The sequence below is a fragment of the Hyalella azteca genome, unplaced genomic scaffold (assembly GCF_000764305.2).
Source record: "Hyalella azteca isolate HAZT.00-mixed unplaced genomic scaffold, Hazt_2.0.2 contig16209, whole genome shotgun sequence".
NCBI lineage: Eukaryota > Metazoa > Arthropoda > Malacostraca > Amphipoda > Hyalellidae > Hyalella > Hyalella azteca.
In genome coordinates this window covers 371,113-443,201 of record NW_025946036.1, presented here as the reverse complement: position 1 = coordinate 443,201, position 72,089 = coordinate 371,113, and the positions used below count along the sequence as shown (strand labels likewise).

The following is a 72,089-nucleotide window of genomic DNA, read 5'->3' as shown; positions in this document are numbered from 1 at the left end:
TTACTCCACTACTCCCACTCTAACCGTAAAGTTACTCCACTACTCCCACTCTAACCGTAAAGTTACTCCACTACTCCCACTCTAACCGTAAAGTTACTCCACTACTCCCACTCTAACCGTAAAGTTACTCCACTACTCCCACTCTAACCGTAAAGTTACTTCATAAATCCCACTCTAAACGTAAAGTTACTTCACTACTCCCATTCTAAACGTAAAGTTACTTCACTACTCCCACTCTACACGTAAAGTTACTTCACTACTCCCACTCTAAACGTAAAGTTACTTCACTACTCCCATTCTAAACGTAAAGTTACTTCACTACTCTCACTCTAAACGTAAAGTTACTTCCCAACTCCCACTCTACACGTAAAGTTACTTCACTACACCATTCTAAACGTAAAGTTACTTCACTACTCCATTCTAAACGTAAAGTTACTTCACTACTCCCACTCTAAACGTAAAGTTACTTCAATACTCCCACTCTAAACGTAAAGTTACTTCACTTCTCCCACTCTGAACGTAAAGTTACTTCCCAACTCCCACTCTAAACGTAAAGTTACTTCCCAACTCCCACTCCTAACGTAAAGTTACCTCCCAACTCCCACTCTAACACGCAAGTAACGCTCGGCCAGTGCTATACAATAAAATAAGTGAGGCTATATATGCGTCCGCCCTTGAGACCTTTCTTGGAAAGGCTGCAGCTGAGGCGTCGTATTTTAAGAAAAAATGAACGCAGTTTTGTGCCTCCCGTTCAAATGTTGAAGGATTATCGATCATTTGTTGTATCTAAGCGGTGTTTATGCTGTCATATAAATTTAATGAGTAGACAAAATCAAAGAATTTTCACTTTAATATTCAAGAGACAGACATTTTATTTATGAATATTTTCAATTTATTTTATTACTGTTTGAATAAAGTTCAATAATAATGGAATACTGATAAGATTCAAAGTTCAAATTCAATATTTAAGTCTCAATGTTGTAATAAATGTTAGAGCTGATCATTATCTCCTCTAACATTAATAATAATATTAGTTATTGCAGGGCATATAATTATAACTGTGTAAAAAATATTACTGAAAGAAAATAATTTTAAAAGGTAATAATTGCCAGAAAAAAATTCAAATTAAAATCATTTGTTTCTACTCTGTGAATTGACGTTCAGAGGAGGTTTCCATCGTTACCGAAATCTATAATCTATAATTACCTGGTAAAATAATAATAAAAATATAATTACATTCGACCTTAATAACAATAATATAATTACCTTCTACCAACACTACAGAAAAAATAATAATTTGTTATATTGTCCTAAGAGTGACGCGCTATCTTCGTTATCTTACCGACAGCGCAAGCAGTGAACGGACGTAGCACTGATACGCTACCCTAACAAAATTTAGAGTCGCCCCAGCTTCTGATTTGGGGTACTAGAAGCTGGGGCGACTCTAGATTTTGATACGCTAGTTAACCGCGCCAAACCGGGTCGGCTTGACCCACATATGGAGGCGACAAATGCTTTGCAATTTGGATAATGATCCTCTCATTTGAGTGAGTGTAAATTAGAAAAATTCTGGTTATCTTTCAATGCGATTAACCGAAACCAAATTTTTCGGCGTCGTGTGGATTATTTTGGTGAGATGAAATTCTTATATAAATGATAAATTGCGGCATAATATTATATATTTACTCAGTTTGACGATATCTAAAATTTAGTACAGAACATATATTGAATCAGAGTTCATAATTTTACATACAAAGAATATTGATCTCTATGGAGTCTAAAGAAAACCAACATATTACCTTTTGATTTTGGTTGGACAAATATCTGTTTTTCTGCAACATTTCCGTAGATGCAATCTTATGCGCAAATTATAGACACTATTTTCCATGATATATTCCTGTTAACTGTATTGAGTAGCAAGAGTATGCGGTCTGCTCGTTAAATATCAGGGCCTATACTTTCAAAAAAATTTAAGAGGTCGTAAGTTCATCAGCCAATCATTGACGACCTTTCGAGCAAAATCCACCAATCATAGACAAGAAAATAGAGCGTAAGTACTCACGTTAACTTAGCGAATTTTGATAGTATGGCCACAGCTTTATAGCTATTGGTATGTGCACAATTCAATTAAGTCTGCATCTTTCTAAGAAATGTAGTGAAGTAACTTCTTGAAATATGATGAAGAGACGCCTGAGGTTAATGAAAAATATTGTAATTGATATTCAACTAGGTTCACGAGTTTTGGCCGCATCTTGTGAGACCATAGTTAACTAGTAACACGTGCCACGAGTTAATTAGTTTTACATTACAGTAGTTCGCTGGTGACACGTGATACAAGTTCGTTAGTGACACGTGACACTAGTTCACTAGTAACACGTGACACTAGTTCACTAGTAACACGTGAAACTAGTTCGCTAGTGACACGTGACGCTAGTTCACTAGCAAAGAAGACGCAGCTGATTTCAGCAGCTTTATCGTCGTCCTTGGGTAAATTTTTTTACAGGTTGCTTAAATGTTATGGCGCTTTTAAAGTGACCTACGAACCAGCGAGAATAAAATCAACGACTTGATGATATTCTTGTAAAGGCAACAGGTGTGGTTCTCGATTACAGCCTTGGAAGAAAAAACAACGTTAGCTGCTATCGCCTTTACACCTGCGTTGACCGTTGCCATCTGTAACTGGATTGTTTTCAGGTCAAATTATTACGTATTAAATGTTTAACGTTTAAATGGTTACAGGTTAAAGGTTTATTGGTTGTGGAATGTGGATACGAATACGACTCATCCTCCCTCGGATATTGCTCTGGATAGATTTCTCTTTGGGATTTTCAATCGGAATTATTAATTCACATAAACATTTTCATGGCGCTATTCTGTCGCTACTAAAATATTATTGCAGTGCCCGCTTGCAGTCGTCTTGGCTTTATAATTAGTTTTTCTGCACTTCACTAACTAATTGAAAGCATTGTTTATACCGCAGAATAATTAATTCAATAATAAATTTATTGCCCAGCCGTGAACTTTTGCACTCTAACCTCTGCAAGACCTTTGAATGAAGCCGTATAAAATCCATGATGAATATGTGAACCAAGCTCCATCAAATTATTGTAATTATATAATGATTTTTAAATTTCTTCTTTTGTGTCTGTGGGATGAATAGATGAGCAACCATTTTAGTTTATACATTGAATGAGTGAGTATTAGTGAATGCCTAGTGAATGAGTGAGTACTAGTGAACGAGTGAGTACTAGTGACTGCGTGAGTACTCGTGAATGAGTGAGTACTAGTGATTGAGTGAGTACTATTGATTGAGTGAGTACTAGTGAATGAGAGAGTACTAGTGAATGAGTGAGTACTAGTGAATGAGTGAGTACTAGTGAATGAGTGAGTACTAGTGATTGAGTGAGTACTAGTGAATGAGAGAGTACTAGTGAATGAGTGAGTGCTAGTGAATGAGTGGCGCAGAATTTTAGCATAAGTTACCAGCGCACGTCTGTTTTCATGATTATTTTTCACATTATTAATTACGCCATTAATTATAAATTTTACCCATCGGAAATATGCTGGACATTTTAATTTGATTCACTCGTAAGCAAATGACAACGAAACAATGTTGATCACGGTTTGGTTGATTTCGTTGACGTAACTTTGATTAAGGGTTATTTCGGTAAATCAACGCTGATTAAGAGTTAATTTCGTTAAATCAACGCTGATTAAGAGTTAATTTCGTTAAATCAACGCTGAATCGACGTTATTTCAACGTAATTTCAAAGTCATGTAATGTATACGTTGTGGGTCGCTATTCAGTAAGCGTTGATGCTCGCAGGCAGAGGCGGAAATGCCTTCTACAGCTCTGCCTCCTCTGCCTCTACAGCTCTGCCTCCTCTGCCTCTACAGCTCTGCTGCTCTGGCTCCTCTGCCTCTACAGCTCTGGCTCCTCTGCCTCTATACAGCTCTGGCTCCTCTGCCTCTACAGCTCTGCCAACTCCTACTCTGCCATTGCTCTGTAAACTCTGCCACATAACTTCCATCTCATGTGGGGCTCAGCTTTTCCACTGACGCGCTTATATATAAATATTCAAATGCCCAGTTTGAGATATACTTGATCACTTGAACCAACAGAATCGTTACTTTATAAAATATAATGGTTTTATATGGGAGTTTTTCGGAAACATTAATGGCTGATATAAAGAATATGGCTCTTTGTTCGGGGGATTGTTCGGAATGAAAACTCGTTGTAGATTGTAACGGTTTCTGAAAACAAAGAATGAACAATTTGAACACAAATCGAGGTTATTCGAGATTATAAACAATATAGAGAAAATAGCCAACGTTAACAAGTAATAAAAAGGATAATAACATAAGTAAATGATAACATACCAAATTGCTGAACAATCTCGGTCAAGTTTGGTTCAAAATGAATTTTGTCTGAGCTCATCAACTCTGGTCCTACCTAAAGGGTCCCAACCTTATGTACACGAGAGAAGTATGCCTAGTAAAATTCTTTCCAGCTGATGAATGGCGGCAGCCGGAGGCAATGTTCCAGCTATCATTTCCAGCTGTGTAACCACTCCAGCTATCATTTCCAGCCGTGTGGCCACTCCAGCTATCATTTTCAGCCGTGTAGCCACTCCAGCTATCATTTCCAGCTGTATAGCCACTCCAGCTATCATTTCCAGCCGTATAGCCACTCCAGCTATCATTTCCAGCTGTATAACCGCTCCAGCTGTCATTTCCAGCTGTGTAACCACTCCAGCTATCATCTGATATATCATTTCCCAGCATATCGCACATCTGGAGCAATTATTCAATTATCCACACCGAGAATTTCCGCAGTCTCATTGCTGCTGGTCTTATCGCTCGCTTTGCTTATCATTTCGTCCATCATTGATATTATTTAAAGGCTATGGTCTAATTTTATTTACACTTGAAGTCATAAAATTTACTCATTAATTGATTTCATGCCATAAATGTTTTTAAGTATTATAAGTAATCGATTGCATTTATCTATCTAGTTTAATTTCTGAGAATAATTCATCATTAATATCTTCTTTTTTAATAATCCATGTAGATTATGCGTCACTAAAAGGAATTTAGATTTAATAATATCCGAATTTCAATTTTTGATTTAAATAATATTTGAGTCTATGATGTTTCTACCTCAAAAATTATTATGATAACGTGTTATTTACTCTTGCATTATTAATGATTAACTACCGTTAATCTGCTTATTGGTAGGAATAGCATTATAGGAGATGAGCTTATAGGTACGAATAGCAAGAGCTGAGTTTATAGGTACGAATAGCATTAGGAGCTTCTAACGTTTCCTAAGAGAAATGTTCAACAAGTAACATTTTTCCAATATTAAACGAATTTGAATTATTCATTTGAACTCATATGTTCATATTAGTTGGCACTGCTTATGCGAGCTGTTATATGAGCTCGTATTGTATAAATAGGATTATATTTTTCATCTGATTTTACATTGCGAACAAAACTTGAAGCCTGCTGTTAAGATCTCAGAGATACATTTTTTCGTCAATGTCATTCAATTATTTTTCGACGAGCTCTGTGAAGCTCAATGTGCGTCTATATCACCTTATAAAAATAAACTATTATCACTTCAAACATTTAATATGACAATTTTCCTTTTTTTTATCTCGTATCTGTCAAAGTCTTGACTTATCTTATGATTTTACGCGCCTCCTGCAGCGTGCTTGATTGTATTTCTTGACGTGAGTGACGTCACGGCTAACATTCGTGACGTCACGAGCTGGTATTCGTGACGTCACTGTGACACGAACGTTTGATTGGCTACCAGAGACTTACGATGGTCACGAGTGCGTATGTTGAAAAATTTGATACATAACTCATATATTATTGTACACATTATATTTTATATTATACTTATAAGAACTTATCTTTCCAGCACCAATTCGATGTTATTGTCTTAATTCTTCCTTAAACTCGTTAATGTACATTCCTTGATGATTTCGTACATTTTCTGCCATAGTAATTTAGTCAACATTCATTATAAATAATATGCGTTTAAAAATTACTTTTTAAAAACAACACTTCTAAAAGAAGCCAGACACACTTTCCTATGTTACTCATGTACAATGAATTTCTAAATCTATTTTTAAATATTAAAAAATTAATCTATACTTTTTTATTTTTAAAATTATTTATTCTGTCAATTATCTTATGCATTGTCTCCAGCTTAGCGCAAGTATGCAAAATTTCAGATTTATTGAGTAGGTAGAAATTAGGTGTTAAATATCGATTATAAGATTTGTAGCAGACAGACAGACGAACAAGAAGTGAAGTTAAAGAGAAGTCTTGTACTAATATAGACGCGGCGGCTGAAAACGTTCGCTGACGCGCATAATTTTGTAAGCTTTACTGAAAGTTTTGCGACTCATAAAGGTCGCATGAACAGAGTCGGTGGCATTAAATAGTTTAAGAGTTAGGCGAAATCTCCGCTTCTATTAAATGATAAATCAATTGTTTATGATTTAATAACACTTGATGATTGTGATGATGGTGGAATAAGCGAAGGACGGCGAACCAAACGATGAAGAAATAGTTAATTCAAAAGTCGGTAACGCTGATTGTAACGTCCATAGGATAATTACTTCGCGCACTTATGTGGCTGCGTGGCGTAACGTAGGAAAGTGTGGCTGTGTGCCTTTACTGGTTCGTGTAGCTGGTGCGTGTAACTGGTGCCTTTACTGGTTCGTGTAACTGGTGCGTGTGACTGGTGCGTGTAACTGGTGCGTGTAACAGGTGCGTGTAACTGGTGCGTGTAACTGGTGCGTGTAACTGGTGCGTATGACTGGTGCGTGTAACTGGTGCGTGTAACTGGTGCGTGTAACTGGTGCGTGTAACTGGTGCGTGCAACTGGTGCGTGTAACTGGTGCGTGCAACTGGTGCGTGTAACTTGTGCGTGTAATTGACGTGTGTAACTGGTGTAGCTGGTGCGTGTAACTGATGCGTGTAACTGATGCGTGACTACATGTCATTGACATTATTTAGTAAGAACTGGCGTCAGAAATTTTATCTCCTGACTACCCAAATATTTATACGTAGTAATTTTCGTTTCAAAAATTTTCAACAAAGAATAAATGCAAGGAGGAATAAAATGTTATGAATAACAATTACGCACTCAAAGCAAAATTGTAGAAAATAGTCAACTTCCTGTCAGCTGTGCGTAACATGTAAATCTCATTCTTTTGTGTCATATTAATATATTAATATTACTATAAGTCTAAATTAACGCTACCAACGCTAGGCCGCGAGTAGCGAAAATTTTGGTTCACGTTGAAATATAATATAATCTCTGGAATTGTGCGACACTACATCTAGTTGTGCTTGGAGGTCACTAGCAAGATGAAATGACGAGACACTAGCAAGCGAGACACTAGCAAGCGTGACACTAGCAAGCGTGACACTAGCAAGCGAGACACTAGCAAGCGTGACACTAGCAAGCATGACACTAGCAAGCGTGACACTAGCAAGCGTGACACTAGCAAGCGTGACACTAGCAAGCGTGACACTAGCAAGCGTGACACTAGCAAGCGTGACACTAGCAAGCGTGACACTATCAGTAACTTGGCATGGATACGCAACTAATGGGCGTTAGTGACGCGAGTTGCATGCCGGCGTAACTAGTGGGTGTTCGTTACGCAAGCCTGAGCGACTGCATGTATCCTAAGAAAAGATTCGTTGTCTTGGGAGAAGGTCAATCCCTGAAGAAATTAGTGACTCTGTCTTACATCAGCAAATGAAGTAATTTAGTATGTTTAGTGACCCATATAATGTAAGATAATAATACAGGAATTGAGTATTATTACTTATATATGCAATATGTACAGCATGACTGATAGGTAAAGTAAAAAGCGAAGTAAATGAAAGTAAGCATATATGAATAATTTTTTGTAGTCATTTATTATATGATTAGAATTTAATGGCATCTGATATTGCTTTGATTTTTACGTAAATGAAATTGTGTTGAAATGCGTTTGAAATAATTGAAAATAATTGGAGATTTAAATTCAGTTAGGAGCCAAGAATTTCTTTAGTTTTTTTTTTTCAAATTTAGAAAGCATTCTTCATTTGCGTATTCATATTTTAAGTATTTCTTAAAACTCTTGTCCTAGTAAATAACGTCTATGAATATTGACGTCGTGTTTATGTTCCATCAACAATAAGATTCTAAAACATTGAATATTGGGACGAATTAGATGCATTAGTCTAAGTATCAAGTAACCTTTTATATTACCAGGTATGATTTAGGAAGCGTTTCCATCTGATGCTATCATCATGCAATGGCGGATGTTTTTGTTCGTGCGCTGTTATAAATGACCGCGCGGAAATGCTCTCACAACATACGCGATCCGCGGTATAGGGTTTGTACACAGAAACAGTATAATGGCAGCCAGCAGTAGTGGCAGCCAGCAATAGTGGCAGCCAGCAATAGTGGCAGCCAGCAATAGTGGCAGCCAGCAATAGTGGCAGCCAGCAATAGTGGCAGCCAGCAATAGTGGCAGCCAGCAGTAGTGGCAGCCAGCAGTAGTGGCAGCCGGCAGTAGTGGCAGCCAGCATCAGCAGTAGTGGCAGCCAGCAGTAGTGGCAGCCAGCAGTAGTGGCAACCAGAGCAGTTTTCAAATACTGACTCCCACTATTTACCGAGCTATTGGTCTCAAGCATTTAAATGTTGTACTGTTGTCACTATTGGCCCCGTGAATGAGCACCGATCGAAGTGCAACTGCAAGCACCAAATCACAAATGTCATCACAAATGTCGCGTACGCGCTGAGTAGAGTTGTTGATTATTTTAAATTAGCAAATGAATGGTTCTAATTTTTTTCGTGATACTGTTACCGTCTTAAAATTACCTGAATATCACGTGCGTTATTGCATATATATATATATTAATTTTGATACATTGCAGCTTCTTTCCTTAATTACTTAACGCAAATTTTACTTCAATCGTACGCTTAGACCTAAAAAAGTGCAAATTCTTTATTGAAAATATTTACTTCGGACAGATCCTTAAATAAATATCGAATACGAAAACGTTTAGCTATGAATGTCCGCGATGATACGTGTGTAGTACACGAGATGATACGTGTGTAGTACACGAGATGATACGTGTGTAGTACACGAGATGCTACTTGTGTAGTACACGAGATGATACGTGTGTAGTACACGAGATGATACATGTGTAGTACACGAGATGATACGTGTGTAGTACACGCGATGATACGTGTATAGTACACGAGATGATACGTGTATAGTACACAAGATTAAACCTGTCTGCGTGGGCCATCTTACGCCATGTGGTGTCATCCCTTGCACTTTCGTCCAGTTAAATATTTTAGCGCTGCAGGAAATTGCGTAAGTTCGTTCTGCGGAATTTTCTAGAAGCTTCTGAGCCACGGCCCCATATGAAGCTGATGCAACGTATAAAAGTATATTAGAATCTTGATGAAAAAGTGAAAATACGTTGAAATTTCGCTGTTAATTCCTAAATAATTCATGATCACTTAATCGCTTATCGAAGAGGAGTTTCGTTGATGATTTTGAAAGAATATGAGGTCCTAATGTTCTGTTTTTATAACGAGGTGCATAACACACGTTTACAGACATGTTTGCATAACAATTAATGTTATATAACTTAGGAACATGAAAGTCTATTTATAATATTTGTTGAGGATGTGCGGTATGATAGTACGATTATTTGTTAAGGATGTGAAGCTCAAAGCGTGGTTATTCACCGCGTGGTTATTCACCGCGTGGCTAGTCACCGCGTGGCTATTCACATGCTAGGTGATATTTACAGCGGATGCTGCGATAGCGTGGAATTACTAGACTAAGGTGCGACAAGTAAGGGATTTATAGAATAAATGGCTCCAAACGTTTCGAACTTACATGAAATTTAACGTGCTTCAATTTACACGTGGTACCCGCTAAAAATGATATTTATTTCTACATTAAAAAAATAATAAACTTTTTGACTTCGGTTACACTGAATAATTAATTTATTTGATTTAATTTATTTCTAAATTAACACAATAATAAACTTCTTGACTTTCATTACCACTAAAGAATTTATATCAAACAACTCTGATGGAATTCCCTCACACTTACATGACTCATTTATGAAAGCCAGTATTTTTATTTCAATTTCATAACCCTCTTGTGTAAGCCAGTATCCAATCCACACTCATGACCCACTTGTGTTTGTGACTCACTTATGGACGCTAGATGAGTCCTGCGATGCTGAGGCACCCGCTCCGCCCGCGTGCGTCAGAAAGCGAAAGTCGAGGCGCGTCTTGAGGTCGTCAACCCTGGCGCATGTCTACAACATGACCAACATGACGTAATTACCCCGGCGCATGTCTACAACATGACCAACATGACGTAATTACCCCGGCGCATGTCTACGACATGACCAACATGACGTAATTACCCCGGCTCATGTCTACGACATGACCAACATGACGTAATTACCCCGTCGCATGTCTACAACATGACCAACATGACGTAATTTGTATATAATTACTCCATCTGATGACTTGTGCATGTGTTGAACCCGAACTGATTTGTATATAATGTAGATGTTTTCAACATTAACTTTGTTAAAGTGTTCAGCGTGTTGAGTACATGTGCCTTCTCCAGGTATGTACATTGTCTTTACTGTCGCAAACGGCGCAGTTTACGATGCATTTCGGAAGCTCTAGCTTAAAATCTCGCCAAAATTTTTCCCCATTGCTGCTTTTCTTCATAGATCAGCTAGCCCAGGATGAAACCATTCTCTCAACCCAAGAAAAATGATTGAAATTTATATTACAGTTGCTGTCCAGCGTTTGATTCTCTGCTGCGTAAGAACTCATTTTCCCAAGTCAGGAATTAATAGCGTTAGGTCTCTATACTGCCGCGCACCGAACGTTCAAGGCCTATTACGTCATGCAGTTCATATCTTCTTTCTCTTCTTGCTGTGTTATTCTCATGTTGCCTATTGGTTATAGATAGTCGTGACGTCATGCATCTAAATAATGTATGTCACTCACTTCGCCAAACTATGGCTCGCAGGCTCTCAACGTTTGTTTGTGGGCGACACTTTAAATATCTTTATAAAGCGCCCTGGTTTACAGGTACGGTATTGTTATTGTGATGTTAAAATAGCCGGTGTTTGCTATTGCTTTAGTCACCCCGCGTTAGTGAAAAGTTTAGTGTCTACCGAGGGGTTGGGAAATGTGCCATGCTTGTGCATGATAATAATTTGTTAATATTCTTAGTATTAATAATATTATTTGTATTTTATTATTAATATTATTATTATGATTATATATTATAAGTGAATTTGCCCACTCTTCTATGACGTTTCTCGTAGAAAAAATTCTTAAAAAAGTTATCTATATTTTATGCAGAAATATATTAAATTATATGCGTTCAGACACAGTGCAGAAGCGCTCAATGCGATATCTCTCATCTGCTGGTTTAACGGAAGGAAGTTTAAGCTTGACCGTAAGATTTGTGTATATCTTAACTAGCGCAGACCAAATTATCTATCCTGCGGGTCCATCAAGTGCGAATGAAATACTAGTGAAAATAAAAGCCTTCAGAATTAGAGTTTTTAATATAATAATGACATATATATGTTATAACACATATTACTAAATCGTACATAAAAATTAACCGTCGAATCGTATTAATCCCTGCCCTCTACATCATTCATCATTGATAGATTTCCTTGACGGCTGATTAAATTTTTCTCTACTGATGGATAACTTTTTATTGAGTGATGATTAAGTTTTTCTTATTGATGATTAACTATTTTTTTATCGTTGATTAGCTCTCTCTTGATTGATAGTTGATTAGCTCTTTTACAGTTGATTGCTAAATTATCATTGGTCTAACGTTTTCAATAAACAGAAACCAGTTCTTGCTCCAACAACTTACATTCTACATTCATCTCTGTGACCACGATGACGTGCCAGAGTAAATTAATAAATAATATCTCACACTTCATTTTAAGATTATCAAGGAGCAAACCTCAAACTCGAGAATTGGAAGAGTTGACTATCAAAGGGACAGGCTTATGATTGCTGGATGACAGACATCGAATGAGCTAAACTCGAACGTGTCATTACACCATTAAACCCCATTATTTCCATGCGCGCTCAACACGACTCGAGACAAGACTGCATGTTGTAGGAAACGCTGTATGGTCGTGACATCGGCGTGACATCGGCGCGTTATCGGTGAATCATCAGCGCGACATCCGTGTACATCTGTTGAGATCTGTAAGACATCGTTAGAACAAAATACTCCTAAATGATCAACAGATGGTACTATAATATGCGGCTTTATACATGCATTGTGTCGACATAACGAGAATTTTTCTGTGAATAAATTGAATATTGAAGTGATATGGTACTTGTATTATTTCGAACTAGTACTTGCATGATCCCAACAATGTACTTGCATTGTATCAACATGGTTATTACATTGTATCGACACATTAGTCACGTCATTCTATCAGCATGGGACTGAAGTTTTTTCGACATGGTACCGACATTATATCCACATAGTTGTGGTATTGAGGTACAGCCATGGTACAACGTCGTACCATGCAGTGTCATTGTCGACACATGTGTTGGCATTATGTCGATACGTTACTTTCATTGTATTCACATGTCACACAAAAAAATTGACACGTCAAGCGGAAGATCGACTCGTCATATGGATGCAACACGCGTCGCAGGTTTCCTCAGGTAATAGCATACATTGTACAAGTTCCACTCGGCTGCCGGTTCACAGTATCGTATACACGTGGTAACAATTAGGGAGCTGCAGGACAAGGTTAGGAGGAGCGGATGATTTAAATTAGGCTCAGTTTGGAGCTGGCCAGTGGAGCTCAGACCTGAAAGGGGAAATGAGCTCCATCAGATGTATAATTAGTTGCTCCATGCGTTATGGTTCACGCTCATGCGTACAAATTTGTTGGGGTTATTACTTCGTGCTAACTTGTTAGTATTGTTGTGTTATAACTTGTTAGTGTTAATTTCTAGATACACTAACGCAAAAGTCAACGACATAAACTTGAAGGCTACACAATAATCAAGATAAGAAGGGTAGGCGAGAACTATTTTTTGCATTCGCGTGACGCGTAATATACATTACCCTAATTATCATCCTGGAATTTTTCTTTTACGGCAAAAAAATCGCTTGTACGGAAGACCGTTTGTACGGAAGACCGCATTAAGCAATATGTTGCTTCTGAATGAAAAATACCAATACAGTGCATATAGCACTCTTGCTTCGTGAATTTTCTCATAAATCACACTCCTCAAAACATTGTTCACATAACCACTCTTTTCGAATAAAGCATGGAAAACCTTATGAAAATTGTTCGCTAAGAACTGTTGTTGTACGTGGTTGGCGAAAAATAAAGCGATTTGCATGCGTTTTTCTCCAAGCTCTTCATACCAAATGACTGTTCCTAGCATATGAGCATTTCCATGCCTGCACACAGACAGACAATGGACGAGTAAAAGTCATCCTTTGGTTCGAGCAACCCTTTTAGCAAACGTGTTAATTTTTGCTTTTTTTTGGTACATTTACCTGAACATAAATCCCTCTATAACTATGATCTAGAAATGAAAAATACGTAATCTATACCGCCTATTGCCCGCGAACATGTCTCCTAAATACTTTAAAATCTAGAGGGTAACATGTTGGTGCATGTTTTTTGTTATGCTCAATGCGGTATCATTCGACGATAAGCTTTCTATACCCGGCGACACGAGAACTCGCAGTTTCTCACAATAAAATCGTTCGACGTCTGTAAGCTCAGCTTGTCACGAACGTTTTGCCCACGCAGCCACCAGCAGCTTCTACTTCTACATACAAATAACATTTATTCTTATTTAAACATTCGTGTAGTTTCGGCAAAACGAGCCTTTGATACAATATAGAGCCTCCAGAGTAAACTCGGTGTCTACGTATTTTAGCTACGTAATCGACCGAAAAATGTGCGCATGCACCTTGAAACAATTCAAGTTAACTATAATAACTATTATTATTGTTGTTCAAAGAACTTTCGCAACGTCCGATGCAATCAGAACTTCAAGAACCCGTTACCTACTGAAGGAGCTTTGAAGAAACTGGGACAAAGTTCAAGAAATATAAGCATTTCATTTGATAATTTAATTCTTGGGGAGGCCAAATGAAAGGAAACGTATAAGGACCAGTTGTATCAGTTGTGCCCTGAACTTTTCTCGAATAAAATCTGTGGACAAACGTTTGATCACAAGGCAGCCTGAGGTTACTCCCAACGATAAAGGCTGACGTAACATCAGGCGAAGCCTTGAAATTATTCAGTAATTTTTAGCGCATTTTCTTATTTATGGAAAAAAGACGCTATTATTTGTGCTTGTCATGACCGTCCTTCCGTCTGTCCGTGACTTTACGGGCGGATGAGAAAATGCGCTCTCTGTCACTCACTGCAGTGAGTACTGATCTAATTTTTTTAAGATAATTTGGATGAAACCTGGTGAAATAAAGTTTATTGAACATATATACACCAAGACTTTTCCTGACTGAACGAGGATTCATTTATGTTGTATGGACCTAATTTACCGGAAATTGATTGACCTATAACTTTTTTTTATTCATGATGTAAAAAAATTAATTTCATCACTACTAACGCAAGATACCTAACTCATATTTATAGGGAAGTTATTTTACCCTGTAACGTTTAAGTACAGTGAGAATTTCCCACGACAAAAAAAAAAACATTCACTTCGAATTCTGACTTTGCTGAATGCGAATTTTCTTCTACGAATGCTACAATTTTGATGCTGCATGAAATGTTAAACTTGACCTCAGCCCGACACTTAACATCCATTGTCACATCTAACGAGCGACGGCAAAATTTATGAGAATAAAATACTAAAAAAATATTGAAGAAAAATTTATAATACTCGACATTTTATGGATTTATAAATGAACAACGGCGAATTTCTAGCAAATTAAAACTCACATAATTAAATATTGAAGAAGAATTTATAATACTCGACATTTTATGACAATATAAATCTTGAGCATTCACGTGACCTGAATTTTAAGCTACAGGCATCGGCGGCCAACCATCGTCCACAGGTGGCCAGCGCTGCCCCGACGTTTACCTGGAAACTGCAATGCAGCTGCTGAGAAGCTCCGTCCGTAGCAAGTGTATCGGCAGGTGTCCAACACACCTGCTACACCTGCTACACCTGCTACACCTGCTACACCTGCTACACCTGCTACACCTGCTACACCTGCTACACTTGTTGATGTCTGTTAAGTGTAAGTGGCAGGGAGTTGAAGGCTTTGTCAACACAGTGGCGACATGCTGAAGGCATTCATCATACATTTAGTTTTTTTCCTCTAAGTGCATTATCGAGACTATTTCTTATTATTTATCCATTTCTATTAAGATATATTACAAAATTGGTAAAAGTTTCATGTGCTGACTTTGGAGGATAGTTATTAATGTGTACTATTATCATTAATGCCATGTTTTTCGTCACAAATATCGTGTTTATTGCGTCACAAAATATGTACAATTTTGGTGCAAATATTGTAGGACAGGGCATGTGGGGCGGGAGACTGTGGTGGAGCAGTCCTATTCTGATGCAATATGTTGAAGCTCCGCTACAAGCTTGAACAATCTGGATTTTCAACGCTCATACCCCTATTATACTTTTCATAGCTAATTAACTTTCAATACCTCAACACCTGCTGACACCTTAATGTCTTTAATACCTTACTACCTCATTAACCATTATAACTTACAATTCTTCAATACCTTTACTACCTAAATTGTTTCCGATAACTCAACTCATTTAAAATCTTACGATACCTAGCGCAATACCACCAATATCTTTCAATAACCTACAGTATATAGATACCTTAATCCCTTTGATTAATTTCGTTACATCAATACCTTTCAAATACTTCAAGACCCTCTCTGCATAATTATTTAAGCAAAATATAACATATATTCAAATTATTTGACCTGTAAAAACAAATTATTTGACCTATAAAAATTAGCGACCAGCCAGTCATTTGTTTAGCGAGCATTAGGCATCACTATCACTTATATTATCGTCAGTCACTGGCATTTGTGATCAAGTCCAGCTAAGATTCATTTAACCCTAGAAAAAACGTACGTTCTATTGATCCACGTATTTTTCTTGATGTTTTGATGCCGTTTGCATTTTTGGGACCAAACACATACCCTTAATTTGTAGGCTTTTTTCGTGCGCTAATGACAGTGGCGCGTTCAGTGATCGATCAGTGTCGAGAGACGCATGCAGGACGAGTGTACGATCGACTTTGTGCTTCTGTCGTCACTTTGTTGTAGGATTTAATGCCTCATTTGAGACACGATTTACTCAAATAGGGAAACTGGTGCCGGGATAACAACTGCTCGAATTTCGTGACGTTTATTCAAGTTATTCATCATTTACGATCTCGTTTACAAAAGTGTTCCCTTCATAAGAATTTTACATTATTTATTGTGTGTCTGAGAGGCTGGATAATTTATTAATGTTTCTTTCTTCGAATACCTCTTTTTCGTTTGTGTATTTTCTGATTTTTGCATACTTTTTCTTAATGTTTTCACGCAAATCTGAATTTAAATCGTTTCGCGGTTAGAAGAAGGAAGTAAACATTCTACTGATTCTGTCGACATATGCATAATCGTTCACGTCTATCTTTTAAATTCATTGAGTCCACAAATGTTTCATGGTTACCAGAAAGTATTATGACAAATTATTACAGGGATTTCAATAGATGATCATATTTTGCAGATGTATATTTTGCGTCCATGTAGAAAAGAGAAAGGAATGTATACACAAGACGACCAAGCTTTCAAATCAAAGCATGTATTCGGAAAACAAGATGACCTTAATTCGTTCCTTCGTCTCCTATTAATTTTTATCAAAATAAACTTAACACGTTTCATTGTCACTGATTCATTCATTTGATTATTTGCAAATTTTTTAATAAACAATAATTAATATTGTTTCATTTGCATCGGATTCCTTCTTAATCGGATCTTTCTGGAATCGGATTCGTTTGCGTCGGATTCCATAAACAAACATCAAACACGATACCAAGTGAACTAGGCACGTTCCACTCTCACTAAATCTTTCCGTTGTTTCTCTCATTTGTTCACTATATATTTTCTCCATGGATATTGTTAAATATGCTATGTTCAATATTGTTTCGTATAGTATTAACCATGACGTGAAAACCATAGCCGTATTTCCAGAGTATAGCGTGACCTCATAACCAGATTACATGTCGGATTTTTCGTGCCGTTGCAAGCTGCTCTCTGCAAGGCATGTGCATTTTTTCTCCAGCAAACACGCATACTCGGTCGCTGCATGTTATCCTAGATATCTTGCCCTGTGGGCCGATACTTTAAAAAAAAGTTAAGAGATCGTAAGTTCATCAGCCAATCATTGAAGGCCTTTCAAGCAAAATCCACCAATCATAAACAAGAAAATAGTGCGTAAGTACTTACGTTCACTTAGCGAGTTTTGAAAGTATGGCCCCTAGCAAGCACTTCGATCTTACGTAACGTTTAAACCTACAATGCAATCATTGCTATATTGAAGGATATCATGAATAGATATTGATATTGTGAGAAATCATAATATTTCATTGTTGCAATATCCTTTTAAACTTGAAATTCCGGAGTAGCAATTTCTGTTTTTACGATACAATCTACAATAAAATCCCGAGAATGGGTCTATTTCATTTTCTAATCATGCCCTACTCTGAGACGTACGTTTATTAACGGGTATTTTGTTAGCACTTCTTTAATTCTGAATTAAATTTCTTCCATGTAATAGTTCCGACAGAATCGTATATCCAAACCCCATTGCCCAAATAAATAATGCTTTGAGCATTATTCAGTACGTGGTTCCTTTATTTCCTTGAAGCATAGCGAGTATTCGTAAGCGATCATATACCTTCTCTGTAGGTTCAAATTGTATACAATATCCACCTTCAGTTAAAGTCTTGTCCAGTTTATAGTTTTGCCATTCTATTTATAATTTTGTTGAATCTTAAAAATTACGTTAAGGTTGCACAAAAAAGACAGATGTTATTGTCAATTTATATTTATCATTTATCCAGGAGTGCAAAATTTCAAACCTTAATGTAGAGAAAATATATTTATTATTCATTAATTTCTATGCTCTCACTAAGAAATCGAAAACTTCAATTCCATTAACCTAAACAGCCATTTTCCGTGGAGCTTCTTTCACTGTAAACTGCTATCGTTAGAGCGGCCACTGCATTTCATGCGATCAGAATTGAAGCGGTCACTTAAAAACATTCGGTAAACAGTCAATTAAGTTTATTGATGAAATATTCTTTCTGTGTACAATAACTACAATAATAAATTTCTTTATCGGCTATGTACAAAATATTGAAAGAACATGGGTAGTGAGAGCGATCGAACTGAAGATATTTCCATTCGGTGCGTCTTTAAATTAATCAAGCATACGGATAACATATCTACATAAAGAAAGTCAGACCTGATGAGGATTATTAGCGAGCAATTTGTCACGTTCTCACGTTGGAAATCTAAAAAGAAATCTATGGTTGCTAAACACCAGTCACGGTATCAACAACAAATAACATCCCTTAAATTTCCAACGCGGAAGCATCAAGCATTCACATTAAATTAACCTCGCTAAAAAACATTACACATATTGTAATTCGGACTTACGGATTAATAAAATTTCAACCTCTACCCTCGCCGAAAAGTGCAATTAGAAGTTTGAAATATTTCTGATTTATAATTTTGCAAAGAGTGCGAGTCAGATTTTTTAAGATTACCATGTGAATAACTTGGTGAGTAAAAGCTACGCGTCAATGGTCCCAAAAGATCTGGAAATTCCTATCAATATTTAACTAAACAACCTTATAAGTTAATCCAGCTCCGGAAGAGCAACCTCGCTTTGGTTTGCTTGAAACAAAGGGGGAAAATATAGAATACAATTCAAGAAATAATCTAATATATGGAGGAAAATCTTATGCACAGGAAAAGTCAATAAAAAGAATCAAGAAGAAAACGTTCTAGTTTGTCAAGTCATCTGAATGTCATTCACAAGTCGCAATGAGTCATTTTATGAAAGACCTTCCAAGGCACGTGTTCGATTTTATACACATAAACCACTAAACCATTCAAAATAAAGGCACAAACACAAGACGCAAGACACGATGTATGGAAACCGACACAAAATGCACAAAGACACATCGTGGCTTCGACAATCCTTACGAGCAATGCCTGTTGCAATATTGATTACTAAAATATTTGAACAGCAACTGAACAGAATTTATTTTTCGCTTAAAAACATATATTTCCATTATAAAATAGGAACTTCTAGCAACCCTTGGATAAATAAAGCAACCAAATCGTCGTCGATAAATAAATATATAATGAGCGGAATGTTTGAATAGAACATTGCAAATAGATCATTGACTGATTTAGAACTCATCAGCGTCGGCTCTCGTTGCATTGCGTGGGCGAGGAAAGTATCTGGTAAAATCCTCAACAAGTTCTTGGTTTGGCAACTCCAGTTCTGGAACCTAAAGAATAATGTGCAGTGCGAACAAGATGCCTTCAAATACTTGACAGGAGTGAAAATAAAGCCAAGCTGCAAGGTAATGGCACATGTAGCTGTAACAACCCACAGAGACATGAGTGGGACATGACAAAATAGCGACGCATTTTTCCCTTTCTGAGGATCAACCTGACCCAGTCCGACGAAAAAAAAGAAGAGATTATCGACGGTACGTACAGAAAGTGCTAGACTATTTGGACAATAATACCCATACAGTTTTCTGAGTTACCGAGAGAGCTTCAGTTGTTTGTAAAATGGAGAGTATGATTGTACTGAAATTAGGAATAATATCATTGGCCCCTTGAATGGAAGGTAACATTGACACGACTCTGGAAGCAATAAATATGACGATGACGGAATCCACAAAAAATTCGGCGTCTTCGTTGTTGCTGGCTGACGGACGTATAAATACGACAGTGAAAAGATAGAGGTGCTAGTTGTGAAAAATATATGCGTTAATTTTCGATAGCGTCACGAAATCTAAACAATTCAATTCTTTATACGGAGAATGTGATAGTTGAGCGAAGGTATTCAGAGAAATAAATGCAGTATAGGTAGGAAGAATAATCAGCAAACCAAATTACAGAGTTACATGAAGCATATCACGACCATCGCTTCGATGAGGACGAGCTGATCGACTGACCAGTAGCTGAGCACGCACAATTTAGGGGATACCAAACTAAACAACTCGAAATCGCCAAAAAGTTGCCTCGAAGAAATTAGTTTACCTAGAACAAATTAATTTGCCTAGAAAAAAATTAGATGCCTCGAAGAAATTATTTTGCCACAAGAAAATTTGGACACACAAAATGGATCCTGACTTGAGTGAGTAAAATTCCAGTGACATCTCTGAAAATAATTTTAGTAAATTTTTGTGCTATTTGGAAAAAAAAGGCTCGACACATATCGTCCTTCATGAAAGTATTGACTATGAAAGAAATACTTATAAAGCTAAGTGTTAACAGAGGCAAATTAAAGATACCAAAAACCCGCAGCTGCATTGAAGAAAATACGTTTTCAAAATTTTGAGTATTCCAAATATCATTTCAATACAAATATCAACAGGAAGCCAATACCCATGCAGTGCAAACAGTCGCTCGGCAGTCATCAGCTCGTTAGTGAATATACGAGTATAAAAATCTTGACTTATAAAACTAACACTCATATTGACTTAGATAATTGGCTGTCGACACTGTACACAAAAAATGCAAACAAAATCGCTGTACAACAAGAACTACTATACAGTACACCATTCATACGAAATTTGAGACCCTGAACTCGAGACTCTTTGCAAGAACATAGCCGATCTTTAAATTGTTTTGATTACAGTGCTCTTATAATATGGTTCATGTTGCTTTTTAATGACGAAATATCATGGATATTCGGGAACAAATCCAGATGAACGTTGTTAATTAAGATGGCAGCTGCACGAGAGCTAACATTGTAAATCGATTAAAATACAGTAATTTAGAAGAGTCGTTTTAATTTCGAATATCTCGTCCACATGGAAAAGATTTAAATGGGCTTAATATTAAGAGATCAATTTGAAAATAAATAAAATTACTTAATTATTTCCTATTAAGAAACTATATGGATTCAACAAAGCACAATCCAGGTTTACTGTACAGAATAAGGCCGAGCTAGCAGTGGCTGAGGTACGCAATATTAAAGAATGAAATCGATTAAATCTACTCTTAGTGACCATTTCAAAAATCTTAGTGAAATAACTAGGACCAAACAAATTATATAAATTAGACCTGGATATTTCCCGTGAATCCTAATCTCACTATATAATCTCATTTTTCATAATGTGCTGTAAAGTTTTATCGGCATATAGATTATTCATAAACACGACCACATTTTTTGAGTGAGATTATACAGTTTACATTGAGATTTCATTTAAAATAAAGACGAATAATCAATCAAAATTGATAACAGATCGGACTGCAAAAGCTTCAGCATTAAACTTGAACGCCTAGATTCGTTGGGAAGTTGGGCCAAATAACTTGATTTCTTCATGTCTTTACGACGCTTACTGAACCTTACTTAAGTCTTACAAAGGAGACTAAAAATTACTAATTCAAACTTACTTCATGAATCTAATGACAAATATCAACTTACGTATTTCATAGTAAGCTAGCATGAAAGACATTTCAGGTAGTGACAACACTTGAAATGTACGGCGGTTTCTCCAATTATTTTTTACAGGGTAACAAGCCGGTAATACCAAGCATTTTAAGTATAATCGATAAATTGCCTATCGCTTCCTGTTTAATACGGTTTTAAAAAAATATTGGTAATTTAGATCGAGATTTTGCAGCACAATAGCCAATTGTGGTTTTTCAGAAATCAATGGAAATTTAGATACATGTTTAGATACAGTTGATAATGATGTGCTAAAGATATTTTAGTACCGGATTAATTTTTACAATTAAATAAACGGAAAAATGTTGAATTCCATACATTGGTGTTGTTCCTGATGATTCAGAAACCAATGTATAGATGATGAATAATGGCCTCTTAAATGAAATCCATTTATTACGGAAAGTAAACTAAATTGAGCATCAGCGTCTTTCTCGACGAAAATCACAACTATCTTGACGATCAATACTGCACGAAAAGGAACTAGAGCGCGATATGTTCAACAGAAAAATACTCAACAATTGATATGCGCGGGTCATCTACTATTTACTGACCTCCCATGATGCTTTACAGAAATTATGCTTGCGAGAAGAAAAAAATCGTGTTTACATTTTGAAAATGAAAGAAGTAGTTGGCAGAATGATGCTAATGCTAAGCGTTCGTTCTTCGTGGTAAAGACGAGCTAATTTTCTATCCTGAAGAGATCAAGGGAAAGCACACCTCGAGCCACACCTCGCACAACCTTCCTTTCTTCGTTGCTCTTAACCAGCCTGCATTGGTGATATGGCAGTTACACTTGTACAGGTTTATACATTACTAAACCCGAGCAATAAAGGGAAGGAGTGGAAGTCTGTGGGCTCTTTAAAAATAATCTTTTAATTACGAGCGAGATCTCAACTTCAAAAATGGCCAAGCACAAGTCAAAATTGATTAATGGAAACCCATTCCACATCAATAATAACTCTAGACACGAACAGAAATGAAGCAAGACCGACTTTATCAACATAAATACAAAACGTTTAAAAGTATCACAATAAAATAAGTAGAAGCATTATTTACAAACTGTTCAATAAAGATACAATCTTTGAAATATTATTGGTTTGTGCAATTGCTATCATTTGGTGAGGGGAAGAAATTTGTTCACAGTTGGTACTTGCTATACGATTTTTAAGTTAGTTCAGTGAAAATATACTAGAGGGCAAAAATAATGCCCGGTCTATTTGGTCCATCACCTTAATGAAAATTTGATCGAAATTAAATACAGTGAAGCAAAATTACTTATAATTTTGAGATAATTTAAAGACAATGATGTACATATGATTAACACATCGTATATTTCTGTACCAACTTGAAACTATTTCGTCTGTAACTTATGAACCTAGTCAGTGACGAGACTTTGAGATCAATAGTAAACGAACTATAAAGATGAGCAAACGTTCACAGAGAAGCAAACTGTATGAGCAGACCGAGTGAACTGGTCATTGCTAAGCAACAAAATACAAATTTTTAACAGTAACTCACGACAGATAACTTAAAGAAAAAACAATGCCAACGACTAAGTTGAAGCGAAAAACAAATAAACTAAATTTTTAATGCCTTAATGAGACTTAGATTTAGGTTTATACCCCCAACATAGAAAGAACTAAAATTAAAACATAATTCCCAAACTAACTTTCACTCTAATGTTGTCTTTTGCTTCGCTTCAATTCAATGCCACCGTAACTTCCTAGAACAAATCAAACATTTGAAAACGATAATCGCGCTCTAGGATTTTCATTTTCGGACTCGATTGAGATTGGTTATTAGTATTTTGATAAGAATCGGTCTCTCGTTGATGGCTCATTGAAGAATCGGTTGAAGCCACCGAAGTGGAAGCGAAACCATGCATGGGTTATCATTAATTCGACCTCACTATATTTCTCCATCATTACAGGTCATAAACGAGAAAACCAACAATTGGTTCACCGCTTTCCAAAGCTAAGTCGATAAACTGAGTTTTCTTATAATCATTGTTTTTCCTTAATTAATAATCAGAACAATTTCGGTATAAATTTCCGTGAGCGTCGCTTTCGAATGCTTGGACTGTAAATTATCGATCACCGAAAGTGGCTTGCCATGAATTTCGAGCCCAGTGTCACGCAGACGACAGCAAGGATTGATATGGCCACACATTTACCGACTTCGCGGTTGTTCAGTAGCGCCTCCGAGAGAACACTAGCGACGTCAGTCCTGCCAGAGTTCTGGAAGTAAAGAAAAAATACTTTAAGCCTGTGGTTGATACTGTAAACAAATAAATAACATGAATATAGATTGACAAGTCTACACGAAATTGACGAAATTTATGAGATTTCAAAAGTAAATTCAAACATTTGAAGAGCATGCTAGGATCTTTTTCAATGAGGAATTGTTCATGAATGCACAGCGACTTATTCAATATAAAATTTACATTTAAATCTAATACAACTTCCATTGTTACAAGCTCTATTATATGAGCCTCTGCGTATCCTATTGGCAAGTACAGCGCACATACTCAGAAAACGTAGGTTTTGTTATGTAAAAACAAGCATGTTGCACTCCAACACAAATGAATTATTTGCAAGCTAATTAGTAGCAGGATATGACCGTGTCCTACTGGCGGCAGATGACAAGGTTAAGGGCAGTAGTTAAGCAACTAACTCATCCGTGGTCGATAACACCGACGTTTGCCCGGTCAAAGAGCAACCATTGCTAGGATGATTTGTGATCTCGTGTCGTAACCGGAGGGAGAACAGGGTCACTGCACGTCTGTTTCCCTCAATAGTCGTAAACTTACGACATAACTTATACGCTGCCTTGACACTCGCTTGGCGCGCATCAACAGACTTGTAATTGGTCTGCGGTCAACGTAACATAATTCTGCCGCTGCTGTCGCTGCTAAAAATGTGAACAATCGATATCAATGGAGACAGGAAACGGCCGCCACGCAAGCCTACAATTTCATTTCACAACAGGCAGCAGAAATAATTTAATTTTACGTGTGTATCGCAAGCCCGAACGTATCACAATTTGATCAATAATAAATGATAAAATATCATAAATATTTAAGGCATACAAGCGCCAAAGTTTAAATTTCACTGCCGCAACAACAACTCCAGCCATGCACAGCGACCCTTGGATCAGAAAAGCTCTTCTAATTACTGGTTCGCGGAGCCAGAACCTTATTGATCTTTTGCACGTGTTTAGCCTGAACTCAGCCGTAAATATGAGGATAAGCGACGCTGACACTAAGACCTCCAAGTAGCTGCTCAGGGCAAACCCTTATCTGATACCACTTCATTGCGTTGGCTGCGCTGCTATACGCCACTCAAATGCAAGCCTATCTTACGCGCGATTGGATCAATGGTGGATATGCACAACGGTTCGTAGGATTTTTATTTCAAAGATTGTTTTTTTTCTTCAGCTGAAATGTTGGAAGCATTTTATGGAAAATTTGATAGGTTTTCTGTGAGTTAAATGTATGACATAGACGATGAATCTATTCATCTGACATGTATTTATTTCTGTGATAAATACACAAATGAGGACAAATTGGAACAATTATGCAAGTTTTTTCTTTGTTTTTTTCAAATTTTATCATAGGATTTATTACATGTGCAAATATTGCCTAATATTATACATTGTATTTTTTAAATAAGAATTTCATCATATGCTCGGATATGTGAAGGAAAATAGTTGTAGAAATGAAGCCATCGCAGAGACTATTATCCAATATTAGTGATTGGGTGGGATAGCGACCGCGGGTACCCGATTAACTCAATAAGAAGAAGACGCGAGGGTTGATTAATCCTCGTATAGAATAGACAGCCGGGGGCGACCGATCAAAAGTAAACAGATGGCACCGACTACGAAACCCTTTCTCATATTATGGGGTGATAAATGCGTCTTAAAATCATTTAGCTCAGCCATCGCTACGTGATCTATCCACCTAATGGTGGCCCGTGAGCAGTAAAAGGCTATACTTGCGGCACACGTGCGCGTGATGTGAGCCCAACATGCACATGAGTGCGTGACTCCTGATTTGATTGTAAATCTTTCCGGTAACCTCAATTGAAGAGGAAACTTAGCAAAATAAATGAGATATTAACTAAAATAAACTCTGCATCATCTATCAAAAACGTTGTCAATTTCAGAAAGTTCGGAATGGGATCTTGCTACATCATTTATCAAAAACTTTGTCAGTTTCATAAAGTTCGAAATGGGATCTTGCAACATTTCTGGATTTGTTGAGAGGAATTTGCTTAATCAAGCGACACCGAATTAGCATCCTTGGTTTGTTTGGTAATATGAGATCCCGCCAAATCGATCCTGGGCCACCAAGCGTTAGCTCGTCCATGATGTAGTCATGTGACTATTCTTTTAACGAGCGCCGTAATGGCCAGTGGCTGGTAATATAATTGCTAACGCGTGGTGGATCTTCGCGGTTGTTCACGGATCTCGCTTTTTTTGGAGCCGCAAGACCAGAGAAGGAGCAGGTGGCGGTCTACTTTTTGCGACGTAAGATTATCTGGCGCGATGTATGTATCCTCCGTTGTGTCGTTGGTCGATGATATTATTACGAAGAACGGGTTTTGGCGTCAAGTAACAGACTTGATTAGTGATAAAATTAATTTGTTGGGCTTAATATTAGCAGCAATTAACGTTATTGAATTCTATTTCCATATTGTATCTGTACAATAATAACATTTTTCTCACCTCTCGTCGTGATTCCTCGAACTGGTCGGCGATGCCCCTCAGATCTTCGCCACAAGACCGCATGATCGACTCGCGTGTTGGGTCCTCGCATGTACTTCTTTCACAGCAAAACTCGAGGGGAATTTTCAAGGGCTGAGGTGACTTGTGGGGCAGTGGTACGGCAGGCGGAGGTGAGGGCGGTAGTTCCCATGACAATCGCAACTGATTGCGATCATTCAATAATCGTCTGGAAGGAGCTCCATGTCGATATGTCACGGCCGAGTCAAGTTGGTTTTCCGATTCGAAGCGATCAAAAAGCCGCCGATTTAATTCTAAAGGAGATAGTGTTTCAAACAGCTGATTCTGGGTTGAGCTTTGTTTATTTTCCATCGTGGCGTTGGGGTTGGGCAAGTCGTAATATGGGTCCGATTTGAGTCTGTCTTGGATCGCAATGACGTGACTCAGATTTAGAGAAATTTTTGACGCATCATAGCTTTCGTCGAGACTGGCAGGCGGAATGTATGCTATGGCGCAATGATTTGCAAGAAAATCATTGCTGGAGTTACTAGAGGATCGATTTCGTGACCGAGGCAAAGAGTTTTGAGCTTCAACGTCTCCTTGTTCGTGCCGAGAAGATCCGTTGGTTGATTCAGTATCTTCAAACAAATCTGAATCTCGTGGAAGCACAAGATTGGCAATTATCAGCGCTGAAGGTCCAATGTTCGATGTTTCTGATGATTGAGTTTCCGTTGCAAGTGTGTCTGCTTTAGGGGATTCCGTGTCCCCAGGATCGGAGTAAATGTTCGATTCAAATGCAGGAGTATAGCCGAAAGATTTTGACCTGCGCTGCTTGAGGGCACTGCCACTGGAATCCAAAGGCCCAACCCGATCAATGTCTTGAGTAGACTCGGTTAGTCTAGAAACACTCTCGGTTCTAGAAGTTGATGGACTGGTAGACGCAGGAGTTGAAGGTAGAATAAATATGGTAGATGACGTAAACCGTGTAGCAGGTGACTCTAAACTGGTGGTGGACTGGAGGACGTGTGAAGGCGTTCTCGTTAAGGACGGAGTTGTTTGTGTGGACGTGGAAGTTGTCGTCCACGTGTCAGTCCACTCGGACGGGAAGACGAAGGTGCGCGTCTGTTGGACGGGCGGTGACGTGGCCAGGCTCTGACTCACGACCAGGTCGGGAAGAGCTGAATATGATGCACCTGGACAAAGAAAGAAGAGCTGTTACTGGAATATAATTGTATAATACCTCGATGATTCTTGAAGGTGCAACGGTGTGAGAAAACACATGATGTAGGCAACTGAAAAAATTGATAATTGAAAGCAAGAAATTTGGATCGCATCAGGATCTATACATGTGCATACTGTATATATACAATGCAATGATATTTATATGCCTAACTTATTGCTGATTTACGATACGATAAAAAAAACAGAAACCCTCCACTAATTTTGTTAAAACCGCAACCTGCACATGAGAAGACAGGACTGGAAGAAGCCAGCCTGAGGCGAGACCCAGACGCCCGCCGCACTTTCCCAAGCTTCCTCATACGCAGCACGACACAAGCGTGCGTCATGTACGTACGCTCCTATAAGACGTGTGTCTCGCTCGCGCACTTACATGAGGGAGCTAAACAGGAGCAAGCGTGGAGCGTTAGTGCGTTCGTTTGTACGGACAGGCTAAAGTGCGTTCACCCGCGCTCGACGAGACTCCGCCTCCCGTAGTAAGCGTAGTAAAAGTAGTAGCGCTCGCTGCCGCTAGGTGGCGCACCACGCCGGTCCCTAGGAAAAATTTACCCGCCAAAACGTAGTCGATGATTCTGTTTCCTCCATAAATTATTTGCAAAAAAATTGTAAATAATTTTATACTGGCGAAATAAAAGTTGGGTCTTGAATTCTAAGTTTTTAGAATGTTCAAAGACTTCACTGAGGCAAAATTTGCTGTAAGATTCCGAGTCTATGTCGATGAAGATATGAGACAGTTCGTCTTATGTGGAGCTACGGGAAGTAAATTGACGACTTTTCCCAAGCAGCGAACGATATAAAAAAAATCTTATCCGCTTCATTTCTTCCAATTTTTTAATCATGTCACGTGAAGATGTGACATGGAAATGGAACGGTCGAAATTTACTAACCTGATGGTGCAGAAGCCTCTGCACCATCAAATAGATTATCACTTTCACCTAGCGACGATCAAATACTTCTATTCCTACTCAACGTGACTTCAACTAAATTCAACGATTAAATTTAACGAAACTCGAATCACGAACTCGATTTAAAAAAATCCTGCATTATTTGGTACTTACGCCTAGCAGTGACCAAGACCAAGCTTTAATTCTGTTCGGTATCATCGATTATTTATCACCATAAAAGGATTCTGAACATTGATACCGGAGCATTCTGAGCATTGCTATAAAATTGCGAGCGTTGTTATCGGCGTTATCGCGCGTCGCTTATCACTGACGTCGAGGCACACGCTAAGTAGCACAACCCTCTTATCAGCACTGATTTTTGGTCCTAATATGAACAATTAAAATCAAATTACCAACAAGATCTGTTAGTAAGAACTCACAACTTAGTTCACAAGTGAGGATACAAATAGAGAAGATGTCAACAAATAAACGCATAATTAGAAGTTATTAATTTGCAGATACTTAATTTGGCGCAGCACTCAAATATTTAACATACAATAAATAGACATACAATTTCAATGCATTAACATCGCCAATCAGGAAAGCCATGTTATCTCAGGAGAGGAATTATTTGTATAATTTAATTGTTTCCAGCCAACAGTTAGAATTAATTATCTACAGAGAGGAGCTTGTAAAACAAAATAGTAAAAATTTACAAGAAAATCATTAAATTTATTTTGAAGGTTTAAGTGAAATCAGGAAAGAAAAAGTAATATGAGGTTGAAAATACTTTTGCCTATAATCAAATTATAGTGTTGACTTATTTTTTGATACATAAAATTATTTAAAGAACAGAGTTGTTTAATCATAAAAATCATGTATTCAAATCAGACCAATCACAAATAAATTATAATTTTCTGATAATATCATTGATTGGTCATATTTCGAATAAGAATATTTATTTCCTACATTGAATTTATTTTACGCCGTATCTTGCATACCGAGCAACCTAGCTGACCGTGCAGTCAGTGTTCAATATATTAAATATACTAAAATCTTTGCTTTTGTGAAAATTCAATGGTTATTATTTTTACATATTATTTAAAAATTATGATTGCAAAAATTATTCCAATAGATTAAATGCATTGAATTAATGGTTTAACAAGATATCTCTGCCCGCTTCACATAATATAATTCTCTGAACATATTGCGTTGGGTGAAACAGAAAATTTTGTTACTTTGTAGCCTCTCTTTATCGGCGCCAAAAAAAAAACGTCAGAGATTATTCACAATTTTATCACACATTTGCATGAGTGCATGTCAGGAGGAGGTCGTTTTAAATAGAAATAAGCTATAAAGAGGTCAAAGGGTTAAAAGTCTGCCGACCCCTAATTTCATTGTAATTAGATTTATTGCGGTTAAATTAGCTCAATTTAGATTTGATTATCTCGAGTTAAGTGACCGAGAATGAGAACTGTAGGCGAGGCCAAACCGGCTTTCTGCATGTCTTCCAGAATTTTTCATGAAGAGCCAAAAAATAAAATAACGCGCAATATTCAAAAAAATGATAACAAGATTTATAATTGGATTTTGAGATCAATGTCTGATTTATAAAATTTTGGTATTGAAATTTTTTCGCGAAAATTTTTTAAAGTTTATGAAAATTCGAAATTTGATAATATTCCGCAAACATAAGTTTCGGGGTTCGTTTTCGATCAACTAGCTGTAAATTGGTTTTATTTTTGATCGCGTTATAAATTTCTTAATCGATTAGATTTTTTTATTTTCTGAATTTCATTTGAAGAAAAATAGCAATTTGCACATTTGTTCCTCTAAAAAATGAAAAAAAAAACGTTTTACGATTAATTCTCAACGCAACGCAAACGATTCAATTTGGACGGCTAAAAAAATTGAAAAGGACACGAAAAATTATATTTACCTTGCGTGTTGTTAGATTCCATTGTGTCAGGTTCGTAGATTGAAGGTCTGTTGTTCAAGTGACACTGGCAAAATTTTTCCTGTTCGGGAATGTGTACAAATCCCATAGGCACTGCCATTGTATTCATCAAGCCTAAGAACATAGCCGGACTCAATGAACTTGGTCACACTCAATCACAAGTCCGGATTTCTTGGATCAGGTTTACGAAGAGCTTTTTTCGAGAAATATCTTTCGAATTCAGAAGATCGCAGACAGCGGTTAGTAGATAAAACAGAACCGTTATTCGAGTCATCTATTAGAAATAATCACTTTTAATTCGCAAGATGAGCAAATTCTGTCACTCGCTCTCAGGAGCTGTCAAAAATCACTGGTGGTCGCGGAGAGAGGCAAGGCGAGCTGCTCACTCGATCGTGTCGCGGCAGCTACTGAAGTGCTCGCTGAGCAACACACACTCTTCGACTGAAGCTGGACTGGGCGGGAGCTTCTTGCCACAACAGGTTACTTCGCGTGGCAAGTGCTATTATCATACGTCCGCCCCTCAACTTCAGCCTCAACTCCGTCACTTGACCGCTGTTTTTAAAACTTTGGTATTGAGAATAGTTACTCTTAATTAACATTGTTACTGAATATAATTCGAGCAGATACATATAACAAAGTTTTTGGTGACAGCAATGACTCATCAGTGGGTGCAAAGAGAATAAGGTAATTACGAAAGTATATACACACCTTTTGAAAATGATTAATAAGATGAAGTTTGAAAACTTCACTTGCACATCTTGAATTTTAGTTCTTTTATACATGCAAATATTGTAAAGTAATACTGTATATTCACAGCTAGATGTATTTCCTTGTGTGGAAGTTCCGCCCAGTTCTGGGCGGCAGCCAATCAGGAAGCTGTCGAGCACGTGTCCCGCTTTGGCGGGTAAATCGTGTGCGCTGCCACCGTGTGCGTGTTTGCGGTGCACAGCGCACACGCTGCGTGTACACCGCACACTTCGTGTGACTCATCCTCACGAATGACCACACACTCACAATTGCGAGGCTCGTGTTTACCTATCACTGCCCGAACCTGCATTATTCATCAATCTGAAATGGGTGATCTGTAGGTACATAAGACTTGTTAGTTTGAATTTCCTAGTCTTAGATTCTTAAGAAATTAGCCTGATTGTTTTTATTTTTCAATGGTATTAGGGTTTAACTTTTTATAGTTCTATTTATACTTTCAAGGTCAAATGAATGATAGGTGGAATGAATCAGCTGTACCATTTTCGACCTGCATTATTATCACCGCAACTTAATAATAGTTAAGTCATCTCTTCCCCTCATATATGATATGTAATCGGAATACAAAATTATTATTGTAAGGTGTGTGCATTGATTATTGCAAAGCTACTGCTCGCTGAAGTGAGCACATTTTCACCTGTCGCAGTCACTTCGGATTCCGGATGCTACATTCATAAGCAGTATTAGAATGACTTCCAGGCTTAATTTGCGCTAAGCTGTCATCTTTAAATGTGTTCGTTCCCCGATGATTGATGATATTTCCCTATATATAATACAGTTATATATATTAATAGGTCATTAGTTTACCTACTTACTGCAGTTCACTACAGTACAGTACAGTACAGTACAGTGCAATGCATTATGGTACAGTACAGTACAATACAATACAGTACAGTACAGTGCAGAACAGTACAGTACAGTGCATTGCAGTATAAGGTACAGTACAGTACAGTACAGTACAGTACAGTACAGTACAGTATAGAGCAGTACAGTACGGTGCAGTACAGTGCAGTGCAGAATAAGGTACAGTGCAGTACAGTGCAGTCCAATATAAGGTACAGTACAGTGCAGTGCAGTATAAGGTACAGTACAGTACAGTACAGTACAGTAGAGTACAGTACAGTACAGTACAGTACAGTACAGTACAGTACAGTACAGTACAGTACAGTACAGTACATTCAAGTCTCGGTGACCACACAACGTTTCCAAACTCTAGGTTAGGGCGCACGACAGAGGTGAACAACAGCTTCATCATTCTATCTAAATACTCGTAGGAGCGTATGATCAGCCCAAACAGTTTATTGGATGTATTAACTTGCGTTTCAATATGCCAGGAAAATTTTAGCTCCTTGTCGACCCAAACTCCAAGATCTTTTTCCACGAAAGACTTCTCAATCATAACCCTCTCGTTGCAACCGTGTCTTCTCATGCTGTAAGCTTGCTGTTCATTGTTCTTGCCGAGGTGAAGTACTTTACACTTGTCAGCATTGAAACGCAGCTGCCACGTATCGGCCCAGTCAACTAAACTATCAAGATCATTTTGCAGTTGCATTTTATTTGACGCGTCCTTAACTGTATTATAAACTTTTGTGTCATCGGCATACATGGAGCACATGCTTGACACTACTTCTGGCAGATCGTTTATAAACGCGACAAACAAAACAGGCCCAAGAACGCTTCCTTGCGGTACGCCTGTAGTGGATCTCGTCCCCACACGCCACTGCGCACAGTTACCCAGTCTGATACGATTCCGTTAATGCTGACACGTTGTCTTCTGCCTACTAGGAAATTCCTGATCCATTTTTAGTACATTTGCCTCTATTCCCAAAGAATTCACTTTACGTAACAGTCGCTCATGCAAGATGAACGAATATGACGTGGGAATGTTGTGAACGTCTCGAAAATGTATTAGTTTGCGTGCTCTATCAAGTGTTTTACTTTCTCTATTGTTAAGAACGCTTTGCTACTCATTGTCCTTATCTAAACTATAAAACACGTTGGTAATCTGGGGTGGGGTACCTTTTAATTCAAAGAAACGGGTCATCATCTTAATTGATAAATCGTTGCGTACAATATTTCGGGTTAGATATGATGAAAACAGTATCCCTTTGACTCGTATTAATGTATTATACCGGCAGTAGCAAGTAGAAAATTTTAAAATTTGATGATATATACAAATTCAGCTCTTAAAGTTCATGAATAGGGCACTTTTCCATGAAGAACGTCTTTTTAAATCTGCATTTGCCTCTGTTGTTCCTCAACAATCAACATTCCCATAACACCAATGGGCAGGGTGGCCCAGTGGTAGGCAGGGTTACACGCGGTGGGCAGGGTGGCCCAGTGGTTAAAAGCTCAGAGTACCAAGATTGGAGCAGAGAGGTGCGGGTTCGATCCCTGCTCTGTTTGCCAGTTTCTGGTCAGAATCGGCGAGGAGGCCGGGCGGTTAAGCACAGCAGAATTGGAGCAGTGAGTTGCGAGTTCGAGACCGCAAAATGCTGTGAATGTTCTGCTCTGTCAAGAATCGGCGACAGGCCTACGGCCTACTAAACGCTGAAACAGATATTATTGTTATTAATTTACTCCCGGCTCAGTTAGAAATTGACAGAAACGGTAGTTTTTAATTATGTACATATTTTAATGAATTGCCTGATGATTTGATATGAATGAATTTATATTTATTTATTATATAATAAATTAGAATTTATAAAATTCTAAATAAATTAGAATTATATTTATTTATTTTTATGAATGAATTTATATTATCATCAATTTATGAATTGATGATAATATATTGTTCTAAATTCTTGTTAAAGACTAAATTCTGCGATTTTATTCCAAGTATTAATTTGACTTCGATTATCATGTAGGATTTTAGTAATTGTCTTTCTTAATAAGATTTTTGAAAAATGCTATGGTGTAAGTCAACATTGTTTTGACTTTTCGTCTTGTTTGTATGTCTTTTACGTAGGGTTGTTATTGCCTTTGTTATGTTCGTTTTTAGTCGCCATGCTGCTTATTCTTATATCAGTTTTATTAAAGGTTAGTTTATTAGGATGTTTTTACTTTAGTCACTTTCTGTTCCCTATTGACTTATCCTATCATTATTGTACGTTATAGTTCTATTGACAGTAATATCGCCTAAGTCGCCTGCAAGCTTTTTTAACTTATATGGGCATTCACAAGGAAGCATTTTGTATTTTTTCTTAAAAATTTCGACGTTTTCTTGTTATGAATTTTTGTGTGGTCCTGTGTACACTGTGCGATGGCATGAAATTATCACGGTTGTGGGGTTGAATGAATGCTGAGTCTTCTGCTAAGGTTTACTTTAACACCGTAACTAAGAGCGGCTAGAACCTGCTCAAGCTGAAGACAAGAAGCTAGAGAGCGATATTAGAAGCGGGTGCTTCCTCTTACAGGAAATAAGGCAAGAGACATAAAAGTTACGCTAGAATCCGACAACTCGCAGTACATGTTGCATATAGGTGATACGTTTATTCTAACACGTTGTTTTCACCAGGAAGGGGCGCCAAATCTCTCGACGATTTTATCCTGATCAGTAAGCTCGAGCTGCACTTTCTTCCGCATGTAGAAGATGGGACAATCGCGACTGCGGAGACAGACAAAGCGTTGATACACAGTAATGTTTACAGCTAATTACGATCTTGTACAGCATAGTTAGATGCACTCAAATCAACTCGAGTTTATTCCAATTATTATTCCAACACAGAACCTTTATGAGGAAAGCTGAACCAATAATTTATTTCCCTAGTCGTTGATTATATCTGATAATATCCGAGTGTATGTCACGCTTATTGTAATAGATCATTCTTTAAACATTCTTACCTCGTACATATGACCTCCTCGTGCAATGAGCCTTGGCACCGCTGGCACTGCGTCCACAGACGATTGAATTTACTCTCAAGAGATGCGAGGACAGATATTTGCTGCATGTACACGGCATCTTCCTTGCTCTGCAAAGATCAACAGTATTCATGGGCTTATGTTTAAATAGCAGGTAGTAATTTGTTACATAAAATGAGATTCATAAAGTGGAGATAGCGATAATAATAATCGGGTTGAGAGAAAATAACTCATGTTGCTTAACTATCATTAAACACGAGATGAAAATCTGTCATGGGGTAGCCACAATGCATAAAAATCTCTTGATATTAAACTGAAGGTTGTCATGATCTCGACGGCAATATTGTGATATAAATAAGCAAACAACGAGTCGAATAGTCATTCACTTTGCAATGACTGCAGAGCGCTACGCTGGCACTGGCCACGGGCACTTTACAGCCGATGCAAGCGTATTTCTTGGTGATGAATTTCGCCATGGGAGATGGTACTGTGGGTGATGGTGCTTTGCTGTGGGAGATGGTGCGCGTCCGCGTGTGATCTCCTCCTGGCAACACGTCAATTGAATTAGTTTGTAAACCATTAATTGTTCAATCTATTGCCTGTATCCATAGTAATAGTGAAATGCATTGAGTATTCGTAAATCGTTGAATATTCAGCGAAACTCTCAACTATCAATAATGTAACAAATTCGGCAAGGTTGTTGCCGGGGGGCATAGGGCAACATGGGGCAGCGCCCCCCTCTTTTTTTAAACGAAATTTTTGATGAAGTTTTAATTGATACGAGGTGGTTCTTTGCTTTGTTTAAAGATACAACTAATGAGGAATGTATGATGTGAATTAGACGCCTATATAGAGTTATCCAATTTTTAATGAAACACTATTTTGTAAAAAGTGTCAAAATGGGCCCATTGCCCCACCCCTGGGGCAATGAGCCCATGGGCTTGGGGCAAGGCGCCCACCCTTGGTCCCTTGACCACAATTGCATATTTTTCGTTTAAAAATGATAAAATAACACTTCACAGTTAAAAAAAAGAAAAATGTAATAAAAAAATATGACATTCATTCATTTATTAACAACTCAAAAAATTATATCCTCAACTTGAAAAAAATATACTCTTGGCCTAAAAAATTTATCACTGACGTGAAGAAATATAATTCATTGACATAAAAATATATATCCTTGTATTGAAAAATATATCATTGAAATAAAAAATTCGTCCTTGACATGAAAAATTTATCCTTGACTAGAAAAAAAATATATTTAGTTGATCAGAAAAAACTTCGTTCCAGTTTCGTCCATAATACAGATATTATGTGCAGAGAATTCGTACCTAATCGTAATTTCAGCCAACACCATAAAAACTCATCAACTTTTGGCTCATTGGTGTTGACTGAAATCAACTTTTGGCAAGGCAAGAGTCAATAACTCAATAAGGGGTCATAAATACGCATAACTAGAAACTAAACCTGCTTCCTTTGACCCGCAGTGGGCTCGCTGCCCCATGTTACCCTATACAATTATTTTTCCGCTCAACCATCTTCTCTCTGTCTCATATTATTGATTGATTATTGTTGTATTTCTTTAAAGTAATTACTACTATATTTATCATATACTTTCTGCTCTTGACAGCCAGTAAATTAGCAATATTTCTCATTTGTGTGTTGATGTCAGTATTGAGAATTATCCAGAGCCGATAATGTTTGAACTTACTACAGGGTCCGCCATATTTATGGCAACGCATGTTTTTTGTTATTTCTCAATTAAACAAATAGGTGCATTGTTTTTTATTGGATGAGCTAGTAGCCAAGAATTACCTTAACAATTCTCAGACATATTTATTCAATATGACCACCCTTATTGACGGCCTCCAATCTACGCGGGAAAGCTTCACAGGATACAAGCAGCATTTCTTGAGGGATCAAGTCCCATTCTCGTTTCAATTTAGACTTCACACTATCCAAAAAATCATGAGGTGTTCTGCAGACCCTACTCTCTAAAATAGCCCACACAGAAAAGTCGAGAGCATTCAAATCATAACACAGCTTCCAAAATGTCCGAAATGTATCGCTGACTGTTCAATTTCACTCCTGAGGGGACAAAAACGAGTGGGGACCTCCCAGTGGCGGTTACCGCGACCCAAACCATCACGGACATGGGATTTTGACGTCGTGTTGCTGTTCTGGTTGCCACAGATCCACCCCGACTCCAAACTCTGTCATTTTGACGGTTAACGCTTTGTTCAATGTCAAATTTTTTCTCGTCACTGAACACCAAGTTGGGCAGCGTGCCGTCCTCAATGAGATCTAGAATGTGCTGGCATCTTTCGAGCCTCATTCGTTCATGACGGTCTGTTAGTTCATGCCTTGTTTGCGTCTTGTAAGGGGAGGTTTTGAGGTCATCTTTGAGGACTCTACGCATTGATGTCTTACTGACTCCTGCTTCTGCAGAAAATTTAGCAGCAGAGCGACGAGGGTTTCTCCTCGACTTCTCCCTCGTGTTTTTGACCCATTGTTTTATTCGGACACTTCGTTTCCTTCCTTGACCAGGTCGATTGCATGTTTCACCAGTTTCCTTGAATTTTTTTTCCACCTTCCACACAGTTTCACGACGAATTTGGAACTTTTTTGCAATGACTGAATTACTCTCGCCCTTCTCAAAAAGGGTTGCAATTGCATTTCTATCTACTGCCATAAGTAATAGTAAATTTAAACACCTTAGACTTCTGCAATATAGAATAGATGAATTAATAGATGACATCTAGCTTCATTATAAAAGAAAAGTCTCCTAGAAACCAATTTATTTTTATGTAGCAAACATCCGTTGCTATAAATATGGCGGACCCTGTAGAGAAGGGAATCTTGAAATGGAATTGCCACAAATTGCTGGCGAGTTTAGTTGAGTGTTATCCTTTAATTTGTAAAGATGTTTTTGTAAGTGTCCTGTAACTTTACTGCCTGTTAATTAGATTAATTAGTTTTTTTTTTCTGCGCAATTCTTAATTATACTATCATTTGCTTGCAATTGATTCTTGAATGCTTTGCTTTTGTTATTTATCCTAGGAACTTCACAACTTTTACAAATTACTCGAGCGGTTTATCTTGGTTCTGGTTTTAGCTTATCTTTGCAAAGGTTTTGCTGATTTTACTCCAAATGTTATAATGTTGTCTGTATTGTTTTCCAAATTTATCGCTTGCTGCACGCAACCAGCTTGCTATCAATTAATAATCTATTTTAGCGTTTTATTGCATTAGTTTTAACACCCAATTTCTCTTCAGGGTTAGTACTATTATACCTAGCTGTACAGGTCATTGATTTTTGTATTATTTGTTTTCCAGTTTGCTTATTCTGAAATAAGTGTATGTGTGTAACCCTGTCCATGCTCACAAATCCCAATACTCCACTCATATTCATAACTCCTGAATTACACTGTACCACATACATTTAACAGTTAGTTATTATTTTGCGATTCATTGCACTGTATTCGTATTCAATTTATAATGCAAGACACCAGTCTTTCATTCACCTCAACTATATAATATAGAAGGGTTGTTGCCACACCTAATTCAAAGGGGGTAACGTGGTTACCTCACCCGTGACGTGAGATTCATACCCGTCAAGATGACAAATGAAATTTGCCACTAGCTTCAGAAATAATTTAGCAAAAATATTTTCTCAGCGATCTAATGGCGACGCTAATGTTTGCCATCCAATATGACGGCGACGCGATTTTTAGCACAAGAATGAAAAAATGGCCTACTAGTTAAAACTTGCACGTTGATACTCACGCAATAGCTTGGATTCAGCTTTATCTCCCAGGATTGGCTCGAATATCCTGAGCAATGGCTTGCTTAACTGATTAGTGAGGTAGTATTCGTAGTCGATGGGAAGACTGTTCTCCAACACGTACATGGGATCCTGACAGAATGAAGGCACAGTTTTAGCTCAAAAATGAAGGCCTAGTTTTAGTTGAAAAATACAAGATAAGTCAATTATGGAAAGATCAGGTTCCACAGGCCGGATCCCTTGTGAATCAAGCCACGAAAAATTCAAGAATCGGCAACAGGCCATGGGCCTATTTCTTCAGTGCCGACACTTCTATTCTATTCTATAAGAAAAACCAATACATGACTGGAATAATTAGGACGTTACTTCAATAGAAGTGTCGGATTTCATGGTCTACATAAAATATTATCAAAATTCTACAATAATCAATGATGAAAGAAAGATTCACTTGAAATCGAATGAAGATTTCAGTTTTATTTCTAGGGTTGAAGTTAGCCAAAAACCGGGTGCAGCAGACCTCTGCTTTTTTGTATGCTGGAATTTTTTTGGCGTTGGCGACCGCAATGATGACGTAGGGCACGCGGTCGCCCAGTTTGGGGGCGCTACCAGCATCGCGCTTCTTCATTTTGCTGGCGAGCTCAACGTGTGCCTGCTTAGCAGCGTAGTCTTTCTCCGTCTTCGTCAGCTCTTTCGTTATTACGAGTTGTGAAATGTCGATACGGTTACACAAAAGGTCCGCAATTGTTTGCTTTGCAAACTCCACGGCGCCGTTAGGATTCCTACCGATAAAAAAAGGTTAAAATTCCATAAAGATCTATAAACTAGAGTTTAAATTAACGAAAAATCGAGAAATTTTATGCCGTCTCCCGAACTTGCATTTATTCAAGACGTAGTTGAACAGCTTGACTTTTCATAATGTGAATGAACAATAAATTAATAATCTATTTTAGCGTTTTATTGCATTAGTTCTTTAGCAGCGTCTTCACAGATGAGGACTTGAATAGTATTCCAGCTATTGAGAAGCGACCAGTGGGCTCGAAGTTAACTAGTTTTGAGATACATGAAGAGGAGATTCTCAAGCGCTTGGTCTCCCTGAATCCCAACAAGTCATCTGGATCAGACGGTTTCCACAATAGATTACTCAACGAATTAGCAACCGTCCTGGCCGGCCTTTTAACAGTACTCTTTCGAAAAACCTTGATCGAATGGACTTTGCCGACCGACTGGAAAGAAGCCCAAGTGACACCCCTGTTCAAAAAAGGTGACAGAAGTAACCCCGGTTACTACCGTCCTTTAAGTGTCACTAGTGTTATGTGTAAGGTGATGGAATCGGTTATGAGGGATAGGATTATCGATCACTTGACTGTTAACCATCTTCTATCAGACTGTCAGCATGGCTTTATTGCTGGCAGATCATGCACCATTAATCTCCTGTCTACCTTGAATAGTTGGACTCGCCTGCTGGACGAAAGGGAGCCAGTGGATGCACTGTACCTCGATTTTGCCAAGGCATTTGATAGTGTTCCGCATGAGCGACTGTTAAGTAAAGTGAATTCTTTGGGAATAGAGGGAAATGTACTCCAATGGATCAGGAATTTCCTGGTAGGCAGAAGATAACGTGTTAGCATTAACGGAACCGTATCAGACTGTGTAACTGTGCGCAGTGGCGTACCGCAAGGAAGCGTTCTTGGACCTGTTTTGTTTGTCGCTTATATAAACGATCTACCAGAAGTAGTGTCAAGCGTGTGCTTCATGTATGCTGATGACACAAAAGTTTATAATACAGTTAAGGATGCATCAAATAAAATGCAACTGCAAAATGATCTTGATAGTTTAGTTGACTGGGCTGATGCGTGGCAGCTGCGTTTCAATGCTGACAAGTGTAAAGTACTTCACTTCGGCAAGAACAATGAAGAGCTAGCTTACAGCATGAGAAGACACGGTTGCAACGAGGGGGTTGTGATTGAGAAGTCTTGCGTGGAAAAAGATCTTGGAGTTTGGGTCGACAAGGAGCTAAAATTTTCTAGGCATATTGATACGCAAGTTAAAAAATTCAATACACTGCTTGGGCTGATCAGACGCTCCTACGAGTACCTAGATAATAAAGGATAATTCCAGGCTTAAAAAGCAAGTCTTATGAAGAAAGATTGAAGATTATGAAGCTTCCCAGTCTCCGTTATCGTCGCCTGCGTGGTGACCTCAGTGAAGTATACAAGTACACTCATGGTTTGTACTAGGTCCCAGAAGGATTACTAGAATTTGAAACAAGAACCAACACTAGGGGCCACAGCTACAAACTAAAAAAACTGCGGTGCAACTTATCCACCTGACAACATTTCTTCTCGCTTCAAGTCACCGACATATGGAACAGCCTCCCTGAAGATATTGTTGACGCTCCGAGTATGAACGCGTTCAAGAACAGACTAGACAAGGCCATGCAGGAGCATATGTTTTGTCTTGAAATGCCTCGTATCCTACGGAACAACTGAATTCTAGAAGCGATTTTAAATCTGCCGTCCGTCGAAAAGATTTGATCAAAAGGCCAGTCTAGTCAAGAAAAGTACAAGAATTGGCTACAGGCCTATTCTTCAATGCCGAAGATACTATACTATACTAAATTCTTAGTAGTGAAAACTAAACTGAAGCTAACTTATTATTAAACTGGAGCTAACTTATTTATGATAACACACCTGTCGATGAGAATTTTTTGTAGGCAGTTATTGATAAGATTAGCGACGATGGGAGCGATATCCCTTCTGACCGTCTCAATGCCCTTGCAGTCCATCTTGTCGTGCACATCAGGCTTGGTGAAGCAGAGACCGGCATAACGCTTCTTATTGATCAAAAGGCAGGGGAAGTAAACCTGCAACATAAGCTTCGATAAAATTAAAAAATTACAGTGACTACTAGCAAGACTTTTAGGGAAAATAAGGGAAAACTGAAAACAAATGCATATTATGGGTAGATTTGGACATGAATCCACTCTCGATCCTCAGAAGCTTGCAGAGCACATATAGCAGCATCAAATTGGTCCATCGTGGCGAGAAAATGGATGAGAATACGAGTAAACAAAGGAATAAAACATGCATTCATGTCAATTCTGGAGATAATAATTATAATTTTAAATATACTAAAGAGATAGAACTGGTCAAACCTTTTCAAACTCAAGATTGATGGGGTTGACAAACTTTGCCGACACAAAACCAGCAGCTTCTTTGCCAAGTTTCATTGCCTCGGCCACGGTTGTAACTCCAAACTTGACCATAACAAAGGCGGTGTCTCCATAGATAACTTCAGCGTCGTGCTCATAGCCGTTCTCAGTTCTGAACTGTTTCTCCACTTCTTCCTTCGTGAAGGCAATCATCGTACGACCGAAAGACGTGACGCTCTGAGAGATCTCCAAGCAAGGCAGATCGCCAACTTGCGCGCCAGTGAAGCCGTACACTGAGTTCGCTGAGATTTTTAGTGCAAGTTGACGGCCATCTAACACCTGAGGGAACCATCAAATTTCTAGATGAAAAGACACAAGACTTCAATTTTGAGCTTAAACTCCAAGAATGCTATCAACCTACTTAATTACATTTCTAGTAAAGTAAAAATAGCATATATGTATGTTCCGTTAAAAACAGTGAGGAGGCAGTAAAGAATCATATGTACTAAACACTTGTAACTAATTTTCCACCGAATTTAAACTCCAGTCACTGAATGAGCAAATATCAAATTCACAATTCAACAACCATCAAACTATAGTTCATACAAAAATATGTTCTACCTCTGGGAAGCGAGCCATGTGTTCTGTATGTTACCTTCTTTCTAAGAGGGTCTGTCTCATTCTTAAGATCAGATTTAGCCTTTTTATGAGCTGCGAGAAGATGCTCTAAGATCTCAGGTAGTAAGCCCTTCCGTTTGTGGGACTTGACAAAATAATTCCCCGACGGTGTCTTGATGTAATCTTCGCACGTAAGCCTGAAATTAAATCAATAAGCTCCTTCATAGAAGAGGATTGTACACATTCGAGTTGTCAAAAATGAAGTAAAATTGGACACTCTAATTTTTTTGGCTTTTCATCAAATGCAATAAAGATAGAGTAACTGGCATTGAACTTGCTACAATGAAAGTCGTTTTTACCCAAGGGTCTCGGCGTGCTTTGGTGAAGTTATTAATGTAGTGTAGCAGAGGTTGTGGGCCATCATGATGGAGGGATACAGTGAAGAGAAATCCAACGTGGCAATGGGCGTATCATAATAGCCACGTCGTGGCTCAATCACGGTGGCGCCCTCGAACTCGTCGTCACCTACACCATGGTGCACGGGTATCACCAGGTTCTGTTCTGCAGCCTGTAGTGCAAACAACGCAATACGCAAGTATGAACATTTTTCCTCATTGCAATTGGAAGAATTTGTGAAGGATGTGATATGAATACTTCAACCGCTACTAGACGTAATAGTTCAGGGAAGTCTACAAAATGTGAAGAAATAGTTTTGAGCAACATTTACACGGCGACTTATAGAAGTAAAAAATGAAATTTGCATCTGTACGAGAGGGATCTTATAAGAATAAAATCAAATTGTCAATTATAAATGTCAAACCATCAATTGTTATTATATTTTTAATTTTCGGCAACAGTTATTATTGAATATTACCTCAGAGAGGGGAGAGAGAAAACATACATAACAACAGTGACGCAAATACGTAACATTCTGAGTTTCCCACACCTTCCTGAGAAGCTGCGACATGACTTTAATTTGCTGTCCTCTGGTGAGGAGGTAGGAGAGCGGCACGCCCGTCACCCTCGCCATCTCCATGTAGTTGATGACGCACATGAGCTTGTCTATGAGGCGCAGCGGCAGGTAAGCGTCCTTAAGGCAGTATACCGCCAATCTAAAATACAGAGTACATAGTAGTATAATGGTTTGTTAGCGCTTCAGCTATCAAGCTATTTCTCACCGGAGGTCAAAATGTAACATCGCCAGCAAGGCGGGAGGTCTCAATAATTCAATATCTCAAATTAATCATCACCCACAAGGGGTGGAAGGTCTCAATTGTCCAGCTCGCTGAAGCTGGCTCGAAGGAAGCAGCGTTAGCATCTCAGAGAGACGAAGTGACAAGGAGGGACAGGTGTAAAGCAGCAGAAACAAAGACACTCGAACAAGAGGTCGCTTACACGGAACGTCGGTCGCCCGCACGAGAGAGACAGAGAAGGGAAATGTAAGGAATCCTACCTACATAATAACTTAACCCCACAACTGAGATCTGCAGTCAGACACCGCGAGCTCAGTGGTGAGGCGCTCAGAAACAATCCCCCTAGGAGCGCGAAATCCCATAGGACTTCTGACGAGCACAGACACGCGTCAGAAGTCCCTCCTGAGGTGGTCTAAAATACAGAATATTGAAGTGAAATTTAATTTTCCAGTGCCATACAAACACGTCTTTCGAGCTCTGTTAACAAGATTCCAGGAAGAAAATATTGTAAAAAAGATAGGAAATGTAACTGATTAGTGATGAGATAAAAAATGTAAAAATATAAGTTTTCAGCTTCAGGACATTAATTTTACGATTTAAGATGTTGTACAAGAATAGATTAGAGGCCATCTAAGCAATGCGTAATAATTAGCCGCAATTGAATCACGAAAGAGCAAAAATCTTCTATCATCACCAAGAGAAAGCAAACAATAACCATGCGAGGAGCAATAACCACAAGCCTAGAGAGTTCATAACCTTCTTCTGGTTTGATCGTTGCCATTCTGGAGGTTGGTGATGATGGAATGATGCACGTCCTCCTTCTGCTCCTTTAGGAAGTGGTAGGACACGGCGTTCAGAGTGTAGGATCGTAGCTTGTATTCCCTCAGCAGCACAAGGATCACGTCGAACTGAGTGCGTCCTTCGATGTTGACAGATTTATTTTCTCGCTTGCCCATTTGCTTGCTCTGCAACATGGTCGTCTTCACCACTGATCTGTAGAAATGAAATGTCATCCCATAAGTGACTCATTCAATACAACTACAGTTGAAGTGGGAAAATTCCCAATCCAAGAAACAAATACGAACTTCTGTAAGTGTTCATTGCAAATTATTTCTCAGTGTATTGGAAGAAAATATTATACCCCAAGAAATACATCTAATATTAAGAAAATAGGCAAATAAAGAGAATATCTCCAAAAAGAAGCCCACATCAAAGCAATTATGTGAGGTGTTGATAAAAAAAACTCAAGACATTGTTACTGGTGTTTGAAGTCAATGCAGGTGAGACGAACTCGTCGCCTACTTTACCTGACTTGTTGGTAACAAGAATATTATTATCTAATAATTATTTGGGATCTCATACAGTAAGAGTGTGACAGGCAAATGACCGAATAAAGTAAAATGTATAAATGAGTAACTGAAGCTGAACTACAAATAACACGAAGTAAAATGCACCAGGACCACGTATAACACTTCAAAAGAAAAACATATACACAGTAACACAAATAAGAGGGGATGATGAAGATTAGATCGATGAAGATTAGGGCGGATCGATGAAAAAATTAATGCAGATTCTTGCTCGATCGACAAGGGCAAACACCCATTTGGAGTGGGTAACGGAGAGGGCAAAGTCGCGGGGCACAACGACGATTATTGAATAGCTTTCTATGCCGATTCAGCGAAGATCGTCGCATTTTGTGCACCTGATAATTTGTTGATACGAATAATCTGCATCGATCGATATCGAATCTATAGTAGCTGAAGCCGAATCTGCATTAATCGATGTCGAATCATCATTCATCTACGTTGAAGCTGCATTAATCAATGTCAAATCCATATTATTTGTCAAATGCCCTTAGGGAAATTCGACTGCCAAATCGTAGAGTGGTCGGATCTTCCGCGTTATGACATAACCCGCAATAATCGACTTCGTTACCCACATTGGTGATTGACTGGGAAGTCAGATTAGATAGTCTTCGCTGTCGAACATTCACATCGTATATGCACTTGCGATATCAATCAAAAACTAATAAATTCAATTAATAATGATGCAGAGAGGTTACAAGTAATTCACCGCTAAGTGCTCTTACCGAATAAACGGCGACGCAGCTCCAAGATTCGAAAGCGGGAATTTCGAGTCTGAGTTCACGCCTCAGCCAGCTTGCCCACCAAAACACCTTACCATACTGAGCTCTATCAACTACATACTGTAACTGCAAAACGAATGGCTTGCAATCGTCAGGTGAATCGAGTAAGTGCTACAAATTTTGGTGGAGCTGTTTAAAGGTTATTCATTTATATTTATTTTCAAGGAATGAACGCAGTTTCTATTCAATCGAAAAAATAATATTACTCGTATTGGATTGGGTAAAAATGTTCGTGATCAATTTCGTTCATCAAAGGAGACAGACAAGCACTGTTTATCTTGCCACTTTTTATGATTTTCGAGCAAGCGAAATGCAGTTACTTCCATATTTCCTCAATTTATTTACAAGATAGTACTCTAGTTTATATAAATTTTATAATAGAGCTGTTCAATTTACATCGAAATTTATTTCTCATTATTTTTATTGCCTCACATCAGCCTCGTTGAAAAATTGAGGCAAATTTATCATGATTAATGGAACATGCTAAAGCAGCTGTATGAAAATGTTTTGAATACGAACTATGAAGTTTATGATGGGATCTTTTTAAATAAAAACATTGCTAAGTTTCGAAGCAGTTTCTTTATACGACTTTTAGTCGATAGCAGGAGATTTATATCATTTAATAATATGCATGTAAAAAACGTTTTCTTTACACTCACGTTAGAAAAAAATGCAGGCAAACTAATCGATATCTTCTGAACATTATTAAGGTAAGGTAACATTAAGGCTTAAACGTACCTCTTTGCGGAAGCGTTCAAACTGGGAAAGCTAATATACACTTACGTATTTCACAGTATTAAAATAATTACGTAGTATATAATAATCGTAATTGGCATCAGAAATGGACCCGAAATAGCGCATTCTATCACTTGAACTAGATTGAACACAATTTTAACTGGATAATCATAAATTAAAGTGTATATCAATTTCCAATTCATTATTCTATTAGATTGAATAGCCAACCGACAAGTTTGCGCATGAATTTTTCGGTTTGCTCTGTAAAGTTGCCCACTCTCATATACTTCGATCTGCAACGATAAGCCTACAGTCGATAGTTCGTCATGCATCTGCATAGATTGTTTAGGGAAATTCGGCTTCCAAATCTTCGAGTGGTCGGATCTTCCGCGTTATGCAGTAACCCACACTAATCGACATCCTTGCTCTCATTGGCGATTGACTGGGGGGTGAGCTGCAAAGTAGCCCAAACCACCCCCGCCAACAACATGAAATTATTTTATACAGCGTACAAATGCCGAACGATGTGGTAACTTGGTTAAGAACTTGATTTAGTCAAAGCAAATCAGGGAATTGAATGCGGCCCAGAGGGAATTCGTTCCATTAAAAGAGGGTTAAACATAACACTTGAACTAATTTACACAAGAATTTTAACTGATTTATACTCACTGAATTGCGTTGACGCGGCCCAGATACGGGAATTTCGAGCATTTGAGGTGGCGTGCGCGGTATATCAGGTATGGGAAGTCGAAGTTGTTGATGTTGTAGCCTGTGATGATATCGGGGTCAACCCGCCGCACGAATGCTGCCCATGCCTTAAAAAAAGCAACCATTTACTACTAATTATTATTACTAAAAAATGATAATTTGTGATGAAAAGTCATTCAGTATCTCATACATTAAATACATAGTTATTAATTGAACAGTAACTCAGCCTCCTCGGAAAAAATCACTATAAATGATCTAAAATCTATGACTTAAAAATTATTTCACAAAACACTTTTGTGAGTATTCTCTCAAGACAGAATAGTTTCTCTCCTCAATCGTTATATCAGGAAGGTAATGACGCTAATATTTCAAACATTTCCATACTGGCCATTGTTTAGCAGCGCCAATGCAGCGATCACCGACTGCAGTTCGAAAAATAAACGTTAGTATTAACATCTCGATCAGTACAAATTTAATTAAGCAAAAATCATATTTTTTGGGAGAATCAAATCATCTTTTTGAAAAGACAGAGAATTAGGAACAAGCAGGTAAAACAGCAACAGAGAATAAGACAATCATACTAGAGGTTGCATACACGAGAGATCTGCCACGCACACAATAGAAACAGAGAATCAAATGCAAGTGATTGAGCCTGCTCATATAACGATTCAATCCCACAACCGATACCCGCATTTTGATACCACAAAAACTACGATTACATACTCATGAACAAGAATGCCCATAGAAAGAGAAATCCTATAGGTCCTCTGATGAGCGTGAGCACGCATCACAATACCCCTTTGCAGTGAATAAAGCGTATGTAATTCTGACTATTTTATACTATAGGATTGAAAATAGCTGTGTTGTGAAGTGGAAGTTAGAGACTTAGAGTAAAGGTGTTAAGAAGGCTATAGGAGTTTGGGTTGAACTGTGTAAAACTTGTATAAGGTGCTATTGTTCTTGAAACCGTGAGACCAAGGGTTTGTTTACAGATGGGAATGGCGAGGGCATCAAACGGTTTCGCGGCGTCACTTCGAGAGAATAGGCTTAACTGTGCGTGACACCAGCGTATAAAAGGACCTTAAAATTGGCGCCAATGGTTGGTTCTACCGTGGTGACCGTCATGCCAGTACGGTCTACAGCTAGCTCCGCAACGGCTCCGGCCGTTGGGCGGCGGGTCATAAAATAACGGCAGCGCGAAATGTCGAGTTATTCATACCACCACGATTCCGATATAACGTCAAAAATTATCAAGCATCGGTCACGACTTTGCCATATATCATTATATGTACGGTCAAAATCATTGCTACGGCTGTGACTCAGCCGTGAGACAACGTGAGAAGCCACGAGTTGTCCAACGATTATACGTAACACCGGCAAATCGTGAATTCAAGTACAGACCACTGCGCGGAAATTATCATCGGTACGGTCATCAGCACCGTACGGTCACAGTTCTCATCAGAAGAAACGATACAGTCACAACCATCAACCGCAGTAAACCTACACGAAACCTACGGTCAGACTGACCGTGAGGCATCCATATCAGCGAGACACGACGGTTAGGAATAAAGGCAACCGAGCAACGCGCGGCTACAGTTGAGGTACGGACACACGGAATACGGCTGCAAACGTGCGCGTGATTTACGGTCCTTTACAACTGTCGTCTACTCAAGAGAACTGCAACGGATAAACGTTTTTCTGGTAAAAGTAGAAGATTTTGGTGGTGTTAACTGATAGGTTCTCAATTTTGATTGTGTTAGGACTTTCTTTATTTCATTCACTAGAGATTTTTTTGTTAATATAGGATGTGAACTTGAATTTCCCAATTTAATATGAAATGTACCAGTTCAATGTCAAATGAGAGCGTCCTAAAGGGAGCCAGTCTCCCCCAATCTCCCTCAGGAGGGTGGGCGATGAACTTATCCCATGCGACGTCCACTTCCAACTGGCAGCTTGTGATCATTTCTTTATTAGAGCGCACCGTGTATTTGCCAGCAGGTAACTCCACCCAACAGCATCCCACAAGTGCCTTGTCTACCATGAACCTGAGACAGCACGAGCAACAAGTGAGAACCTTCAGTGCACACTGCAGGATAGCTTGCAAACTAGCAACATGAACATTGCAAAAAAAAAAAAACAGGGATTCAAGTACAGCGTATTGAAGCTGTACACAAGCTTTATAAATAATGGACTATGAGAAGATATAAAAGAACAGATTTATAAAGAGCTAATTTCAAGATTTAGAAAGAGCTAATTTATGGAGAAATTGCGAGCTTCTAGCCTCTCAATTCTAAATTTAAAACTGAACCCCAAAAATTTTATGTGTGAATAGAACAGCCAACACCATACTTGAATTACAATTTTAATATATAACAGGAATGATGACACTTGAATGATGTTATGGAAAAGGCATTGCTCACCTAAGCTCAAAGTCAACATTAGACTCGTATGCCTCGTATGGCGGAGTGCCGATATCTGCCACAACCACTTTGCCATCACCAAGCAATCTCTTGCAGGCAGCAATGAGTCGTGGAAGCGCCACAGTTATTTTCAGGAACGGCACTTTCTTGTTGTTGTGGAAATGATAGATGGACTCCTTGCTGACCAGATCTACAGCCAGCACGGCGTCGGTAATCTGCTCCTTGTTGCTACGCATGTCGTCCAACAGCGCCCGGTCAAGAGCCGTCTGGAGATGCACATGTAGTGTTAATTTGAATACTGTGAAAAAAACTGTCAAGTATTTCTATATTGCCTACACTCAAGTACTTTAAATATCATGCAAGATCTCTAAAAAAATCTCAATTTAAAAAAAAAACTTTGCCTAGGAACGTAAATTGAGTAAACAGACTGGATTTGTTGAGTGTGATCAGGCAACACAAGACCTTCATTCTTTCCATTAACAAATGAAATTTGAACTATATAATTGAAAATAACGAATTAAATTTGAACTATTTACCTTTTTGAACTAAAACATGATATGAGTAGGAATTACGACTGTTAATTAGGATGTGACGCGAATAACAAGGTATAGGGCAAAGTGGTTGTTGCTGTTGATGGGGGAAAAACGGTGGGTCGTTTAGGGTGAAAATTAAGCGACGCGGCGTTGTGGGTTTCGAGGTATGTAGCACGGCGTACCGGGAGAGTCAGTAGAGTCCGGAGTCTAGTCTCGAGAGAATGTCGCGAGCGAGCTAGCCAGTTGAATAGACGATCGGCGTGTTTGTGAGGCGAAGAGTAGTGTTTTTAGGCGCGGAAGTACGATATTTTGAAGCAGTTATGCTATTCGAAGGAACGACCACGTAAAATTACGTAATTTAATGATGCCCTGAAGCAGAAGTCATATTCGATCCGCGGTCTGGTGTTGCACGACAAGTTTTATGCAATGCCGGAGGAGGACAAAGCCGAGAGGTCGCAGGCTGTTGCGCGCAAGTTCCAGTTCGAGCGGTGGCCAGGGTATGAAGTGATGCTTCGACGCAACGTTCAGTGGTGGACGGCCATTCGAATCTAGGCTATTCGACCTCGTGTCTGGGGGGTGTAGAGCTAAAAATATTCAAAGCAGAATGATGTCAAGGGTCGGCTACGGATAGCAGGTTCCATTCACGGCTCATTGGTGGATGTCTGAAGAGATCCAAGGCGTTCGATTCAGGGCTTATTGGTGCACAAAATTAGTTGTGCACGGCTGCATGCATTGAATTTCGGTAGAAGTACGGGTAATTAATAAGGTTGGACCAAGCCTAGAACGGCAGTATAGCTAAGAATTAAGCTTGTTTAAATAACGTTTTAAGAGTACAACTTATTTGGGGTAGGGACCGAGAGTTAGTGGTGCGCATAAATTTGAAAAATAGGAGCAGAAATAATGATCAAATTAAGCGAGCGATAAGCTGCTGCGAAGATAAGCTGCGAGCGTGGAGTGCATTTTTTTAAGAAAATCACGGGAACGTTTTAATTTTCATTTTTATATGGTTAGACGAGATGAATTCAGTTAAGTCAGTGTTCCCCAAAGTGGGCGATATCGTCCCCCACCCTAGGGGCGGTGGAAAGATTTTGGGGGGCGTTGAGGAAGGAAAAGGCGGTAGGGGGGCGGAAGAGAGGGCGACAGTCCGAAGTCGAAGTTAGAAGTTCCAACGTTTGTCCTACTGAACCGATTCGAACGAAATTTTGAATTTACAGTCCTAACTACTGAACCGTAATGATTAGCTCGTGAAATTTTTTTCGATTGAGCCTTCGCGAGTTTTTTTTTTTTTTGCATTTCACCTTCATTTGTGATTTAAACAGTAAAACATGCTTAAATTCGCAGTAATCAAGAAATTTCTTATAAAAACTCCTGAACAGATTTGAACGAAACTTAGTATTTAAATACCTAACCTCAGCAAGGGTGATGTTTAGCTCGTTACAATTTTTTTTTCAATTTTGCCTACGTTTGCGAGTTATACGGCTATACGTAAACGGCTCTTGGTTAAACCGGCCGGTAGAAAAGCCGGTCGTTTCTCCTATGTCTGTATAACTCGCGAACGACAGAAAAATTGTCACGAGCTAAACCTCACCGTTGGGAGGTTAGGTATTTATATACAAAGTTTTGTTGAAATCTGTACAGTAATTTAGAAGACATTTTTTGATCGCCTCGAACTTGAGCGACAAATTACCCGGCGATACGGACCGAATATAAGGAAGTGTGAAATCAAGAATGACGGTAAAATAAATAAAAAAAAAACTCACAAGCGAAGGTAGAATCAAACAAATTTTAGAAGCTAAAAAATTCACCGTTTGGTAGTTACGAATGTATATTCAAAATTTCGTTCAAATCTGTTCATTAGTTTGGAAAAAATTCGTTGATCACTGCGAATTTCGGCCTGTATCGCAATATAACTCACGAATGAAGGTGAAATTTAAAAAATTTTCACGTGCTAAACATCACCGTTAGGTTCTGATGAATACATGTTCCGAGTTTCATTGAGCTGCGTTCATTAGTTTGAGAAATATTACTTGATAATTGAATTTGGAGATCGGCCACGAGTCCGGCCGTAAATTTGCCCGAGACGTCCTAGGTTTACAGTGCAGAAACAGTTAAAACAGCTGAAAAACATATTGGTTCACTAAATGGGGTTCTATTTGTGAAATACAGATTTGTGTTTAACCTTTATCTTTTGAAATTGTAGCGTTCTAAATTTAAAGAAAGAGGCGTATGTTTTTATATGTCTGTGGGGAGCGCTAAAAATTCACTAGGGAGCCAAAGGGGGCGCTAGCCTGGAAAAGTTTGGGAACCACTGAGTTAAGTCAACGAAGTTTTTATTTCAGGGAAACTAAATTAGTGTTATTTTTTTCATTAAGCAGCTGATGGTCCGAGTATTATTATCGTACTTTTTAGGCGGCAAATTCGGGCGATAAGGAGTTAGACCACAATTGATAATTTTAGTGAGTCAGAGAAGTGCGGTATACATTTGTAGTGACGTTAACCGCGGGTAAGTTTGACGCCGGTACAAATTTATGATAAAATCTACAAGGGATTAAACTTAATCCATGGCATGGGGGTATTTTTTTACATATATACAGATTGGAAGGAATGTTCAGGGAGGTGTCAACTGCACAGCAGTTATACGAGGGGCGATTATTACTGAGGCTAAGATTATTATAACTTCAGTTCAGTAAATCTCTGAATTTTGTGAAAATGGGTGTTATAGGGAAGAACAGAAAGCAGGGTAGTAAGATTCAGTAAACCAGGAGAGCCATACGATTATTTTGAGGCCAAATCACCATAGCTGAGCCAGGTGGCGATAAATTCGAGCACCATATATAACTGGGTTAAGTGTGGATTATTTTGAAGATGGAAGCGATGGATGGGATGTGTAGGGAGGAAGCTGATTTTTTTTAGGGTGTTTATTATGTGCCGATCCTAACTAGAGAGAAGGATCAGAAGTGAGTAACTGGGATTAGCTGATGAGCTGTACCGGATCGTGTGAAGATAGTATCTACAGGTGATTAGAAAAGGGGGTGCTAGTAATTAAGACGGATGTAAGCGAAGTACCGAAAGAGGACTTTGTAGGGTGTTGATTTTGTGTGTCTACGAAATAAATTAGGGACCGTGAGATACTATTTGCCTAAAGCCTCTTTCAAACACACCGTGAAATGCCGCATGCGTCAGAAAGCACGCAACGGTATTTGCAGCACAATCATTCACACGAGGAGGCTTTTTACTCTTGAATCTATCAGTATTGCAATGCTGTTCTCCGAAAGTGGAGAGCAGTTTTTGCGAGCTCTATATAAATGGCTGCTCTTAAGTAAAAAAAGACGGCTCTTTTGTTGTACTTACTGCATAAAAGACAGCAAAGGAGGAAAAGAAGGCGGTGCTGGGTTCACCATATAGTACATTTAAGACCCAAAGGGAGAGAACTATTTGGAAAATTAAGAGGAGATGAAAACCAATTCTTTAATTATTTCCGTATGTCAGCAGAGAGTTTCGACAAATTGTTGTCTCTACCAGACTACTCGCTGTCTGTATCAGACTAGGATGTGCGTCAAAAGTCGCACAGTGTAAAAGATTAAAGTGAATACAATTGCAAGCTAAACTGTTGCGGCAAATACCGCAGCAGTTTTGGAAGAACACACGCAGGCAGCATGCGTCAAATTTGACGCTGCGTTAGAAGCCGTCGTGTGTGGATAGCAGTGAAGATTACGTATGCCCACCGAGGTACGACGTGAAATACCGTTGCGTGTTTTTTGACGCATGGGGTATTTCACGTCGTGGGTGAAAGTGGCTTTACAGGTGACAGGTGATGCGTCGGACATTGTGCACCGTGTATAGCAAGTAGGAGTTGTGGGCAATATGATTTAAAATATACCGACATTAATGATTAATGTTAAATTATTCGGTTGGCATTGAAAAAGTTGAACAGAAATGATTAGAGTAGGAATTACGAATGTTAATTAGGGTGTGATTTGGGGGAAGAATGTCAATAGCAAGATTTAAGGCGAAACGGTTGTTTCTGTTCATGGGGGGAAGCTTTGGGGGTTTTAGGGTAAAAATTAAAGCGGCGCTACGTTGCGGCTAGAGCAGCGTTGCCACCTGGTATATTTCTGTACTGGTATTTTCAGACGGTGTCTGGTATGAATATATTAGATCTAGTTATTTGCCTAAATCTGGTATTTTTCTGCTAATTCTGACTTGCTGCAGATTTACTGCAGTAGTTCCATCTCTGAAGTTTGAACTTCCCCCATCATAGGCTTGGATTATAATTTATTATTTTATATAGATTACCTTCAAAGCGACGCGACTAGAGATTTCCCGCCATGTTTGGAACCGCGAAATTGCCGCCTGATGTAATAATCCCAATCTAATTGTTAACATCTAAAAAAAGTGCTTAGCGCAGTATAAGCACGAGAGTTCTTCTTAATTGATTACTGATCGGTGATGATATGGCCTATGACGAGTAAGGTTGTCGAACCGATCTCTGCGACGCAAGCTCCACCGTTTTTGTTTAGTGGTTTTGAACTCTGGAGTGCCACTTGAATTCTGGGGTGTCATTCAATATTTCACTGATCTTGAAAATTATCACCCATTCATGAAAATGGCTGACTGCTGCATCACTTGTCTACTTTTACCAGTCTCCAATGTTTTCATGGAGAGAGTGTTTTCACGAGCAAGTGACTTATGTGAAAAAAAAAAACAAGCAACAAAATAGAATTTCAACTAAGGTACTGAAATCCGTTATTCGGACCAAAAGTTATCTGCTCAGCCGCAACAAGTGATCACACTCGAAATTTTAGATAAATGAAATATGCAAGCATGTACGAAAATAAGAAAGATGAAGATGACCTGTTTTCGTAGCTTGTTCATCTTGAGTGAAGGTGGAGAAGTGCCACACTGTGATAAAAAAGGAAAGAAGTGCCACACTGTGATAAAAAAAGGGGAAGAAGTGCCACACTGTGATAAAAAGTGTTAATGTAATCAAACATAGGAAAAGAAAAGTGTCGAAATGTTACAAGCAGAGTGAAAAATATAACGTGTTCAAGTTGGCTAATTATTCGTAAAACCAGATAAATGCACAGTAAAAAAGATAAAAAATTAATTTTCTTTTTTTTTTTTAAACAACGTTTCAGACGAATAGTTTAATCAAATTTTGGGGTATTAATCTGTTTTTGAACCATAGAATTTCTGGTATTTTGAGGTAGGCAATCTGGTATTCTCGCAGAGAAAAAAGTTGGCAATACGGGGCTAGAGCCAGCAGTCTTTCTTGTGTCCTGACCAAGTTGGTGGTTGGAGTAGTGTTGAACTTCCAGCCGGCAGAAGCTTTACAAAAGGAGTTCGAATATGCGTTAGAGCGACGATTTCGGGAAGCTACCACAACGGTCGAGTTTGGATGAGACTCTTCTAAAACAACTGCTCAACCGTCCAACGGTCCAGCATCATTCCGACTTCAGCCGTTTACGGACCTCTAGGCGCGGAATCGGGAGCACAGCCGTGCACCATCAATATTGTACACAAATCAGCCCTGAAATGAACGCCTAGCATATTTCCGTAAGGCCACCAATCAGCCGCGATTAATCCTGCCGTCAGTAACCAGCCCATGACATCATTTTGTTTTATATATCAAGAGCTTTACATCACCATATTCTGAAGCGAATAGCCCAGAGTGTAATGATCGTCCAAAACTGAGTGTTACATCATATCATCACTTCATGCCCTGACTTTAGCTCGACTTGTAACCAACGGACTGCGATCAATCAGCCTAGCTCGTCATTAGCTATGCATGAAACCTGCCGTGCACCAGCAAACGGCCTCTGTTAGCTCGAGAGTCTGCACTAGCACTGTCGCATCAAGAAAACCACCGAGACGTTTTATCTTCACCAGCCACATTAGGTCACCCTCATCACCAGCAGTAGTAACATGGCAACAAGAGTGGAGTAACACCAAAACCTCGCCTCTATTCCGAAGTGCGTTCCTCATAAATGCTACGATTAGACCGGCCGAGACAGCAAGCTAAGCGCGTATATCAAGCCATTTGAACGCGAAGCAAGTGACGGCGACGTCTACCAGCCATATCTTTGTCCGGTGCCTCCGTCCCGAACCCCGGTGATGTACCAGTTTGGGAAACTTAAGTTGGGTACTACGTAGTTCTTATATTTCTGTCGATGCGAGTCTCAACTAGTCCAGCGTTATTTCGTGCTCTTGACAATAACTGCGCCCAATTTCTGTACTTAGGTCTGTACCGGAATTTCATAATATAGGTCGTGTTAAATCTTTCTATGTGTATTTATTCTTACTTTTGTTAACTCGTGATTGTACGAATCGAGGACAAGTACGCGCCATTACAGCCACTCCGGCTAAACCGACCTAACAAATAAATCTATCGAGTTACTCGTCCAGAGAGAAAGATTGAAAAAATAATATGCGTTTAAAAATTACTTTTTAAAGACATCACTTCTAAAGAATCCAAGGTCTCCGATGTTAAACATGTACAATAAATTTCTAATTTTATTTTCAAATATTACAAAAATAATTTTCAAATTTTTATATTTATATATATATGGAAATATTTTGAATTTTCAAATTTTTTTATTCTGTCATTGATTCGTGCATTGTCTCCAACTTTACGCAAGTGTGCAGAATTCCAGATCGATTGGACAGGTGGAAGTGTGTTAAATATTGATGATAAGATTAGTAGCAGACCGTGGGGTGAGACCAGATATGAACAAACGACCAAATGAAGTGTGACCACAATATGAGATCAAATGAAGTGTTGTAATAATAAAATAACATCAAATAACAACAAACCGAATTTCACATTTAATCGAAACCTTGAATGGTGCAAGATGCTGTTCCTTAAATATAGGTGGACATTTGACATAGAAGTAAGGACTGAAGCCATGCACATGGCAGCACACTGAGTTGCCGTTGTCTGTGACGCCAAACATACGCATGATGGGCACCCGACCAGCTTGTTGTCCAGGCATGTCCTTCCGAGCATTGCCTGTAAAAATATAAACAACTTCTTACAAAAAATTCAGAATAGGAATTTGTTCTACAAAATAAATTTTTTACTGATGAATAAACAAAAATTTATAAACAACGTAACATTTTCCCTGAATATTAATCTAAATGAGTCCCTTTTTTGTCATTGTGAAAACCTAGAAACAAATCACGTCATTTGTCGGGAGAGAAGCATGTCTGAGCGAGTGTTTGATGTATATTGTTGAAATTATTATACCAATTTGTATACTAAGGAAAATAAGATATTGGAGAAGAAACATGATCGGAATCAAGCATTTATGTTCAGACACAAGGATAAAGAGAGAGCAATGTTTAATTTAGAGCTTAATTGTAACAATATATAGGTATATATATATTTAAAATAGCATGTACTATATCATCACATTTAACTTTGATTATTAACGTGTATAACTGAACCATTTGCAAATGAATCTAAATAATTAAAGCATGAAATCAATGTTAATACATTCATATCATGCAAAACTATTAGAACAAACAAATTTTTAAAAAGTTATTTTGGAAAAATAAAATGAAGGAAGATTGGGCTTTGCAAAAATTTTTCAGACACACAAATATGATTTCTGATATGCAAAATCATATAGAAATAATTTCCCATGAAGTATTTACTGCAGCAAGGAACCTATAGATTAGATAAATTTTACTCTTACAGTGTATTTGTAAATTCATTATTCAAGTTTTGCAATGAGTTGTTTTTTTGTTTGTTGATTTAAATAGAAACTAAACCTATTGACTAAGATCTATCAGAATAAAAAAAAAAATTTTTTCCTACAAAATCTCAGAGATGTTTCCACTGAGACTTTTTGCATGTGGGCTCAACAAGCCTAGTGTGCTTCTGCCATTAAAATTTAAAATAATATTAAAATTTTGTCAAAGAAATTTCTCTCAGCTTAGTACCAGTTGAAATAAAATTTTCAACTTAGTAATCAATATAATTAATTAAAACTTATACTAAATGTAAATGTATCTATGCTAGCTGGCATTTCTTTGGTATAATGCAAATTATTTCAATTTGTTATTGCAAATTGAATTGTCGATTTCCAATTGCTGAAATACTCCAGCTGCTCTATCCCTGGCATAATGCAAACAATTTCTCATTCTCACCAATGTAATGGTCTATTTCCAGCTGCTCTATCTCTGGCATAATGCAAACAATTTCTCGTTCTCACCAATGTAATGGTCTATTTCCAGCTGCTGAAATACACCTGCTGTTTTATTTAATTATTAAACAAGACATGGAAGTGCAACACAATGAATTGCATCAATGCAGGGGAGAAAATAATAGCAAGACGTTATTTTAAGACTGAAAAAGCACCAAATTAAGATAAGAATAACACGATAAGAATAAAAAAGAGAAACTGTCACATAAATTATTAAAATATGATACAGTAGCCCTACTAGGTCCTCTACTATTCTAGGATGCTTGTAATTATTGAACCTACTGGTGAAGTAGATTCAAAATTGTATGCAGCAGCTCCAATTTGGTCCAGCTCATCATCATCTGGGTAGTCTTGGTCCAGCTCATCATCATCATCATCATCATCATCTGGGTAGTCTTGGTCCATGTCATCAAAATCATTCATCTCATAATCCTCATCATCATTGGTAGACCTAAAAAGGGTCAAAAAATAGTTATGCAAATACAACACAATAGGAGATACAGGGTTTGGACAAAGTAAGGGAAACTCCTGACATTTTGATATCATAATTTTTAGACATGTTATAAAGAATGAAAATGTGGCATATTTTTATGTTTTGTGGTTTATTGTTTTGGCAAATTGACATTTTATCCTTGCAGATATTTTAGTATATTTTTGTATCTATAACCTAATTTATAACCTATAAATGGCAAACCTCTCTGACTTTCAATGAGGCCAAATTGTTGTTGCCTGTATGGTAAGTGCTAGTGTGACAGAAACTTCCAGAATGCTTGACGTTTCTAGAGGTACTGTCTCAGAAGTAATGACTGCTTTTGAAAGAGAAGGAAAAACGTCCCCACTAAAGCACAGGTCTTGCCAAAAGTCAAAGTTGTCTGAGAGACAGTCTGTAGCTTAATTAAATTGCATGATGATCTGGGGTTTTACTTCTTGAAGTTCTGGTAGATCAATGATTTCTCTTCATGGAAGAATCAACAGTCATGACTCGTGACTATTTAGGAAATTTGGAGGAACAAGTTCATCCAATGGTTCAAGCACTGTATCCAGAGGGGAATGCCATCTTTCAAGATGATAATACCTCAATACATACAGCTGGAATTGTTAAAGAATGGCACAAGGAACATTCTATTGAAGTTGAGCATCTCATTTTGCCACCACAATCACCAGCCCAGAACATTATTAAGCATTTATGGCCAATTTTAGAGATGCAAGTCAGAAGTTGATTCCTGCCACCTTCCTAAAAAGAGCTGGAAGGAGTTTTCACAAGATTTGACTCAAATTAATTTAGAAATGATTCACAATTTAGTTTAATCAATGCCTCAGAGAATTGAGGCTGTAGTTGCCATGAAAAGTGGACCTACACCATACTAAAATATATCTTGTGAATTTTTCAGACATTTCCCTAATTTTCTTTAACCTCTGTACTTAAAATTTTGATACAAAAACAATTAACTCTACTTTATTAATACATTAAAATTGGTTATAGATGAGAAAGTTGATTATTATTAAAACTTGAAAAGAAGTGGTTTTCTATTACATCTTCACTAAACCAATAATTCTGTTAAGAAAATTAAAAATGTTCTGTAGTAAATATTTTGAGTGTAGACAGTCCAAGGGAAGGGTGAACATATACCTATGCTAATTGGTGAACAGAAAATTGATAAAATTTTGTACGATCACTTACTTCTATAAGATGAATATTAATGAAATCCATGCATTATAACTAGATGAAACAAAAATACATGCATTCAATAAAATAATCAATTACCTAGGTTCTTTGGAAGCAGATGCAGAAGCTCCTAAGCCAAATTGTTTTCTCTTCTCCATTTGATGTACAAAATTCAAATTTAATTAATTCTGAAATTATAGCAAAAAAAAAAAAGAGATGAAAAAAAGATATGCCAAATTTTTTTCCAGTTTATGTATTCAGTTCAAATAGAACATGTCTACAAAGTTTTCAAAAAGTTCACTATTTAAATTTTGAAAGCTTATGTCTATATTTTCAAAGCTTATGGTTAACTGGCTAGGCTGCTTGATTGGTTGCAAAATGTCAGCTAAGACGTAGAAGATGAGTGACTTTTTGAAGTTATGCTCAGTAGATATATTCCCACCACTATGCCAAGGTTTATAATCAGCTGAATAGATACAATAGATTATAATAGGTGTATAATCTCTGCAGGGTGCAGAGATCATTTGGGTAGCATTGAGATTTTGGCTAGCAAATTCTGTGTTGCAGCATGAGACATCATTTCATTTGAGCTTAGTTTATTATCTTCAATTGTTTTTAATTAAATAATACATCTTATCAGTCCAAAGAAATTAGTCAAACGTCTGTTTGAAATTTCAAGTGATTACATCATAGGTATGGCATTAAAGTAGTACCTATGGCTTATTCTCAAATTATTGAACACAGCCTTTTAACTTTTCAAACTTAAAATTTTGGATCAAAATACTGGCCCATATGGATTGAAAGTAATATATGAACCATAATTTTTAGAGTTCAATCCTGGACTGATGGAATCTTTACCTACCACCAAGACCAGGTGTTGGGTGCCCTTTTGCCATGAGCCAAGAACAAACAAGTACTGCCGATAATAGAATTGCACGATGTTCTGTTGAGTAGCGACTTGGAGTGTTAGACATTTTGCAAGTTTTACTTTATAAAAAATTTCCTTTACCTTGGCAACACCATTAGGAAGTTAGTTGCTTTCACAATTTTCTCATTAATCATTATCATTTGGCAGATCCCCGCTGCAGGTTTAAGCTATAATAGGTTCCTTTCATTATCTTGTTAGGGGCCACAATAATTTTTATATTGCATTTTTTCTTTATTCATCTTCAAGGATCTTCTGATTTATTAGATTTACTCAGCAGATACTTGCGTTTGATTAGAGCGTCAGTAATTCTGATTTAATTTAAATTATACTGTATAGAACATAGTTGAGGGTGAATTAATAACTTAAGTTAAGAAAGTTATTGGAAGTTAGAGCCAGAGTGAAGTGTTGAGAAGGTTACAGGAATTTGGGTTGAACTGTGTAAAGCTTGTACAAGGTGCTTTTTTTTCTCAAGACCGTGAGACCAAGGGTTGTTTATAGTTGGGAATGGCGAGAGCATCAAATGGCTGACCCTTGCGGATTTCATAACTGCCCCGGTTCACTTAGAGGGATAGACTTACACGGTGCATGACTGCTGCCTATATAAGGACCTTAAAATTGGCGCCAAAGGCTGCTCAACGGAGGTGACTGTTGCACACGGTCTGCAGTCAGTGGACTTTGTAACGGCCGCGGCCGTGAAGCCAGCAGTTTTGCCATTTTTGAACATTGACAGTCGCAAGAAACCTAGACTTATTGGGGCAGCTATGAGTCCTGTGAGCAGTCAAGAAAATAAACATCAACACTAGGGCTACAACTCAGCCGTGAGACAATGCAAGAGGGCCGCAAGTTGTACCACAATTATAACGCCCTTCATCAGGAGATTCAAGTTTTTGAGTCTTCATCATCATCATTTTGGTCATCAGTATGGTTATAGTTCTCATCACAAGAAACGATACGGTCACAACCTTCAACCGCAGTAAACCTATAAGATATCTACGGCCAGACTGACCATGAGGCATCTAGATCAGGGAGACAATGGTTATGAAGAATAGCGATCGCAAGGACGAGCGGCTACAGCTGCAGTACAGCCCCTTGGAATACGGCTGTAAACGCAAGAATACAGTAGCGCTATGGCCACTGAACCTTCAGCCGCAAAGTGTGCGTGTATTATACGGTTGTCAACAACTGTCATCTACTCAGCAGAATTGCAACAGATCAATGTTTCTGGTAAATAGAGAAAATTTAATGATGTTAAGTGATAGGTTTTTAATTTTGATTGTGTTAGGACTTTCTTTATTTCATTCACTAGAGATTTTTTGTGAACCTAGGATATTAACTTGAATTTACCAATTCAATATGAAATGTACCAGTGTTTCATTACAACCCTCTCACTGTACTATTTTTGCCGAAACCTATTCATACGAGAACCTAGTCACATGCCAATTAAGACACTCAGTGTCAACCTGATAAAATGATAAGTTATATATATCTGGACCATAACGTAAAATTGGAAGAGTAATCACTCCGATTGTCCAACTTGATGATATATGAGATGATAAAGAACCAAATATATTATTTATAGATGTAGATTGAGTGTGATAGGTCAACATAAATATGTTTCCTGGTCACTCAATTCCACCATTTTGCTTTTTTTGCAGGATCTGCATGAAGTTTGTTGGAGGCAATGCTCAACAATTTGATGTCTTTCCACTTTACAACTGAGATGCAGCCTGTGAATGCTTCTCCACTAGTTCCTCTTTCTCCAAAATTGTTCTCTTTTTTAGTGGGGTACCAGATAATCAGTCTTCTCTCAAAGTACAAGTGGCAGCAATTTTCCTCTGTGCAAGCTCCTCTAGTAATGAAACTGAACCAAAGAAATTGTCAAATACAACATGCTGTGCAGCTTTCATATTCACTTTTTCAATCATTTCTAGCACAACGTTACCACCTAAACCAAAACCCCTATCCGAAATCCTGGAATGATTACCACAATATGGCTCAACATGCCATAGAATCCCATCAGACATGCTGATTGCCCAAAGCTTGAACCCAAATCTCACTGGTTTTCCTCTAATATACTGCTTATCACCATGTCTTGCATAATATAGAACCATTACTTCATCAACACTGTAGTATTCACAACATTTCTCATCTTTGATAGCATTGTTCAAGTGTTCAAAAAGCAGATGCACCTTGTAGAATCGATTGTCATTCATTTTTGTATTATCGCAGAAGCACAAGCATCTCATTAGTTGATCAAAGGCATCCTGTCTCATTGCATTCATAACAAATTTATTTTGGGTGTCAGGTAACTCACTCCAGTAGTCTTCTGTGAGGAACCTTATTGTACCCTAAGAGAATAAGAATGGCCAAAAATACCTCAGGTGCATTGCTAAAATCTGGTACTAGATTTTCAATCTTGCTTTCATCTGTATGCCATGTGTAGATCACCCTTTTTTGATATTTTGATCTATGGCTGATAGATGTTGAGGTTGGATTGACTGATTGGACCAGTTGACTGATGCATCACTGTCATGATCTCTTGCAGCTTCAGGCATTTCTTCTGGGGGCTCTATTGCTGCTTTGACTTCAAATTGGTTGTCTGTATCTTCTTGCAACATCTTCTCTTGTCTGTATCTTCTGTATATTAAGAATCCTTTAGGTATGCTTGTATTTGCTGATTTCAAGTGGTAAATAAATTAATAGATGGTTGATTTAAGAGAAGGATTCAGACACATAAAAACTAATTCTGACATAGGGTGTCAGAATTACGACACAGGGAGTTGAAATTACAAATTGGCTATGATTTTGAAGTGCTGTCGTGATTAGTCTCACAATATGCCGCATTTGGTCACACACAGTGTAGGAATTCAGAGATTTTGTAGATTTGAATTCTAAAGGCTATTAAATAATTTTGGCAACAGTTTGTGACGTTTCATCATTGCTGGCGCATAGTGTGGTGTTTTGAGAGTGACATAAACCAATCAGAACTTGAGTTGCACATATGGTGATATATTTATAGCCATTTATTTCTTCCTACATCCTAGGTGTCAGAATATGGTGTGTTTACCCTAGAACAAGCAAAATAAAAAAACAGAAGGAATATTTGATTACCTAGATACGGAAGTTAAAAAAGCAATGTTGCCATAAGAAATTTGTAGATAATTTTTTTAGAATAAATTTCTCGATTTTGACTTTTGCAAAATTTTAATATCAAGGAAAATCATATATTATTGAAGGATGAAGGATAATTAAATACATATTGAATAGGGTAAACACACCATATTCTGACACATTAAGGACATACCAAGAAATGAATGGCTATAAAAAGATCACCGTATGCGCAACACGAGTTCTGATTGCTTTACGTCACTCTCAAAACCACACTACGCGCCAGCAACAATGAAACGTCACAAACTGTTGCCATATTTATCTAAAAAGCCTTTAGAATTCAAATCTACAAAATCCCTGAATTCCGACGCTTGGTGACTAAATTCGGCATATTGTGAGACTAATTCCGACAGCGCTTCAAACTCTTTCTAATTCGTGTGTGAGCTGTATTGCAATACGACACAGCTCAGAACGAGCTTAATCAAAAAATTTTCATTTTTTAATTAAGCTTTTAATTAAGAGGTATTAAGCTTTCAATTAAGAAAATTTTAATTTTTGAACATAGCTCGGAACTAGCTGTGTGTGTGCAATTCCAAGCTGTCGGAATTAGTTTTATGTGTCTAAAACCCTCTCTTAACTTAATCATCTATTAATTTATTTACCACTTAAAATCAGAAAATACAAGTATACTTGAAGGATTCTTAATGTATTCACAGACTTAGTATTTAAAAGTCTTAAACCCTAATATTCTTTCTACACAAACAGTTTATCACTATTTGGTAGAGCAAGGTCAACTATCAACTTTGACACGTGTTTCGATGTTCTCACCAGTTGACTTGACTTTCGCTCTGAGGATCTTAACATTTTCCCACCAGACCTGGTGTTTTGCGTGAATCTGGTGCGCAATAGTATGACATCACTATTTGAACCATCTATGCATGCGTGGAAGTAAGACAAAGCTTAATATAAAGGAATAAGTTTAGAAGTGTTGGAATTACCCATGATGTCGGAATATGGTGTATTTACCATATTTTGAGTTTTTTGTTTGTTTGACTGTTCCTTGACAAACTATTTACGCCGATGTCTGCGCAGGGTGAAATGGATGACCGGAATTTGCGCCGACATCTGCTCTGTGCAAACATGAAATTTAAAGCTCATTATGAGCGGGAAAATTCTCAAAAACCTGCATTATTCTGATTCCTGGGTGTGGATCTTGCGCTAATTTACTAAAAGGCCCTACTCTATAGCCTGGGACTTGTTATCAGCAACGCTGCTTCCATCAGATCTTAAAATGTAAAAGTTTAATAGATACAGATTTGTATGAATAATGCCATTCAATATCATTAGCTACATTGAATTGAGGGTGGAACATGGGAATGGCAATGATTAATTTATCTGAAGCAATCTTTACAAAATTAGCGTCAAACAAGCAAACGGATGTCATGTCAACCGGAACTCGAACACCACAGTAGAGAGTATTTTATGCAGCTAATGAATTTCGCAAAGTTTGCTGGAAGAGATTATTGAATTTTAGAAAAAAATGCGGGATAATTCAATGAAGGGTGGTGGCAGAACTGCAATCTTGATACTCTATTGCGATTTGTGCTATGATAACCTCCATAACAATTTTCATATGATAGTTATAATTTTTGCACATTCGAAGTATACATGACATAACATAATGCACCCAGATTTGGAAACCATAATTGCTCAAATGAAGCAAAAATAAACGACAGACCATTGACTTATCTTGCAAATGTATATATTCATATTTTGTATCATATAGTTTAATTATGCTCTGTAATTATGCCTTATTGACCTAATTTGTATAGTCCATTTACGTGCATTGTTATTAGGTATTGATTGTGTCTATTTTGCCAACCGAGAGGTTATGGAGAGGATGTCGGGAAAGTAGTCTTGACGTTGACATACAGGTTCGTACCCTACTTGCGGCAACCAGTCAATCATTAGAAGGTGGCACATCTCAAGCGATGTTGCCTTCTTTAGTTCTGTGATTAATGTTTGCTTGGATTATGATCTATGAAAGAATCTTCATATCATAATCCAACCGCAGCATAATGCGGATATACATTTGTGTGTACGGTGTGTGATAAGACTGATAGCGTAGTCGCGCATCCATATTTAAACTATTTTGGCCTTGTTTGAGTACGGTGCATGGCAAATTTTTTACCAGCATAGTATGGCGCAGTGCACATGTTTGTTAAAAGACAATTTAAATTCCCGTGCATATTGCCACACACAGTGTCGGAATATAGGGATTTGGTAGGTTTGCATTCTAAAGGCTTTTAAATAAATATGGCAACATTTTGTGATGTTTCATCATGATCATTGCTGGCGCGTAGTACGGTAGTACGGTGTTTTGCGGTCAAGTCACATAAAGCAAACAGAACTCGAGCAACGCATACAGTTATTTTTTTATAGTTTTTTATTTCTCAATGCGTCCTTAATGTGTCATAATATACCGTGTTTACCCTACCTATACAGAATTCCACACAAATCAGCATCAAGCACAGGCAGTCTCCAAGGCTCCAAGCCTCCAAGCCACCAAAGCCAGTTGCCAGTAGCCACAAGTTCACAACTGGTGCCTGCCGCCTGGAGGTTTTGAAGCTTTTCAGAAATAGCCACAAATTTCAGAATGAAAACTATTAACATTAGGTCTTAGGACACATTCTTATCTCAGAATATCATTAAACTGGATTCTTAAATTTTGTCAAACACATCATTTCTCGCTTAGGGCAGTTTTTTGTTAAAATTCAGTAAAATTTATCATTTATTTGGTTTTTCCAGAACCTACATCTGAACCAATTGCTTTCACTTGTAACTTTTCTTTGTTATTGTTTTAGAAATTTAAAAATAATTTATATAGGCCTACCTAGGTACCTACAATATCTAAGAATTTAAAAGCAAAGAAAAGTCCACAAAAATTCATATCTTTATAGAAAACGACTGACGTTTTCTATAAAGATATGGATTTTTGTGGACTTCTCTTTGCTTTTAAATTCTTTGTTAATTTGCAATTTAAGCAAACAAGTGATATATATTCATTCAGGTACAAACGTACAATATCATTAAGTAAAAAATGGTACTCAAGTTTTTTTTTTGTAAAATACCGTAGTTAAAATTCAGAAATTATTGTAATTGACACTTGAACTCAGCCTCTCAGGACTTAGTTTGTCAACTTGTCAATCTTACTGAGGTAGCTACAGTCTGCTTCACTCTATTACCGTCTCATCATGATTTTACGCTGCTACACTCTACTACCGTAACGTTTCATCATGCTTTTACGGCAGCAAAGTTAGGTGCGATGTTCGTAACACAGCTAGTGAAATTAGAATAATTTAAGCTATTCACATGCAATCACATCAGATTTTTTATCATGGGAGAAAGAATGCAGATTATTATATGCAATCTTTCGGATTCTTTCCAGTAGAATATTAGTACAACCGTACAACGCACAACAAAGAACAAGCACAGGGGTACAGACTGACAGCTGATGACCTTGATCGACGTTTTCGCGGTTCTATTTCGCGCCTAGAACTTTGAATATCCGCATTCTGGCATCGGATCCGGGATTTTTCTTGACATGTTGACGGTGTCGTCAACGGTGTTGACGGGATAGTTCAACCATGGTGAGCACAACTCAACTCAGGCATCTTTCACATTTGTACAGTGAAAGGGCTTACAATATTTCACAACGAGTGAACCTAATACATTTTGACCTTGTTTTTTGATGATTTTTCAACATTTGATGATTTTTCATGATCACCAAAAAATACCTATTATATCAAGCTCTGGATGTCTGGATGCACATGCGTAGCAACATCCGCCTCAGATGCTGGCACATTACAATAGAGTGAGCAAAACGCCCTTAGTGGATTAATTTGCTTGCAGAAATCGCTTCTGCTTGTTCAAGCCGGAAGCGCGTCAGTGCTGTCAGCATGTCATCTTGAAAGCTATTAGGTGTCGACCCTTTCCAGAGACGATAGTAGATAGGTGATTGTCGTTCTGTAAGCCTTTCAACATAGAAGGAATTAACTAAAAATCTGGTATGTGGTCTGAGTATTCAACTGATTGGAAGGATATGCAATTTAGCTCATGCCTTCAACTTGGTTGCTTGATTTTCTAGCTAGGTTCTCTCGTAACCCGGCGCAGCTTTCACTTATTAGAGTACAACTCGTCTGATGTCAAACTTTATGAGTAGCTCCCGAAGGAGTATGACGAACAGGGGTGCACCAGTCATTTGTTCCGGAGCTAGTTGTAGGAGCAAATCTGCGCACATGGCGGCGTATTCTCGAAGAATGAGCTCTTCTACTCAAAAATAGCAAATGATGACCAATAAATAATTGGCATTCTGCCGAATGTTCGCGTTGAGTGGCCGCCATCAGTTCAAACAACTTTCGCACGCAGGTCAATAACTCAGCATTCCTATACAAAGCAGGCTGTGAAGGATCTTTGCCAAGCTTCACAGTTGATAAGAGAACTGCCTCCTTTAAAGCATGAGGAATTCCTCCTGCACAGTATTTCAGAGTAATATTTCAGTGTTGCGCTAATGGCGTGATGATTATGTATACCGTATAACGAGACGTATAACGACACAGCTTTTGCACCGAGACTGCGGGTTGCACGTTGGAGGCCACCTTTTTGCAATACCGGCATCACTTTCATATTCTTCCCGTGCACAAGCATGCTACTGAGCAGATTAGCCTTTGAACTTAAGTGTGCTTGGAGCCGTATCCGCCGTAAGCCAGCAGCCACTGCTCCAGCCAGTATAGTCTTAACGGCATCTACACCCCAGCACGAGTCTTCCTCCACACTTGCCCCGACTCTCCACTCAAACAAACCTTTCCGGACCGAACCTAACCTCATTGGCTGCAACAATTTAAGGTGGAGAAGCTGGGAATTTAGGGGACTGAAACCGGTCGTTCACACTCAAACCGAAGGTAAGCCCCGTCCACACACTCAAACTTATCGTCAGTCTTGCATGTAATGTCAGTTTTGGCCGACAAGACGGAGCATGTGGACGCTCAAAGTTTGACGTCTTGCATGACGGGTGGGCGGAGTTTGAGGTTAGACAAACCTGGAAAAGACGGACGGGCGAGACCTTTAATTAAGTTCATGCAAGACTGACGATAAGTTTGAGTGTGTGGACGGGCAACCGACTAATTCTTCAAATTTTTGCTTATCTCAGTCTGTATTGATGTTGAGAGCTGTGACATTGTTCCCTTCTAGCTCTAGTTTTTCACATCAAAATGTCATCTCAAGATATCCGACACTAGTCTCACGATTTCTTTTGCGAGTTTATCAAATTATATCGTAGTTTCTCTTGTTTATGGCAAATTCAATCGAATTGCAACAATGATATGTACAAGAGCACTGGCCTATAAGGCAAATGCATAGAATTTGATCTTACAGCAAACAAAGACTTTGTAACGAAGAAAATAAAACTTTTTTCGTACGGTTTATTGAAACGAATGTGCCAAAATGAAGTCGTCAATGCGGTCTGGTGCTGGTAGGGATGCCTGTTTATCAATCCTCATTGTGGTATTGAAGGCTGCTACTACCTCCTCCATTGCCGAGAGCGCACTAAACTGAAGGAAAGTTTGAATAGTGTAGAGTGTAGACGCTCGTCAGGATTCCGTCTTGTCTGTCAAACTTTGGCATAGAATAGAATAGAAGTGTCTGCATTGAAGAAATAGGCCCATGGCCTGTTGCCGATTCTTGAATTTTTCGTGGCTTGATTCACAAGGGATCCGGCCTTTGGAACCCGATCTTTCCATAACGCTCCGAGTTAACGTTTGTTGACGCTCCGAGTATGAACATCTTCAAAAACAGACTAGACGAAGCTATGCAGGAGCATATGTTCAGTCTTAAAATGCCTAGCAAATTACTGACCAGGCAATAAGTCCAGCAGACTATCTCAATCAATCGTCAGCTATGGAAAGATCGGGTTCCAAAGGCCGGATCCCTTATGAATCAAGTCACAAAAAGTTCAAGAATCGGCAACAGGCCATGGGCCTATTTCTTCAGCGCCGACACTTCTATTCTATTCTATAACTGACGATAGCTGCTGGACTTATTGCCTGGTCCGTAATTTGCTAGGCATTTTTAGACTGAACATATGCTCCTGCATAGCTTCGTCTGGACTTATTGCCTGGTCCGTAATTTGCTAGGCATTTTAAGACTGAACATATGCTCCTGCATAGCTTCGTCTAATCTATTTTTGAAGATGTTCATACTCGCATGATATGCAAGACTGACGATTAGTTTGAGTGTGTGGACGGGGCTTAAGGGTGGAGGTAGGAGCATGCTGGGGTGTAGATGCCGTGAAGACTAGACTGGCTGGAGAAGTGGCTGCAGGCACACAGCGCCTTTGGCTTCAAGCCGTCGTCTAAATGATATGGCTTGTGGCGTTTCAAGCGTGGTCTGCCACGTCCAAGCTCATAGGCTGAGTTTAACTGAGCATGTTCATATAGAGAGTTTGCTTCAAGTCTTGTTTAAAAGTTAAATTTGTGGCCTACATGATACCTGCCAATTTTGGACATATGATCCTTTTCTTCTTACATTCTAGGTTAATAACGAATTAACGAGTGATTGCAATTCAACGACTTAATTTTATTATAATAATAATAATAGCGGTTTCAGCGTTTATTAGGCCGCAGGCCTGTCGCCGATTCTTAACATTGCAGAACGTTCACAGCTTGTTGCGGTCTCGAACACACAACTCACTGCTCCCATTGTGCTGTGCGTAACCGCCCGGCTTCCTCGAGGATTCTGACCAGAAACTGGCGCACAGAGCTGGGATCGAACCCGCGCCTCTCTGCTCCAATCTTGGTACTCTGAACTGTAACCACTGGGCCATATTTCATTGAACCAATTTAAAGTCTTTAACTAATTTAGAATTGTTTTGAATCATCTGCGTGCATGAATCACGCAGAAGCTGTCTTTGGAGCTAGAGCATTCATGAATATTTAATTAAAAGCTAAGAAAACGCCAAGCAAATTCACTATATCGATATTGAAAACGTTTCAGAGTCCAGCTACATCATCAGTTCGACAAAGTAAGAATGAGAAAAATCATTTTATAAATCAAAATTCTTAAACAGACATACCACATACAACCTAAACCAACCTAACATTATATCGAAAAACAGGACTCGATTTTCTTTTCTTTTAAATTCCTTGTGAACTTACGATACAAGCAGACTGATAATATAAGAATATTTGTTGTTGAGGCCAAGGTAGCAACGAAGCGTCACAGTTGATGCTGCTTCACGCAACCCATCGTTGTGCACACATAATGCCTTCCTTCATTCGGGACAAAATTCACATGCTTCTTAAATATCACAGAAGAGGACGAAAAACATGTAATTAATAAAATATATTTTTCTCGAATGTTATTTCGATGGATGATAAAGTTCTGTGATAAAGTTTGAGTAAAGTAAGGATTTTTGCACGAATCCTCATTGTACCTATGCCATGTCCGTATACAATGTGATTATTCTCATCTAGCATTAATTTTTGCGAGATGTGTGAAATAAAAATGTTGGCTTGAAAGATAGCTTTAATCTCAGAGTGGCCTTATTATTATAATTATTTTATT

General features: G+C 38.2%; 2 protein-coding genes across 2 annotated transcripts; both read right to left on the bottom strand.

The window, feature by feature from the left end:
• Window positions 1-18,208: 18,208 nt before the first annotated feature.
• Window positions 18,209-31,069, bottom strand: LOC108680355 (endochitinase A). Its single transcript, XM_018169160.2, has 3 exons — window positions 30,629-31,069; window positions 26,570-27,759; window positions 18,209-24,078 (listed from the first exon to the last, which is right to left on the bottom strand). Exons 1-3 carry the CDS (start codon window positions 30,768-30,770, stop codon window positions 23,935-23,937), a joined length of 1,476 nt encoding a protein of 491 aa, XP_018024649.1. The 5' UTR covers window positions 30,771-31,069; the 3' UTR covers window positions 18,209-23,934.
• Window positions 31,070-34,717: 3,648 nt separating this feature from the next.
• On the bottom strand, window positions 34,718-58,804 carry LOC108680349 (DNA polymerase delta catalytic subunit-like). Its single transcript, XM_018169151.2, has 16 exons — window positions 58,777-58,804; window positions 57,397-57,569; window positions 50,028-50,293; window positions 49,451-49,652; window positions 47,569-47,714; window positions 44,775-45,011; window positions 43,772-43,937; window positions 43,185-43,393; window positions 42,863-43,022; window positions 42,211-42,546; window positions 41,747-41,919; window positions 39,574-39,835; window positions 39,059-39,188; window positions 35,659-35,816; window positions 35,255-35,382; window positions 34,718-35,018 (listed from the first exon to the last, which is right to left on the bottom strand). Exons 2-16 carry the CDS (start codon window positions 57,550-57,552, stop codon window positions 34,922-34,924), a joined length of 2,826 nt encoding a protein of 941 aa, XP_018024640.2. The 5' UTR covers window positions 57,553-57,569; window positions 58,777-58,804; the 3' UTR covers window positions 34,718-34,921.
• Between the last annotated feature and the right edge of the window lie 13,285 nt (window positions 58,805-72,089).

What these genes read in the sequence shown, in the direction of transcription:
- LOC108680355 (XM_018169160.2), bottom strand. Translation starts at nt 30,770, where the DNA reads ATGTTCTTAGGCTTGATGAATACAATGGCAGTGCCTATGGGATTTGTA. An exon ending in GGAATCTAACAACACGCAAG is followed by an intron (nt 27,760 to 30,628) that starts GTAAATATAATT and finishes TTCTTTGTCCAG; the next exon opens with GTGCATCATATTCAGCTCTT. An exon ending in TCGAGGAATCACGACGAGAG is followed by an intron (nt 24,079 to 26,569) that starts GTGAGAAAAATG and finishes CTTTACTTCCAG; the next exon opens with AACTCTGGCAGGACTGACGT.
- LOC108680349 (XM_018169151.2), bottom strand. Translation starts at nt 57,552, where the DNA reads ATGCCTGGACAACAAGCTGGTCGGGTGCCCATCATGCGTATGTTTGGC. An exon ending in AGCTGAATCCAAGCTATTGC is followed by an intron (nt 35,817 to 39,058) that starts GTGAGTATCAAC and finishes ACGTGTTGCCAG; the next exon opens with GAGGAGATCACACGCGGACG. An exon ending in CGCTCTGCAGTCATTGCAAA is followed by an intron (nt 35,383 to 35,658) that starts GTGAATGACTAT and finishes TGATCTTTGCAG; the next exon opens with AGCAAGGAAGATGCCGTGTA.